The following is a 72,089-nucleotide window of genomic DNA, read 5'->3' as shown; positions in this document are numbered from 1 at the left end:
GGTCTTGACCTCTGCTCATATTCTCACTCCTCCCAGGTTTCAACTGGAAAAAATTAATAAAGAGTACCTGAGAAGATGCCAGACTATAGAAGACTGAGTCCACATAAGACATTGCTTAACCTCAACAATTATTGGAATACTACAAAGAATGATATTAAAACAGGCCTTTAATATATAACTTCTAGATAAAGACAAGGAGTAATGGCAAACAGGTGAGCGAGTGTGGTAGACCGAGAGCTACCTAAATTAAGTGAAGACAAAAGCAAAAAGAGAGGGATGGAGGGATGGAAACAAAAGGTAAATGAGGGCAACGGAAGAAGCAATAACATCTCAGTACTGACTGTGGTCTAGGTTTGAGATGTTGGTGGATAAGTACTGATACCCAAATGACCTAGAAGTAATAAAATATGAGTCAGTGTATCTCTGTGAGCCATGACCCTTTTGTGTTATCTTTCTTTCTGGGAATCATCCTTTCAATTTCATTCATAATAGATTTTCCCCGTAATCTATCCTGATTATAATTTTCCTTCCCTCTACTCCTCCCAGTTCTGCTCTACCTTCCCTTCTTTCAGGATCCATTCTGTTTCTATCTCTCAGTAGATAATAATATGCTTCTAAGAGATAACAGCAAAGTGCAACAAAATAAATTAGAATAAGACTTTAAATCACAATTATCAAATTGAAATTGGATGAGACAAATGAACAGGAGTAAAAGAGCCCACAAGAAGACCCAAGAATCAGAGACGCACTTCTTCACACACTCAACAGCCCCACAAAAATACAAATAAAAGTTCTCCTAAAATACTGAAAGAGATAATATACACATTGAAGACCTGGTGCAGACCCATGCCTGCCTCATGCTTGCTGCTTTGGTCTCTTTGAGTTTCTGTGAGTTGATTTAGATGGATTTGTACTCCATATGGTAATCAATCTACCTTAAATTCCAAATAAAGCACACTCGTTATATACTCCAAGGACACTTTACCCTACCACAAGGACACTTCTATGTGATAGTTGCATTTTATCTTATTCTAATTAATTTTGTTATTTTTTATCTCTTAGGAACTTATTGTTTTCTAATAAGAATCAGAAAGGAGGTGGATCTGGATGTTATGGGAGGAGGGGAGAAACTGGGGAGGTTAAAGGGAGAGGAAACTCTAATCAGAATATATTTAAAGAAAAATGTGTCTTTTAAACACAGGGCGAAAATAAGAAAAGTATCAGGATAACTATCATGATTTCATGCTTCTAACATAACCTTGCTGTACAACTGTCCCTGCACACAGGAAAGGCCTCCCTTCTCTCCTCGCTTTCACTCAAAGCAAAAGTCCTTCCTTAGAAGGCTACCAACTGAGAAGCAGAACTAAGATGACCTAGGTGGGGACTCAGACAATTGGCAGAACTCACTTTTGGAAATAAACTATCTCCTCTCAGGAATTTTTGCATTATAGCAGTGAGTGTAGGATCTACCGTGAAGACATAGCTAGGGATAAACAGTAGGACTGTGGAATATAAGGTAAGTCTTTTCAGAGGAATGTCTAAGATAGGCCATCCACCTATGACAGAAAACTGCAAGATTTTTCTCCAAAACATTGACTAAGCAGTCAAGCAACATTTGAAAACCGAACAACAACAAAAACAAACAAACAAAAAATGCCCAAAAGTTGTATAGCTGGGTCTTGAGGTAGACTGATTCCCAATCTGAGAAACCACCATACTGATTTCCAAAGTGGCTGTATAGGTTTTCACTCCCACCAGCAGTGGAGGAGTGTTCCCCTAACTCCATATCCTCTTCAACATAAGCTGTCCTCATAATTTTATCTTAGTCATTCTGACAGGTGTAAGATGGTATCCTAGAGTCATTTTAATTTATGTTTCCTTGTTGATTAAGGATGTTCAGCAATTCCTTAAATTTCTTTTGGCAATTTGAGATTGTCCTGTTGAGAATTATCTGTTTAGCTCTATACCCCATTTTTAAATTGGGGTATTTTGAGCCTCGTTTCTTCAGTTCTTTATATATTTTGGGGATCAGTCCTCTGTCAGATGTGGGATTGGTAAAGACCTTTTTCCATTCTGAAGGATGTCATTTAGTCTTATTGACTATGTCCTTTGCCTTACAGAAGCTTTTCAGTTTCAGGAGGTCTCTTTTATTGGTTGTTGTTCTCAGTGTCTGTGCTACTCCTGTTATATTTATGAAGCGGTCTCCTGTGCCAATGTGTTCAAGGATACTTCCCACCTTCTCCTCTATCAGGTTCAGAGCAACTGGATTTATGTTGAGGTCATTGATACATTGGGACTTGAGTTTTGTGTATGGCTGAAGATTTAGATCTATTTGTAATCTTTTACATGTTGACACCATTTATCCAGCACCATTTGTTAAAGATACTTCCATTTTCCATTGTATATTTTGACTTCCTTGTCAAAAATCAGGTGTTCACAGGTGTGTGAATTAATGTCAGCATCTTTATTTGATTCCATTGGTCCATGTGTCTGATTTTATGCCTACCAAATTGTCTTTTATTACTTTAGCTCTATGGTGAAGTTTTATGTCAGGGATGGTGATGCCTCTGGAAGTTCTTTTATTGTACAGGATTGTTTTAATTATTCTGAGGATTTTTTGTTTTTCCATATGAAGTTGAATATTTTTCTATAAGTCTGTGAGCAATTGTGTTTGGATTTTGATGGGTATTTCTTTGAATCTCTAGAATGTTTTTGGTAAGATTGCCATTTATATTATGTTGGTCCTACCTATGCAAGAGCATCCATGAGCGTGGGAGATCTTTCCATTTTCTGATATCTTCTTCAGTTTCTTTCTTTAATGTTGTAGGGCACCACTCTGTAATATGGAGTGAGCGGTGGGCTGCCTCCCCAGCACCCGGCTGCCCACATGGCTAGATTTACACCCCAAATAATTACACGGAAATTGTATTCTTTTAAATACTGCTTGGCCCATTAGCTCTAGGCTCTTATTGGCTAACTCTCACATCTAGATTAATCCATTTCTAATAATCTGTGTACCACCACAAGGTGGTACCTTACCGGTAAGATCTTAACCTGCATCCATGTTGGAGAGCACAGCTATGGCAACTGCCTGACTTGGCTTCTTTCTCCCAGCATTCTGTTCTGTTACTCCGCCTACCTAATTTCCTGTCCTATTAAAGGGCCAGGGCAGTTTCTTTCTTTAACCAATGAAATCAAGACAAAACAGAAGACTCTCCCACATCACTTTAGAGACTTAAAGTTCTTCTCATACAGGTGTTTCAATTGTTTAGTTATAGTTACCCCAAGAGAATTTATATTTGTGGCTTTTGCAAAAAGTGATGTCTCTGATTTCTTTTTTTTTAATTAATTAATTTATTTATTAAAGATTTCTGCCTCCTCCCCGCCACAGCTTCCCATTTCTCTCCCCCTCAACCAATCAAGTCACTTGTATATAGGATGGCTACTGATTGTTTTGAGTTGATCTTGCATCCTGCCACATTACTGAAGATGTGTATCACCTGTAGGAGTTCTCTGGTAGAGTTTTTGTGATCACTTATATTTCATCTCCAAATAATAAAAGTTTAACTTTTCTCCCTTTCCAATTTGTATCCCTTGAACTCCTTTTGTTGTCTTATTGCTCTAGCTAGGTCTTCAAATCCTATATTGAAAAGATATGGAGAGAGTGGACATCCTTGTCTTCTTCCTAATTTTAGTGGAATCACTTTGAGCTTCTCTCCGTGTAATTTGATGCTGGCTGTTGGCTTGCTGTAAATTGTTTTTATTGTGTTTAGATAGGTTCCTTGTATCCTGATCTCTTCAATACTTGTACTACAGATGGGACTCAAACTACCTCATATTCCACATATAGCACTTGGGGCATATACCCCAAGGACACTTCAACCTACCAGAAGGATAATAGCTATTCCATGTTCATTGCCACTCTATTCCCAATAGCCCAAAATTAGAAACAACCTAGATGTCTCACAATAGTATAAGGGATAAAGAAAATGCTGTACACTTATATAATAAAGTATTATTCTTATTTTAGAAAAACGACATCATGAAATTAGCAGGTTATTGGATGGTACTGGAAAAAAAATTCTGAGTGAGGTAACCTCGATTCAGAAAGACAAACATGGTATGTACTCACTTCTAAGTGGATATTAGATGTAAATCAAAGGGTAACCAGGCTGAGATCCAGAGCTCCAGAGAAGCTAGGTAACAAGGAAGCCCCAAGGAGGGATGCATGGATCGCCTTGGGAAGGGGAATTAGATGAAATCCCCTGGGTAAACTGGGGGTGAGGAGGTGGTGAAGGAGAGGCAATGGGGAAGGAGAACATGAGGGAACAGGATGGTCATAGAGAATGGAGTGGGAAAGCAATGAAAGAGGGAACTTGATAGAGAGAGTCACTATGGTTTTAGGGAGAAACCTGGTGCTAGGGAAATTCCCATGAATCCACAAGGATGAGCCCAGCTAAGATTCCTAGCAGTAGTGGAGAGGGTTCCTGAACCGGCCTTCCCCTATTATCAGATTGGTGACTACCCCAACTATCATTATAGAGGCTTCTCCAGTAATTGATGGACTCAGATGGGCCTTCTGTATGTGGAGAGATAGTTGTGAAGTTTGGACTATCTGAGGTAATACTGGCAGTGGGATCAGGATCTATCCTTGGTGCTCAGCCTTGTTTGTTGGTGCCCATTCTCTGTGTTGAGATGTGATGCTATCCTTAATGCAGGGAAGAGGGACTTGGTCCCGTCCCAAATTAATGTGCCCTTACCCTTAGGAGGAGTAGAAGAGATGTGCGCTGCTGTGGGGAGGCATGGGGAGTGTGAGCAGAGGTGGGAGTTGGAACTGTGGTTGGAATGTAAAATGAAATTTTAAAAAACAAATTGATCAATTTAAAAAGCAATAGAACCCACCCCCCAAATCCTCTTAGTCAAGGCTGGTGGGCCATGCCTACAATCTCAGCACTTAGCACGTGGAGAAAATAGAATGCAAGACAAAATAATAAACATTATTCTTTTTATATGATAAATGAAATTCAAATATACAAGAATATTCCTTACATAAATATGATAATAATTCACCACTGTTGCAACACTCCATTTTATTGTTTTTATTGAGCTATACATTTTCTCTGCTCCATCTCTTCCTCCTCTCTCCCCTTCTACCTTCTCCTATGAACCCCACATTCCCAATTTACTCAGGAGATCTTATCTCTTTCACCTTCCTGTGTAGATTCATGTATGTTTCTTTAGGGTCGTTTGATTTATGTCTAAAAGCCACATATAAGTGAATACATATTATATTTTACTCACTGAGTCTGGGTGACCTCAATATGTTTTTTCTAGATCCATCCATTTTCCTACAAATTTCAAGATTCCATCATTTTGTACCAGATTTTCTTTATCCATTCTTCAATCTAGGTTGCATCTAGGTTGTTTCCACGTTCTGACTATGACAAATAATGCTTCTATGAACATAGTTGAGCACATGTCCTTGAGGAATGATTGAGCATTCTTTTCGTATATTCCCCAAAGTGGTATTGCTGGGTCTTGTGGTAGGTTGTTTCCTAATTTTCTGAAAAATCACCATACGGATTTCCAAAGCAGCTATATCAGTTTGCACTCCCACCAGCAATGGAGGAGTGTTCATTTTACCCCACATCTTCTCCAGCATAAGTTGTCATCAGTGTTTTTTATCTTGGCCATTCTTACAGGCATAAGATGGAATCTCAGAGTTGTTTTGATTTGCATTTCTATGATGACTAAGGATATTGAACATTTCCTTAAATGTCTTTCAGTCATTTTAGATTCCCCTGTTGACAGTTCTCTGTTTAGGTCTGTACCTTATTTTTTAGTGGATTATTTGTTCTTTTGATGACCAATTTCTTGAGTTCTTTGTATATTTTGGATATCAGCCCTCTGTCTGATGAAATATCAGAAGAATCAGCCACATAATTGTTGGGGGGAGTGAGCTGCTTGTTGTTTAACGGCTGCTTAGCCCCGAAATAATCACTCAGAAACTGTATTATTTAAATCGCTGCTTGGCCCATTAGCTCTAGCTTCTTATTGGCTAACTCTTACATCTTAATTTAACCCATCTTCATTAATCTGTGCATTACCACGAGGTCGTGGCCTACCAGCAAAGTTTCAGCACATCTGTCTCTAGCACCGGCTCCATGGCTTCTCCCTGACTTTCTATTTTCAGCATTCAGTCTAGCTTTCCCTGCCTTCCTAGGTTCTGTCTTGGTATAGCTCCAAAGTACTTTCTTTTTTCATTAATGGTTATCACAGCACACAGAGGGGACTCCCACATCACATAGTCAGACAATGGATAATTTTCTATAGATGCAAAATAGTCTTGCAGCATGTGGCAGAGATTTCACAAATTTCACAAAATCATGACTTCACTAGGTCTTCAAGTACTATATTCAACAGATACAGAGATTGTGGAAACCTTTTCTTATTTCTGATGTCATTGGAATCGCTTTGTGGTTCTCTTAATTTGATGTTGGCTGTTTCCTTGCTGTATATTGTTTTTCTTATGTTTAGATATGGCCCTTGTATCCTTGATCCTGCCATTCCCAGGGTCTCTATCTTCCTTCTGTTTGTGGGCCAAGATGTTAACTGCTTTTAGCTGTTCCTAGTGCCAAGCCTTTTCCCAGATATCATGGACTGTAACCCTCTGAATGTGTGAGTCCAACACATTGTAAAAACTGTCTTTTTTAATTTGCTTTGTTTGTGGTGTTTTATCTCAGCAGAAAAAGAGTAACTAAGACACCCAGGTCCTTCCTGACAGAAAAATGATGCTCGTTCACCAATACTCTCTAGTCTTAAGTCACTCTGCCTTGTCAGGAACTTCCTGACTAGGAGAAGGAACTAGGAGATGCAAAAGGCCTGTCTGACAAAGCTTCCCTTGATTGAGATGAGAGAGGCCTATCCTCATTGAGGTCAGTTTTGTTTTTTATTAAATCACTGTTGGTGTTCATTGAGTTATGATTGTAAAAATACTTACTACTGTTTATTTCCTATAAGCAAAGATGATAAAGCATGTGCTAACTTAATTGGTAACTGTTGAACTCTCCTTGGTGCCCTGCCTGCCTTGAGGACTGTCAATCAAACAGCTAGGCAGACTACTCAAGTCATCACTAACAGTCTTGAACTCTCCACAGATACCTTGAGAAAACTCCCCCAAGTCCACAATTGATTTGTGCTAGTCAGAGGGTATGACCCTAGCCTGGATGATTTGAAACTGTTTGCATCAGATATACTGTTATCACAGGCCTCAGTACAACTGAGAAGGGTCTGGAATAGTTTACCATAAGCCAGAGGGGAGCCCATTTCGTGATGGCCTAAGGTAGTTGCTGTAGTGTCTGTTGCTAAGATACAAGGCTGTGACTGCTTTCAAAGCAAAGTCTCAGTGACTGCGATTGGTTTTAAGAGGCAAGGCTGCCCTGGGACACAGCACAAACCTGAGTGATACTGGTTGATGCTAAGAGGCAAGATTGTGATTGTTTCTGCCAGATGGTTGGAATTGGTCCCCACATCCATTTTATACTGTATAATCAGGTTGTTCAGGCTTGGCTGGAAGAAGCTCTCCTGTGCTGTGTGATCTGGTGTTGCAGCCTTAGACACCAGACAAGGCTTCTCTTGCTTTGTCTTTCCTTACCAGTTTCAGTAGTGTTGCTGATGGGATGGAGAAAACACCAGCAGAACCAAGTAAGGTGAGTCTCACTTGGAATCACAGCTCTCAGCAAGGGAAGCAGCATGGTCGTGTTTAAATGCTCACCTGGGCTATGTGAGGTTGTGTCTCAAAGAAGGAGCATGAGACAGATGTGGGCAAGGGACAGGGAGACAGGGACAGGCAGACAGAGGACACTGGATTGGCAGTGACAGTGGGGAAGGAAGGCCAAGTAGAAGAAGCATCAAATCAACCAGCTGTCTCACAGCTGAAGAGCAACAGCTGAAAAATCTGAAGGAGCCAGGAAAGAAATAAGGGCAGGGGAAGTAGAAAGGAGTCAAGAGAGCAAGGAGGGTCGATACTGAAAGAGAAGAGCTGTGAGGTGACAGGAAAGATAACATGAAAGTCCTAGTGGGTGGAGGGTTCCACTGGGCTATCTATATATTTCAGGGTCAAGGATATTTCTATTATTTATTCATTTATTCATTCATTTATTTTACATCCCAACCACAGTTTCCCCTCCCTCCTCTCCTCTTTTTTCTTCCCACCCTATCTACTCCCCTCACCCATTTTTCCTCCTTGTCTGTTAAGAAAGGGGCAGGCCTCCAAAGGGAGTCAACAAAGCCTGACACATCAACTTGAAGGGGGACCAAGCTCCTCCCCCTGCCTCAAGGCTGGTTAGGGCAACCAGCATGGGGATAGGTTCTGAGTATCAGAGTCTGCACCAGGTATAGGTCCTGATCCCATTGCTAGGGGTCCCGCAAATAGACCAGGCTACACTCTCACACACAAGAGGGGGCCTAGGTCAGTCACATGTGGGCTCCCTAGCTACAGGTCCAGAGTCCTTGAGCTCCCACCAGCTCAGCTGTGCTGTCTCTGTGAGTGACCTTGACCAAAGTGGCTTGAGCAATCCCTCCTCTCTCTCTCTTCAACAGGACTCCTGGGGCTCGGTCCAGTTCTTGGTTGTGGAGAGGGTCAAGAGTCTTAGAAGCTGGGGCTCAGACTTGCAATGCCATCTTGTATTAAGGGTTAAGTAGCACTGAGCCCTGGACCTACAGAAGAGCTGTACCAATGGTTACTATTAGGGATGGAGGAGCCATGGTACTTGGACTGCCCTGAAGCTGTGGTGCAAGTTGGAACAAAGAACTGGGCAATGTGAACGTTCTAGGACCAAAAGTTCCGTACTACTTAAAGGGCCGAGGGACCCTGTTTCCATACTAATGTGCATACAGTCATGGCTGGCAGCTGTCAAGTGCAGTGGGAAGGAAAATCTGACATCTATCAGAACTTGAAGGCCTTCCCATCTACCCACAGGGATTTCTATGCAGGTGAAGCAAATGGCATCCAGCCAGCTGATTGGTAGCATCACCACTGTTTGATCAGTGCGCAATCTCTGAACACAAACACTACAAGGGATTTACTTACATGTGAAAATGCATAAGAATAAAAGGTTTACAACTGTGTTCTTTAACGGGGATAGTAACCCAAAAGAAAAGAGTGACATGTGTGTGTATTTGTGGGGAATATAAATGAGAGAAATTAAACCCACACACATTCATAAAGAGACTTAAGAACTAAGAAGAGAAGAGAGATTGACCTCATTACTGATACTCAGATCCCATTACTAAATTACCAGACTTCCTTAACTTTTCTGTGTCAGACAATTATAGATTTTTTAAAAAATAACCAAACGTTTTTATACTATGAGGAGAAACACCCCAAAGAAACAAATAGTTCATCTCATCTTTATTATATATTTTAAGACATATTGACATCTGCCCTGGCGATCGCCTCTAATCCCAGCACTGAGGAGGCAGAGGTAGGAAGATCTGTATGAGTTTTAAGCCAGCCTGGTCTACGAAGTGAGTTCCAGGACAGACAAGGCTATTCCTCAGAGAAAGCCTGCCTCAAGAAACAAAACCATAAACAATTATTTTAATAATCTATATTGATTCCAGAAAAATGAGCACATCCTCTTGAGGTTCTGGGTCTCATTAATAATGTGATTTTAAAATACTAAATGAATATTTGATGACAATAACAGTTTAGATTTATTTATGCTCTTCTATGTGTATGGGTATTTTGCCTGCATGCACACATGTACAGCCCTTGGGTGGATGGTGCTGGAAGAGGAGAGAAGGGAGTGTTTGATTCCCAGAAACTGCATTTAACAGATGTTTATGATCCTATATTTGGATGCTGAGAACTGACCAAGGGTCTTCTGGAAGATCAAGGGCTCATCAGAAAAAGGCTAATAAAACCAACTCTGAGATTCCTTCTTATACATGTCTGAAGGGCCAAGATCAAAAACAGTGATGACATTTTATGCTGGAGAGGATGTGGGGTAAGGGGAATGGTCCTCCATTGCTGGTGGGAGTGCACACCTTCTACAGCAGCTTTGAAAATCAATATGGGAATTTCTCAGAAAATTAGTAAGCAATTTACCTCAAGACACAACAATATCACTTTTGGGTATATACCCAAAGGATGCTCAATCATACCACAAGGACATGTGCTCTATTATGTTCACAGCAGCATTATTTGTCATAGCCAGAACCTGGAAACAACCTAGATGCTCCTCTACCAAAGAATGGAAAACGAGAATGTGGTACATTTTAAAAATGGAGTACTATTTAGGTGTTAAAAAGAATGACATCTTGAAATTTGCAGACAAATGGATGGATCTAGAAAGAAACCATAGTGAGTGAGGTAACCCAGATCCAGAAAGAGAAATATAGTATGTACACATTCATAAATGGGTTTTAGACATAAAGGAAAGAAAAACCAGTCTACAACTCACAATCCCAGAGAACCTAGAGAAAAAAAGAGGACCCTAAGAGAGACATACATAAACCTTCATAGGAAGGTGAAAAAGATAAGATCTTTAAAAAAAAAAAACTGGGAGCATGCGGGTCAAAGCACAGGATAGAAGGGGAGAGAGGAGGAAGAATACACGGGAACAGAGAAAATGTAGAGGTCAATAAAAACAATAAAAAAGAGAAAAAAGATAAAGTGCTCTTAATCACTGAGCGTTCTCTCTAGTTGTTGGATGACGATGTCCTTAGAGTTTAAGAGAGAAACCCTGACGCCTTTACAGCCCTTGTTTTTGCAGAGAACTTGGGTGAGTTTCCCAGCATCCAGCAGGGTGCTCACAACCATTCCAATTCCAGGGTATCAGATGTCTTTTCTAGTCTGCTTGGATAGCAGGCACCTGCATGGTACACAGACATCAATGCAGGCAAAATATTTCAGTGCATAAAAAAAAAACACCTAGAAAAGAAGTAAAGTGGCCAGAGTCAAGAGGGTGAGAGACTGCAGCTCTGTGGGAGACTGCTGGAGGGGCAGGGGTATGGTAAGGGAAAGCAGATTACCTCCTGGAAGATGAATCAGTATGGCCCCTTTCTCTTTCTAGTGTGGCTTAAGTGGAAGGAGCCCCATTTTGGAGAAGGGATCCTTTGGTCTTCTGGTTGGCTGACCCAACTGAACCAACTCTTCACCAGGGAGAGAGTGGAATGTCTCCATTCAGAGGGACATTTCGTTCTTTTGGAAGAGAGGCAACAACATCCCATTATTGAGGCTTCAAGGCTACTGATAACAGAACCATCCAAGGCTTAGGTGAAGGGACAGAGGGGCTACCCATGGAAGAACAAATAGAGGCTGCTTGTTTGCAACTTGTTAAATCAACAGAGTCAGACATTTGTGTTCTCCAGAGATTAAAGTGAGAAAGCTTTGTGTTGGAGATATCTTTTAAAGCACCCAAGACTTTGGGAATTTCTTGAGAAGATGAAGTAGGATCCCAGGCAGCTGGAAGCCTGGCATGGAGTGCCATGGACTAGCGGGCATATTAGATGTATTCAAAGGCAAATTGGTTTGTCCTTCAATCTTGAAGATGATGCGAAGAAGTGTTTTGTTCACTCAATCTGTGCGGTGAAAGAATGACCGATCACAGCGCTATTTTCATCCAGGGTCTGGTCATTGCCTCTTGCATACGCAGTTTCCCATTTAAAATAAATTAATGTTCTGTCTCTTAGCCCCAAAACTCAAAAGATCTAATCTCCAAAATATATAAAGAACTCAAGAAACTAGACTGTAAAATGCTAATAAACCCAATTATAAAATGGAACACTGAGCTGAAGAGAGAATTCTCGAGAGCGGAATTTCAAATGGCCAAAAGACCCTTAAGGTCATGTTCAACTTCCTTAACGATCAGCTAAATGCAAATCAAGACAACTTTAAGATATCATCTTACACCTGTCAGAATGGCTAAAATCAAAAACACCAATGATAGCCTTTGCTGGAGAGGTTGTGGAGAAAGGGGTACACTCATCCATTGCTGGTGGGAATGCAAACTTGTGCAATCACTTTGGAAAGCAGTGTGGCGGTTTCTCAGAAAATTCAGGATCAAATTCCTGGACCCAGCAATACCACTCTTGGGAATATACCCAAGACATACCCTATCAAACAACAAAAGTATATGCTCAACTATGTTCATAGCAGCATTGTTTGTAATAGCCAGAACCTGGAAACAACCTAGATGTCCTTCAATGGAAGAATGGATGAAGAAAGTATAGAATATATACATATTAGAGTACTACTCAGCAGTAAAAAACAAGGGCTTCTTGAATTTTGCATGCAAATGGACAGAAATAAATATTAAACGTGTAGAAAAAGTAATAGAATAAGAAAAACAAGCCATGTAAAGATGTATGAGGCTGCTTGTTTGTCCCAGCCAACCAGAACCAAAATAAGCACATAGAAACTGTATTAATTAAATCACTGCTTGGCCCAGTAGCTCTGGCTTCTTATCGGTTAACTCCTATATCTTAATTTAAACCATTTCTAGTATTCTGTGTTGCCATGTGGCTCTGGCTTACTGAAAAAGTTTCAGCATGCCTTTCCCTGGTGGCGGCTCCATGGCTTCTCTCTTACTCAGCCTCCTTTTCCCCAGCATTCAGTTTAGTTTTCCCTGCCTACCTGTTCTCTAATCTATCACAGGCCCAAAACAACTTCTTTATTAACCAATGATATTCATAGCCTACAGAGGGGAATCCCACACCATATTTGACGACAACTTATGCTGGAGAGATTGTAGGATAAAGGGAACATTCCTGCATTGCTGGTGGAAGTGCAAGCTGGTACAGCCCCTTTGAATATCAGTATGGAAATTTCTCAGAAAATTAGGAAACAACTTTCCTCAAGACCCAGCAATACCATTTTTGGGTATATATCCAAAGGATGCTCAATCGTGCCACGAGGACATGTGCTCCAAGATGTTCATAGCAGTATTTTTTTTGTCATAGCCAGAACCTGGGAACAACCTAAATGCCCCTCAAACAAAGAATGGATAAGGAAAATGTGGTACATTTAAACAATGGAGTACTACACAGCAGAGAAAAATAATGACACCTTGAAATTTGTGGGCAAATGGACGGATCTAGAGACATCATATTGAGTGGGGCAACACAGATCCAGAAAGACAATTATCATATGTACTCACTCATAAGTGGTTTTTAAACATAAAGCAAAGAAAACCAACCTACAAATCACAATCCCAGAGAACCTAGACAACAATGAGGACCCAAAGAGAGACTTACATAGATCTAATCTACATAGGTAGTAGTAAAAGACAAGATTTCCTGAGTAAATTGGGAGCAGAATAGGGTTGAACATGAGGAAAGAGAAAGGGAGGGGAGTGGAAAAAATGTATAGCTCAATAAAATCGGTAAAAAAGGAAAAAAATTTGTTTGAGGCTACATTCTTAACCCAATTAAGATTGTTTACAAGATCACATATGGCAACAATACATTGTCCTTATTCTAAAATGGTTTGAGATATTGCCAAGTTTTTTAAAAGTAGTTATTGTTTTCACAGGATGTAAGCAATAATGTGAAAGATAAGAAGAGATTGTAAAATGACCATCTGTGACTCAGAAATTGGGGATTGTTAAGACTAAAATCTAAAAGCTTTTCTACTCACATGATGAGATTTATATGATACTCTAGACTGGGATATACCTTTGCATTTGGTGACATTAAAGCCTTCTTGGTCTGAAATATTCATGAGTCAATGAATAATGAACTTTTGAGTAATTTTTCTGTATAGAAGATCATCCCAAGGTTCATCATTGTGATAGCCCCTGATGGGTTCAGAATATAAAAACAACATATGCTTGTTGTTTGACTTTGGATACTTTCTTCTGTTTTGTGACAGGATCATTTGTCGCCATATAATAGGCTGGCCCAGAACTCATGATCCTCTTGCCTCAGTTCCCTCACAGCTTTTGCTAGCATTATATATTATAGACACTTTTCACCACACCCAGAGGAAAATATAGGTCCTTAGTCAAATAATGATCTGAATTTTATTCCAACCTTAGACCTTACTTACTTTTTACATTATAGTAGCCTATTTCTTTAAAATTTATTAATTCTGTAATTTAGTTTCTTCGTCTTTGTCCATATTCTGCTACCTTACTTCTACTTTTTACTTCTTAATATTGAGAATTGGACCCAGGACCTTGGACAGCATGAGCCCACAATCTTTCACTGAGACACAACCCTTTCCTGTCTTTCCAGTTTTTCATCTGATGCACTTGCTCCCAAGCACAGGTATATGACTTTCAGAAAAATCAACTAGAAAAGTCAGTAATTTTTAGTTTACTGTCATTTATGATCTTCTAAAACTGTGCCCACTAATAAATAAATTCTAAAACTTATATTAGAATCCTATTTTAGTATGGTAAAGACAGGTTACATTATGATCAAGAATTATGTTTTTGGTTCCAAGTTTTATTTTTTGTTAAGAATCACAAAAAATAAAAGGAAGAAAGAAAAACATAAGTCAAAAATAACAAAAAAAAGAAAGAAAATGTCTAAGTAAGAGAGTGGCCTGTGTTGTTAGATACCTTAGACATACAGGGCCCACCTCTGCCCCCATTTCCTGACTACCTTGAGGTCCCGATGGCTGATGTAGTTAGTGCACTTGACTTTTCCTCTTCATGATAGATTGCTTTGGGTACTTTGTTGAATCTCAGAAGTCCATAGTTGGTAAAGTAATGACTTCTGGCTACATTCGAGCCTTACCCACACACCTTATCTCTTCTTCCAGGTTAGACGACTTTATAACACCCCAGGCTGACTTGAGATCATGTCTGGATTTCTTTATGTTCAGAGCTTCCTGAGACTTTAAATGTCTAACTCCTGATGTGGCTGTTATTTCTGCTACTAGCCTCTTCCCTCTCTTTTTATCCATAGCAGAGCCACTGACAGTTCTTCAGCATTTCCCAGAAATGTTCAACAACTTGCATCTGTCTTGGCCTCAGGGCAAATGAGGTGACAATTTTCTGGGCAAAGAGGTGAGTGATGAGGTGTTAGAATAACCCTCAGAGCTCATAACCCTTGAGCCTTCAAGGGCAAGGGGAAACGGGGAGGTGGGCCACGTCCTTCCTTACCTGACAGCCACCAAGAAGAAAAGAGTATTCTCACAAGCATGAGCTCCAACCAGGTGCCATAACATGGGTTCCAATCCAGTTTCCACACCATCTAAGCCCACATACAGTTGGATCTACTCCCTGTGATACTTTCAGGTCCATCTTGCACAGCAGTGGGACTAGGCTAAGTACAAATCCCTGAGCACAGTGCTTTGCTGATGTCATGCTAAGTCTTTTATGCATTGCATCCATTTCTTTTTGTCAAACAAGTATAGTAATACCTTCCTGCCATGTGAAGGTGAGGACAGCACATAGCTTGTCTGTTTGTGAGTGGTTCCTTGCCCCTTTTAGGTTAACTGTGGCCCAAATTCATAACTCTCTTCGTGACTCAGATAGCTGATATACTGCCCCTATCACTTCTGTTCCATCCTGTGGTAGATTGCTTCAGATCAGATGTGATCTATAATCTCAATAGCCCCCTGCCAGGGACCCACTGTCTCCTCCTAAGGAGTATTAACTCAAATTGTAATCATCTTACTACATGTTCTGGGAAGTTAGGTCCCCTAGAAGCTTTCCTGACCAATACCAGGAGAGGTTAACTCCTTTCCTAGGTCAGGAATAGGATTCTTACAGCAGCTACCCCCAACATAGGAGCTATGCCCAGAAGCTTGTACCTCTCAAGGATCCTTTGTCCTATGGCAAGCACTGAGCAACTCCCACTGCAGGGTCACCTGTACAGGAATGGAGGTTGAACCGAAGCCTCCTCTTTTCCTGGAGGTAAGGTATCCCTTGTCCTCCCAGCAAGCTCATACTCTTGGGTTTACCCAGAGGTTCTAGACTCCACCAAGGAAATCCCATATTCCCCATCCTAAATCTTTCTTATAGGTTTAAATGGGAGCCTTTCTCACCTAGTTTTCTGGAATCTTTCATGTTCCAAGGTTTATTCTTGGAAAAGTTGGGAGAGTCGGGGAAGAGATCCCTGGTGGAGATCAACAGGAACTGGCACAAAGAGGGAGAAACCCAGGAGTCCTCCATCCTACTGCCTGTATATTGGGATGGGACCAAGCTCCAAGACAAGGGATTAGTCTCCTTGAAATTCAGAAAGTGGGGGTTGTGGCTTCAAGAGAAAGATACAAAGGAAGATTCTGTCAAGTCTCTCCATGGAATCGGACGTCCAGGTCTACAACAGGGCTACTTTCACAGTAACTCAGAAGAAGCTCAGGCTCCTTCCTCACATGAGAGCTCTTAACAAAGAGCTTGGACCACCTTCAGACTCAATGAAGCGAGGAACAGAAGTGGGTGTCACTTTCAGACATGGGTTCCTTGAGAACAGAATATCTCAAGGCTTTTCATAGGCAGATCCTGCATCTTCCTTGCTCTCAGAACACGGATTCATACACTCCCATCACTATCCTCTCCAAATCCATACCCTTTTCTAATTCAAGGGACTGATAAATTCACTGGAAAGAAATAGAGACTGACAGCTATGAACTGTTTTAAACTCTTCTTGGGCAGGACTGTAAGGATGTAGGCCTTACTCTTCTTAGAAATAAGTCTGGATGTTACACAGAGATACCCTGTCTCAAACAACAACAACTACAACAACAAACCCTCACACAAACAAATAAATAAAAACAAAAAGAGAAAGAAAGAAAAGAAAAGAAATAGAACTAGGTCTGGAGTCTCAAGAAAATAATCACAAAGCCATTTTAGCAAGGCAAGAAGTTTGACTTGCGCAGAATGGCACATAGCCGTGCCCAATCAAAGTCAAGAACACTGAGCAGAATCCCATTTGGTTTTTGGTTTGGTTTTTATCTCTACCACAAAAGGGAGCCTGTGCCTTAGCCTGAGGGGTCAGAGCTGGGCCTGACATGCTTATCCACTTGGGTAACTTAAATGGCTTAGCTGGTAAGTGAAGCACAAATTCTGAGAATACCATGCATCGTGGAACACACATTTTGATTTGAAGAAGTGCTGGCCCGGGGGAAATTTCAATTTTTTTCAAGTGCATTCTCTATTATTAAAAAAAAAAAGACTTTGTCTTATTTAACCCTTTAATAAAGACAATTTGCCTTATTCGCATTTCCCACAATCCCACCAAGCTGTGGTTCCAGTTGCAGAAATGATGGTACTACTCAGAGCTGGAAACCTCAGGCTAGGCAATTCTGAGACCTGAGTCCTGAGCTTCTCTTCAAGAAAAAGGAAGCATTTGTGTAACTAACAAGATTTAACATCCTTACGCATTTTTTATTTATTTATTTATTTATTTATTTATTTATTTATTTATTTATTTATTTTGGGTTTTTTGAGACAGGGTTTCTCTGTGGCTTTGGAGCCTGTTCCTGGAACTAGCTCTGTAGACCAGGCTGGTCTCGAACTCACAGAGATCCGCCTGCCTCTGCCTCCCGAGTGCTGGGATTAAAGGCATGCGCCACCATCGCCCGGCTCGCATTTTTTTATTTTGACGCAGGCTTTCACGCTGCAGCCCAGATATGCCTTGAACTCGTGCAATCTTTCTGCCTCATCCTCCCATAGTCTGATATTACAAACATGAGCCACCACACTTGGTTTAAGGTCAGGGACCATCTTAAATGCAGAATGCCTAGCATACCCAGTCTTTAATGGGGGGTTCAATAAATTCTAGCAAGAAAAATTAACAGAATAATAGTTATAAGAAATCCTTGATATGATATTCAATGTTAACAACTTGGGCCTTTGGTGTTATATATAGTCAGTCATCACAATGTTTCTTAAATTGTTAGCATAATTACTACCATTTTAGAAGTAAGAACACGGAGATTCAGAGAGGTTGAGTAACTTGCTCACAGTCACACTGCTGTGAAGTGGAAGGGCTGAGATTCAAATTCATGAAATCTGGCTTTAAAACCTGCCCTCTTAAGCTTGCTACCATAACCAGAGCAATGCAAAACTAAAATTATACCTCCACTGCTTTAGGTCTCAGTTACTATGTTCATCATATGTGAATAACAATGCTACATGCTTGCACAGCATTATGAGACATAGTAGCTAGCATGTAAGAAAGTATCTGTCACATAGTGGGCATTAATGTCATCTGCCTTTCCTTTCACACCAATCAGAACAGGGAGGAATGAGGGGACGTGGAATGAAGGCATAGTGGTAGAGGAGCTAAACACCAAAGTTTCAGGGGCAGATGCTTCTGTTCCAGAAACTAGCCACGAACAGCCTGCAGATAGGTGGTCAGCATTGGGAAGACTCGAGTCATGGCCTCAGCCACCATATTCCGTAGTCTAAGGTCGGGGAGGTCCATAGGTAATGACCAGGACTGTTGAGTCAAATCAGAGGATCCAACCCTTTATTCAATTTCTATATCGCTTGGAGCTGATCATCTGACTCTGGATACAATTCCTATAGCTGAGGGGGTGGGTGCCTTGCCTGGTGTCCATGAGCTTTCTTTAGCTGACTACGTATGACTCCCGGTCTCAGAGATGGACTTCAGCTCCTTTCAAGGAAGGATTTCCCAATAGAAGGGAAGGAGTCTGAATCTGATGGTGAGCTCTCCATTTTTTTTTTTTTTAAAAAGTGTGTTCAGGTACTGTTAAACACAGGCAGAGGCCCACTGCCTCGGCAACCTCCTAAATCCACCGCAGCTATTTATTCAGGATCCATTGGCTGAGGCAGAGTGGAGGGCAGTGGAAAGCACGGAGTATTGTCCTAGTCTCCAGAAAGGGCAGGAAAGGTTTGGAAGGGAAAGCCTCACTACAGGCCTAAGTCTGCATGGTACCAAGAGGAGGTATGTCTCCCATGTTCTGGAAATGATGCAGACTTGAATGTTGACGTCAGAGACCTAGTTACAGACAATTGAGAAGGGGATTAGCAGCACATTGCTCTGTTGAGGTTAGGTAGAGGAGAAAGAACACCAAGAGAAAGGTACCACTCCTGCCACAGAAAACTCGGTGGAGAAGGGGCATTTAATCCAAGCAGATCTATAACAAGTGCGGCCAAGAGGAGTTGGTAACATGGAAGACAGCACCTGGCATACAACAGGCACTTAGTAAGAATAAAGACTTAGCAGGGACTCCCCTCCCCAGTCTAAGGAGCGCAAATGGAGGGCCTCACAAAAGAACCATAGGGCAGAGTCCAGGAGCAGATACAACATGGCCCATATCTAGCGTGAGCAGACAGATCGGGGTAGAAGAATAACCTACTCATAAACAAAAGCATAGCCTGCTGAAAAGGGCACTGAGAGCCAAGATTAGAAGGCAGAGTCCCAGTATACAGATGGGCAAACTGAGTTCAGCTAATGGAAAAGGACTGGCCCTGGAAATCTCTGCACATGAAGCTAGAGGAAAATGTAGGCTTGGCTACAATGGAGCTAAAATCAAGAGTGAATACACTCAAAATATGCACCAACAACCCAGATAACCTCTTAGTCCCAAAGGGTTCCCAGGCTGTTTGGTGTGGTAAATTGACTCTAGCTGGAAGCCTGACTCTTCCCATTGTCTCCCTCTCCACACCCCTTCTCTCTCTTTCTCCCTCCCTTCTCCCTTCTCCTCTTTCCCCTCCTTTGCTATCTTCCCAGAACCCTGCCCTGCTAAAGGGAGGAAAGCATCAAAAGTAAATGCCTTATTACAAAGCAGCCTCTGTTCATTGCCTTGGCTGTTGTTAGAGGGGCAGGGAAAGGTTCTGCCTCTGTGCATGCTTGTATGGGCTCAGGAAGGTATGGATGAGGCAGTTTGGGACTCAGCTATACATATCGGTCTTCTCTTTGTCTCTTCACATTCAGCATGAAACCTAGAAATTAGAAGTGCACAGTGAGATGCACCATGTTCACCAGCACTGTCAGATAAATAGCAACCATATTTTCAGGTATGATATATTCCACATGTTGCATGAGATATAGATATATATTTATATGCACTTTATCATTTGGCACAGAAACTTAAATAAGTTTCCTCTAATTTGAAGTCCTACAATGATCTTCTCTTTTTAAAACTTTTCTCCACCCCCTTTAATGAAAAGAGATTCTTTTCAAGTTCACTATAATCTGAATACAATTTCTCCTGACTCCCTTTCTCTACTCCTCCCAGCTCCACCCAGTCTCTTTCATCCAGGTCCACTTCCTTTCTGTCTCTCATTTTAAAAAACAGGCTTCTAAGATATAACAACAAACCACAACAAAATAAAATATAATAAAACAAAAATAAAGAATAATGTTTATTATTGTATCTTGCATTCTATTTTTTCCACGTGCTAAGTGCTGAGATTGTAGGCATGAACCACCAGTCTTGGCTAAGAGGATTTGGGGGGTGGGTTCTATTGTTTTTTAAATTGATCAATTTGTTTTTTAAATTTCATTTTACATTCCAACCACAGTTCTCCCTCTGCTCACACTCCCCATGCCTCCCCACAGCAGCCCACACCTTCTCTACTCCTCCCGAGGGGTAAGGACACATTAATTTGGGGCAGTACCAAGTCCCTCTTTCCTGCATTAAGGATAGCATCACATCTCAACACAGAGAAAGGGCACCAACAAACAAGGCTGAGCACCAAGGATAGATCCTGATCCCACTGCTGGGGGCCCCCTCAGATAGTCCAAACTTCACAACTATCTCTCCACATACAGAAGGCCCATCTGAGTCCATCAATTACTGGAGAAGCCTCTATAATGATAGTTGGGGTAGTCACCAATCTGATAATAGGGGAAGGCCGGTTCAGGAACCCTTTCCACTACTGCTAGGAATCTTAGCTGGGATCATCCTTGTGGATTCTTGGGAATTTCCCTAGCACCAGGTTTCTCCCTAAAACCATAGTGACTCTCTCTATCAAGTTCCCTCTTACATTGCTTTCCCACTCCATTCTCTATGACCATCCTGTTCCCTCATGTTCTCCTTCCCCATTGCCTCTCCTTCACCACGGCCTCACCCCCAGTTTACCCAGGGGATTTCATCTAATTCCCCTTCCCAGGGCGATCCATGCATCCCTCCTTGGGGCTTCCTTGTTACCTAGCTTCTCTGGAGCTCTGGATCGCAGCCTGGTTACCCTTTGATTTACATCTAATATACACTTAGAAGTGAGTACATACCATGTTTGTCTTTCTGAGTCTGGGTTACCTCACTCAGAATTTTTTTTTCTAGTTCCATCATTTAACCTGCAAATATCATGATGTCTTTTTTTTCTGAAATAAGAATAATACTCTATTATATAAGTGTACAGCATTTTCTTTATCCCTTATTCTATTGTGAGACATCTAGGTTGTTTCTAATTTTGGGCTATTGGGAATAGAGTGGAAATAAACATGGAATAGCTAGTGACCTTCTGGTAGGTTGAAGTGTCCTTGGGGTATATGCCCCAAGTGCTATATGTGGAATATGAGGTAGTTTGAGTCCCATCTGGAGTACAAGTATTGAAGAGATCAGGATACAAGGAACCTATCTAAACACAATAAAAACAATTTACAGCAAGCCAACAGCCAGCATCAAATTACACGGAGAGAAACTCAAAGTGATTCCACTAAAATTACGAAGAATACAAGGATGTCCACTCTCTCCGTATCTTTTCAATATAGTATTAGTTGACCTAGCTAGAGCAATAAGACAACAAAAGGAGATCAAGGGATACAAATTGGAAAGGAAGAAAAGTCAAACTTTCATTATTTGCAGATGATATGATAGTACATATAAGTGACCACAATAACTCTACCAGAGAACTCCTACAGCAGATAAACACCTTCAGTAATGTGGCAGGATACAAGATCAACACAAAACAATCAGTAGCCCTCCTATATAGAAATGATAAAATAAAGAGAAAGAACTCAGAGAAACATCCCTTTTTGCAAGAGCCACAAATATAAATTATCTTGGGGTAGCTATAACTAAGCAACTGAAACACCTATATGACAAGAACTTTAAGTCTCTAAAGAAAGAATCTGAAGAAGATATCAGAAAATGGAAAGATCTCCCACGCTCATGGATGCTCTTGCATAGGTAGGACCAACATAATATAAATGGCAATCTTACCAAAAACATTCTAGAGATTCAAAGAAATGCCCATCAAAATCCAAACACAATTGCTCACAGACTAATAGAACAATATTCAACTTCATGTGAAAAAAAATTACAATAGTTAAAACAATCCTGTACAATAAAGGAACTTCCAGAGGCATCACCATCCCTGAATTAAAACTTCACCATAGCGCTGTAGTGATAAAAACAGTTTGGTATTGGCATAAAAGCAGAAACATGGACCAATGAATTAAATTAAAGCCCCAGGTATAAATTCCTCTGGGCAATGTGCCTTGCCTTCTCTGAGGAGTAGATGAAGGTTGGGGGGACGGGTAAGAAGAGGGAATGGGCTGAGGAGAGGGAATAGAAACTTGGATGGTATGTAAATGAAAAAAAAATGATTGTTTTCTTTTTAAAAAATACTCACTTTTCTAACTCATCTGAACATACATGAAATATTTATTTAATGATTTTGTATATTGAGACATATACTAGGTGATGTATGAAAAGAGGACATATTTCAGAAAACCTCTCATTTTTGAAACTTACAAAGCATGCGGTGAGATACATAAACATGCAGAAAGTGACAGCACCTTAGGGTTTTGTGAACCAATAGCTACCGCACATTTAGTTATTGCCATAAATGGAGTGATGGACAGTATTGGCAACGTTAAGAAACAAAATGAGCAGCCTGACCAAGATTATAAAAACTGCCTTTCAAGCCCGGAAACTAAGGCGTCTTTTAAAAGAGAAAGGAGGTATGCTAGAGAGGGTTTCAGGAAGCTACTCATACTCTCAAACATGACCGCATATCAGCAACATATTATTATTAATTCCCCATGATACTGGCATGTTGAACCACCTGCAGGTAAAGTTGAAGTAAAATTGATGGGACTGAGTACTTCAAAGTATCATTCATTGTTAGCTTACCATGCTTCAAAGAATATAAGGTTTGTTCTTATAATTGTTGTTGTTATTATTTTTATTGTTATTATTTTTCCTTTGATTGAAAATAGATTGTTTTCTCATGCAACAAATGTCCCAAGAATCCTATCAAAGCACTAAACTCAACCTGGAATCCAGTATGCTCAAAGGACCTGATGCAGACCCTTGCAGAGACTCTGAACGTTGGCTCGGTTCCTCTGACTTCACAAGGGCTTTGATGAAACTGTTACCAGGTGTGGGGATGTAGCTCAGAGGTAGAGCACATGTTTCGCATATATGAGGCCCCGGGTTCGAGCCCCGGCATCTCCAAAACAATACTTTTAACCTTTGATTTTCTTTTTTCAGGATGTTTCTGTGCAAGGTGTCCCAGAATTTAAAGTCCCGTGATGAGGTTATATATGCATAGCTAATTATTGGATAAAATTGCTCATTTGTCACCGTGACAGCAATGTTCATCTTTGTGACGACATTTCCATAGATACCACCATGGTCTGGTGAGTACAATGTGGTCGGGCTTTTAGGGATATGCTTTGTTCACAGAGCGGAAAAAAAAGAAAAGCTCTGCATTCGTAGTGGGGACAGTTTCTCTAATGGGTATGCTTTCTTGGGTGAAAACAAGGGTGAAGAGTTCTTCCTTTGAGAGGAAGTAAGGGAGGGCTGGGCGGAGCCATTCCTGGTTACTAAGGGGGAGGCAGCATTGCGGTTGTCATAGAAACCGGGGTCATTATGGCGACTCTTTTCAAATGGCAACCGGACGATGTCCTGGAAAGGAGCATTCAGTTCCTGGTGTTTGGACTGAGTTGAGCTTATGGATTCCCGGAGGGGAGCACCAGAATCTTTCTGAGGGTTGGGAGGCAGATGCGGGGATTCCAGACCCAAGTAGGACCACTCCTACCTCGGGGCTTGCAGCCTGTGTTTCTCCGGAAGGAGAGAGACTTGGGACCATTCTGCCTCCTCCTGTGCTGTTCTGTACAGGGCTGTGCTGGAGCCATTGTCCAGGAGGGGAGTTGTCGGAGAGTGAGCAGGAGGGAAATGAGGCCAAATGAGCACTCTGTGATCCCGACTTCCCACTCTGTGCGTGAGATTGCTCGCTGACATTTGAGGTTTTCCGTATGTTTCATAGAAATGTTAGAAATGTTTTATCAGATATATGTATTTCTAACTTTTCTCCTAGCCTCAGACTTATCATCTCAATTCTCATCCATGTCTTTGGAAGAGCAGGAGATTTTAAATTGTAAGATCCCACCTTCTCTAGTTCTTCAATTACGGTTTTTATTCGGTGTCTTGTCTGCGAAATCTTTGCCTGGCACTCAGTGACAGGGATTTTCTTCTTGTGTTCTGTTTGACATTTATAGGCTGATTTTTATATTTTTACATCTGTAATTTATTTTGAATGGTCTTCACATATGATACGATGTAGGTCCTAGTTTATATTTGTGGGTTTGGATATACACTTGCCTCAGTATTGCTTCCTGAAAGGCCATCTTTATGCATCAAATTGCCTTGTTTATTTGTGAAACATCAGTTCTCCAATTATCCAATCATGGTACATATGCCAGTAATCCCAGTGCCTGGGAGGCTGCAGCAGGAGTATGGTCAGTTCTTCTCAGCACACACTACACGCACTACACACAAGCTTGATGCCAGCATCAGACACAGGAAAAATGTTGACTCGATATAGGCAGTGGTCTGTAAATGTGTGGATGTGAGCGTGGAATGTTGGTTTTGGACTTTTTCTTGCCAACTTTGATTCAAAAGCATGCTGGTCCAATTACTGTAGGTTCAAACAGAGGTCTCCTATCAGGCAATGCTGTTCTCTAACATTTGTCTGTTTCTAAGGTTTACACAAGCTATATATTTAGTCTACAATGTTTAGAATTATCCACTCAATTTTTATATTTATTCATTTATTTATTTATATTTTTTTGGTTTTTCGAGACAGGGTTTCTCTGTGGTTTTGGAGCCTGTCCTGGAACTAGCTCTTGTAGACCAGGCTGGTCTCGAACTCACAGAGATCCGCCTGCCTCTGCCTCCCGAGTGCTGGGATTAAAGGCTTGCGCCACCACCGCCCGGCTTCCACTCAATTTTTTTTTTTTTTGGTTTTTCGAGAATTTTTAAAAAGAGTAAGTGCTATTTTATTGTTAGTGCATCGAATCTGTAGCTCAGTTTTGAATCAACAGACATCTTACTAATAATGTATTGTTTGAGCCGTGAACATAGTTGTCCTTCATTAAGACAGGTTGTCTCCAATTCAGCAATGTTTGGAAATCTCTCGGCCTATCAGCACTATGGATCTATCTGTCGCGATAATGCACAAATATTTGTACTTTTTGATTCATCTATAACTGCTATTATTTTTTAAACAAATAGATACGTATTGTTTTTTCTGTGAACAAATTATTAAATCTTCTGTAAACTGTCAGGAAACAAGTGTCAATGAAACTTACAAAGGATATATTTTGTTGAAAGCATGGATTATCCCATGATGAAAACGTTATTTGATGTGTAATGCAGTTTGTCGCTATTTTCTTATCGGCATTTACAGGTTATTATTGACAGTCTGAAACAAATGAGAGAAATGTCCCAGAGACAAGTCCATGGCCATCGTCACAGGAATCTCATTCAGACCACATAATTTAGGAGCTCTCACCATCCTGTGTGTGGTCAGAGACGAATCTGTTGTAACGTGATTGTACCCCTTGAGCTCTCAGTAAACACCAGGGAGCTAGGAGAGTGAGAATGAGAGGTGTCGTGTGTGTGTGTCGTGTGTGTGTGTCGTGTGTGTGTGTGTGTGTGTGTGTGTGTGTGTGTGTGTGTGTGTGTGTTTGTACAGGAATTCCTTGGCAGAGGCTGGTCTGCAAAGCCTGATTGATTGACTCTTAGACCTGCAGTGATATGGAGATGGTGGAAGTCGCAGTCCCAGGGCCTAATTACAATTTCCTTTGTGTTCTCTTGAGCCCATGAGTAGCCAATCCTTGGGCCCCCTGTGTTGGACTTACCTAATACCTTGTCACTAACAGATGACGTTGGACCTGACATTTAAAATATCAGAATATGTCTCCTTAACAAAGCTCTAAGTTTCTGCGAGTCAAAGTACTGTGTGTCATCACATAGCAGCTAGTAGCTGAGGTTTCTCTGCTTTACCATAATAGTCTACTTAATATTATCTCCAATGCACTGAAGGAGAGTCTACAGTTTCTTCATTCTGTTATTATAAAAACTTCATGAAACTGTTTCCACATTGTGACATGCAATTTGTACTAACATAAACCTGTCTCACTCATGTTTACTCACATATATTTGACTCCAGAATGAACTCTCTTCTTGCTTCGAGGTGAGAGCTGTGTGTTTACATTGACAATTGTTAGTGTGTGTTGTGTATATACTCATGCTTGTGCAGATATGTCCCTGGTTATATGTTGTGAAAGTTAGTTAATCACTTACTGCTGTGATAGGTTATGTGTTATAATTCTCCTGGTCCTCTTCAATGATGACCTGGTGTGTAGTACACTGCTTACTTATCTCCATAGTTCTTTACTCATGTGCTGACTTTTATCAGTATGGCTCAACACCCATTTTCCTAAACTGTTTTCCTCTCTATTGCCGTTCTCTATTTCCATGCTCCATTTGTCCCAGTATTGGCTAGAGGAATCCTTTTAAGATGGCATCAATGAATATCACAAATTCACCTTAAGCTTAGGAGCTCACAGCCCTGCTTCAGGGAAAGTTTGCCCCAAATTAACAGCTCTGCTCTGGTAGGGGAGGGTTACCCCAGCCAGGTTGTTACAGCTCTCCTTAGATCCTCAGAAGAGTAACAACTCTGCTCTGCTAGGAGAAGCTTTTCCAGTTCTGCTCCCCTCACCTCTGCCTTGCTCCAGTTGAAGTCATTGCTTCTCTGTTCTTCTTAGGCAAAGAAGGTCTCACCCAAGCCTCATTTAAGAGATTCACTGGGAGGGAAGAGTCCAGGAGGTGGCTGACCCTGCAAGAGTGGGAAAGGCAGCTCCCAACTGAACAGGTACAGGGTGGTTTCATGCTCAGTGATTAGCTTGTTTTCCTGCTCTGGGATTGGTTCCTTTTATGCTGAGAGATTGGTTAGTTTGTTTCGCTGATTTGGTAAGTGGAAGAGTGTGTTTCTGTGGCTTTGGTTTCAGGGGCAAAGTGTGTTTATTTCACTGGCCTTTTTAAAACGTTGGGCTCTGGTTTCAGGGCCAGTGAATTGATTCTAGTCTCAGGGTCAGTGTATGTTTCTTTTGCTCTGGTTTCAGGATCAGGGTGTGCTGCTTTGGACAGAAAGGGGTGTTGTTTCCCCTAGAAACAGATATGCAGTCCATTGTGGGCCAGCAAGTGAGTGCTGAGAACCCAGCCCAGGTCTTCTGTAAGAGCAGCAAGTCCTGTTAACCATGGGGCAATCTCTGAAGTCCAAGTCACCAAATATAAAACGTAATTTGTATTTTTCCACTTTTCCCCATAATGACAATAGACATCTTCTTATACTCAGGTAGGTATAAGTTTCATTATTATTTACCAATCCATAAAGTTTCTTTATGTTACTTAGGTTCTCATACCCAACCACTGCCCAACTCTGTCTGCAGAAAAATACAACAATCTGATATTATAGACAAATTTATATATGCTGGAATGTATTAGGATAAAACCAGAGTTTAGAGACATCTGGCCTTCATTCATCTTGAATATATGTTTAAATTTATCTCTTTTGTTGCCCATGATAATTGTTCATTCTTAATATGAAATAGTGTAGCAATGTATAGCTACACGGCAAGTTTTATAATTTAGTTTATTTCATGTGTATATATGCTTGCCTACATATAGGTATGAAGAGCTCATGCATGCCTGTTGCTCATGGAAGCCAAGAGTGGACATTGAATCCCTTGGCACTGGAGTTAACAGTTGAAAACTGCCGTGCTGGTTTTGGGAAATGAGTCTTTGCCTGTTGCCTGTTGCTGAGGTTGTTTTCAATTTCAGTGTCTTGTATATAAAGCTGTTGTGAACTGAAATAAATAAGTCTTTAAAAGAAAATATGTCCTCTTTCTCCAGGTTATATATTTGGGTTGTGATGGCCAGATGACAATTAACATATGAAGAAACAGAAAAAGATTTTTCCAAGTTATCATCCTGTTTTCCATGGCCACCAGCAGTGGGTATTTGAGAGTCATCCTCCACAAACTTGCCAGGTCTTTGTATGACAAGTCTTTATTTCTGAGTATTTTATATGGGTGTCGAGAGTCCCATCAGAATCACCTGTCTCTCTTCCCTAAGTGTTAAGCATGTTGCTGCTGTATGTTTCTCTTAGTGGAGCATCTACTCACCCTTCTGGTCAAGTTTTATTTCCTGAATTGTTTATTTTCTTAGTGTCTCCTTTAGAAGCTTTCTGTATTCTGGATACAGGAAGACTGTCATCTGATATACAATTTCCCACATTCATTTTCCCAGGTAAGAAAAATATGTTTCTATCATATATTTGGAAGAATAGACATTTTCTCACTTTATGGAATTCTTAACACTCCTGTTCTTCATTTAATGAATGGGGGTTTGCCGTATCTAAGAAGTTTGTTTGTAATTCATGAACCTGAACATCCAATTGTATTCTGCTACAAGATTCATGTTTAGGTTGTAATTTGGACTTCTTTTAGGTTTATTTTCCCTATTTACTGAGGGTCTGCCTGTATGTCTGTGTGTGCCAAATACACGTTTGAGTGCAGATGCCCACTGAGACCAGAAGAGACTGTCAGTTCCCCTGGATCTGGAGTTACAGACATCTGTCACCCATCATATGGGTGCTGGAAACTGAAGTCAGGTCCTCTGCAATAGCAAAAGGCACTCTTAACTTCTGAGATGTCTCTCTAGTCCTGTGTAGATCATTTGTTCATTCTCGATTGACTTTTGTATCCTGCGATATACGTTTGTCTATATTTATATTTGTGCATAGGGAGGTCTGCTTGTCCCAAAATAAGACAGAAAGACAGGGCATTGAAGGGGATATGAGAGGGAACACACAGCCCCTCACCCTGTAATCATTTTTACATTTTTCTGACATTCAAGAAACCTCAAGCCAACTGATAGAGCCAAAATTACCTGCAGATATGATGCAACTATTCCTAAAGACATCCCAAATAATGTTTAAAAATAACAACAAATAAACTAGAGTCTGAAGATAGGGTGTCAGGAGCTGTTTCCTCCTGAAGTCATTACAGGAACCATCACCCTGGGGAGTCTGCAGAGAACCCCACACCCCTAATTGTGTTAGGAATCGTTCTATTGACAGAGCCTACCCCATACCCAAATTGGCTGTTAATGGAGAGCTATCTGTTAGTGGAACCCGCCCCACATTCCAAACTATCTAGAGAACTAGGTGTGTCAACTCCTAGTTGTGAGTTCCCCGCCTATGTGATCTGACCGAATGTAACCTCCTGGCCTAGTGACCAACGTGAACTACGTGAACCATGCGACAAGAGTCCAGGCCCCTGTGCCCCCCCCCCTCCAATTCCTTACCCTATATAAACTGTAAACCTGTCTCTAATAAGCGCAGGCTTCGACAAATCTACCTAGCCTTCTTCCTCTTTCCCCCCATATCTTCCAGATAGTGCCTCTCCGGGACCCTGGAATAGCTGAACTGCCAGGTGGGTTACAGACCCTAGACTGAGTAACCCACCCAAAGCGGTTTACAGTGGCGCCCGAACCAGTGACTCGGAGCACGGCCAACTATTGGATGAAGATGGGCGGTCCCGGGACAACAACAAGAAGAAAAAAGAAGATTCTGTGGCTGTAGAACTCAGACACATCTGCAGAATGAGGTAGGCGCAGGATCACTGTCGTCCAAAAAGATATGGGACTTTCAAAGGAAGAGAAATTCATACAGGAATTTGCGCACGCCTTTAATCCCAGCACTCGGGAGGCAGAGGCAGGCGGATCTCTGTGAGTTCGAGACCAGCCTGGTCTACAGAGCGAGTTCCAGGACAGGCTCCAAAGCCACAGAGAAACCCTGTCTCAAAAAAAAAAAAAATCAATCAATCAGGGAGAGAGGAGTAAGAGTCAAAAAGAGAGATTTATGTGTTTGCTTTATGTGTTTGCTTGCAGACTCAAAAGGGAGTCCCTCGAGGTGCGAGAAGTTAGGGTACAATCCACACAGCTATGCCTGCCAAGCAGGCTGGCTGCTAGGGCTAGAGAGCCTATGTCTTTAACCCCCTGCCATATGGAGCAAAAGCTGACAGGCAGGTTTGCTATAAAGGAATCTAGACTCAAAAAGCTGCAGCTTCATTTAGGACAGTAAATATGCTTCTTTTCCATTTTTAAAAATCTTGTTTCTTGGTCAAAAATCTTTAGTTTGTAGGTGTCTAAGTTTATATCTAAGGTAGATTAATTTCAGTACTGTGTTTCTGTAAAAAAGTTTTAAAATCAAAGATTGTAATACATTAAGAAAATTTTTAAAATTGTTTAGGCTATCCTGAGTTTTCATTTCTTTCTCATAAAGTTGAGGTTTGTTCTTTCGAGTTCCGTGAAAAGTTTTGCTATAATTTTAATGAACATTTACATTAAAATCTGTATGTGAGTTCTGTGAAAAATGTTGCTATAATTTTTTTTAATTTATTTATTTATTGTGTATACAACATTCTGCCTCCATGTATGCCCACACACTAGAAGAGGGCACCAGATCTCATTACAGATGGTTGTGAGCCACCATGTGGTTGCTGGGAATTGAACTCATGACCTCTGGGAGAGCAGCCGGTGCTCTTAACCACTGAGCCATCTCTCCAGCCCGTTGCTATAATTTTTAATGGACATTTACACTGAATCTGTAGATTGCTTTCAGTAAAATTGTCATTTTTGCTGTGTTTCTTCTGCTTTCCCAAGAAAGTAGGGGATCTCTCAAGATTTAAAATTCTCATACAAGTTTTTCCATTTGTACGGCCCGCTCTTGGGTGGGAGTCGTATTGTTTCAGCTTGAGGTTCTTTCCTGCTGACAGGTGTTGCTCCAGGCTAAACTGCTGAGACTCCAGCCTCTCACTAAATTTATCAAGGGCAGGAGTTATACTCTACCAAGTGATAATGGTTAAAAATAAAAAACATTTCTGCCTTCACACGCAGAGATTACGGGACTCAAACTTCTGTCTTGCTTGCTTAAAGTTATTCCAAGATATTTTGTGGTATTCATGGATACTTAAAAGGATGATGTCTCATTTATCCTAGGTGTAAAAGAGGTACATTTGGGTTATTTTCAGATTCTGGCTATGATAAGTAACTCTGCTGTAAGCAAGTCTGAGCCCATGGTCTTATGGTTAAACAACTTTGTATTTAGGCCCAAAAGGGTTATTGCTAAGTTTTGAGGTAAATATTTGCCTAATTTTAAAAAAATAGACATAATGGGGGTCCCCCAGTGCTGGGGAGACTCTCACTCAGGTCTCCCCATGGCTCGCTGGAGGCCATCCTTGCTGAGGTAGTGCACGTGGCTTTAGTTGGGGGGGGTGGGGGGAGGAGTTCAGCCTCTAGTGACCTAAAGAGAAAATTTTTGAAAAGGGGCCACAGCCCAGTGGTCCAGGAGGGTCATAAATTCCAAAAATACAGTGGTGGTCGCAGGAGGACAGCTGCCTGCCTTGGGACCACTCCCAGGGTCATAATCCGCTAGTTCCTAAAACAGTACTGTGATAATTGCAGCTGGAAAACCCGTTTTTCGAGGTAAAGGTCTGGCTTTGTCTTCAGACAGTTCCTGGTACAGGGTCGCTGAACAGGCTAGTCCTGGATTTTTGATCCTTCTCTTCCTGATGAGGGAGTCTGGTTTATCCAGGTTTTTCAATACTATGTGTGATCCAAAGGTGACTGTCAGTTTGCACTTCCAGCAATGGAGTTTTTTCCCTACCCACATTTTCTTAAGCATAAATTGTTAGCAGTAATTTTTAATCTTGGTCATTTTTGCAAGGATAAAATAAAATCTCAGAGTTTTGGTTTGCATTTCTCTGAGGGCTAAAGGATGTTCTGCTTAAACATTTTTTAGGTGTCTCTCATTTTTAAGTTCGTCTGAGAGTTTTCAGATTAGGTCTGTAACAAATATTCTTATTGGATTAATTTTTAATAACTAATTTCCTGAGTTCTTCATATATTTTTGAAAGGGATTTATGGTAAGTAAAGATCTTTTCCCACTCTATAGCCTTGTTATACAAAAGTTTCTCAATTCAAGAGATCTAGTTTATGGTTTCTCACAATGTTTGTGCCACTGAGGCTGTGTTTGAGATGTGGCAAAGTGTACTTCAAAAAATTTTTTCTCTGTGAGGTTCAACATAATTTTTATATGCTGAGGCCTTTGGCTCATTTAAACTTAAGTTTTGTACATGGAGATGAATATGGATCTATTTTCATTCTTCTACATGTTGGTGTCTAATGAGGCCAGCATTATTAGTTAAAATGCTTCCTTTTTCCATTTTCCTATCTGTAAGGCAGACTTAAAACTTAAGAGGAGGATAGCTTGCAAACTTTTGGTTGGATGTCCAATGGTTAAAGCTCTAGTTATAATAGTCTTATGAGGGACCTTGAGCCAATAGATAAAATTCTTACAAAAAAAACAGTTTTCAATAGAAAGCTTAAGCAAGCTGCCTAACAGATACTCAAGCAGGTAAAATATAAATCAAAAGGTAAAGTATGCAATAATCAACAAATACAGTATATTAATTATAATTCAGCTATGGCAAGTGTGTATATTAAGTACAAACTTATTCTACAACAGTTTTATAAAAAAATGCTGTTTGTGGCTAAACCTTCCCAGTTTTGCCAGTTAAGATATTAAACTCTTAATTTAAAACAGTAGCCTGTCTGATACAAAAGGACAGGATAAAAGCTGAAAAATTGTTTGACAGAATATTGACTATGATCAGTGTTTCTTATACTAAACAATAGATTCATTGATAATTTTAAGACTGATTCCTGGACAATTGTCTTTGCTCAATTCAAAGGCAAAAACAATAATCTTTTCCCAGATCATTGCTACAATTCACACAACTGTATTTTGCTAATGTTATAGCAAAAAATCCCTTAAAGGATTTTATGCTAATTTTTAGCACATTTCCCCAAATTTATTTTTGTTTTTATGCTTATATCAAATACAAAAACATTCATAATATTATAGAATATTATACACTCACTAGGAATGTTGATAAAGATATTTGTTTATTCATTCACTTGGAGTTCTTAAGTAAAACAGTATAATAGAAAATAAGTTAGAAAAGACTGTATATTCCAAAATCCTAAAAGTGATCACTTAGGGGCAGTATAAAAATACACAGAGCATTGCTATCATGAAAGTTAACTAAACCGAGGCGCTTGTGTGAGCCCCCATGCTCACATTCTCACTCAGGCTTCCCCCAACGCCTCAGCCACACCCCCTCCCACTACTCCTGCCCCACTCCAGGCCATGTGGGCTAGAAGTTACTTTCTCATACAATCCATTGGGTGTCCACAGTATTGGGGTGGTAGTCCGAGGCCAGCCTGAGACCCTTCCTGTGTACACACAGGACTCACAGACTCCCACTGTCCCACACAGGTCATCTGACTGTGACCTTGTCCAGCTCTTCCCTCTCAATAAGAGAACCAACTACAGAAGCCTGAAAGGTCTGTCAGCTATGAGGAATAGGTTCACAGCAGAGGTCTAAGTGTCACGGTTAGGCCACAGGAGATATCCATTTCAGGACCCTAAGAATATTTTATTAACAATTAACAAGTTTTCCTCTTTTTATGTGTGGTATTAGGGCAAGAACAGGTCTACGGGACTTCCTTCTAAGGGGCAAAAAACCCCAGTCAAGAACAGCGAAGCTCACGGTCTCTGCCACCAGGTGGCGTCATAGAGCAGTCCACAAGAACCTGGATGGGTGGTGGCAGCCACTCTACCTATCTCCTCCCTCCTCCTGGCTCCACAGCTGTCAACAGCTGACCCAGAAGAGATGAGGTAGGGCAGGAGGGAGTTTTCTTAGCCCTGGCAAGACAGAATGAAGACCCAAACGCCTTTCTTCTCCTTCTCTTTTAATCTCTTTTAATACCTAGATATAAAGATCCCAGAACCGACCACAGTAACAACAGCTGCATGTTGGCAGGTCCCTTCCAGGGCTGTCCTGAGCACCTGCCACGTGCCCAGCTCGCAGGCCCCGTTCTAGGAGGAGCTGGGGCTAGGGACTGCCTTCAGCCCACAGCCTCTCAGACCTCTGTTGGAAATGTGTGGTCCCAGTGGAGGAGGTCTTCCCTTGAACCAAGATGAGGGTTATTACTTGTGGAGAAACTTCATTTTATTGCCCAGACCCTTTAGGAACTTATTGACTCCGCTGTGTTCTCCGCTGGGCAAGGTTTCGAGGTATTCCTGGGCTCGGACCTCAAACAGACCTTTGGCATCCTGCCTGCGTAGTTCCCGCTCCTAGATGAAGCCACGGAAAGTCTGGGTCTCCATGAAGACCTGCAGGAAGCGGCGCAGGCTCTTGGAGGAGACAGCTTTTCTGAAGGCCTCTCGCTGCAGGCTCCTCTCCTCGTCCGAGGTCAGGAACGAGGAATAGTGGCCCACAATCTCCACGAAGAATCGGACAAAGGCTTCAGACGCCACCGCATTCAAGGGGCTGAACTCAGGGCCATGCACGCAGTCCAGTGGGCCTCCATCCTAGTCACAGGCCAGGTCATTCCTCTGCTCCAGAATGTGTTCCAGGGCTACCTGAAGCTTCCGGGGCAGAATGGAATCCTCGTCCTCCATCTGTCTGAGGAACCGATCATTGATGAGATCGACCACAAGGACCTCTTCCAGTGGCAGCTCCCTGAGCAGCGGCAGTGAGCTGGAGAGCAGCCCGATGAGGAAGGGCGTGGGTGAGCACACTATGTCAATCGTGGCGGGTGGCAGCACTGGGATGTAGGTGTGCTGCCAGCTGAAGGGGTAGATGAGCGCCACCACGGCATGGCAGCACTTGGACAGCGTGCTGAGTTTGTCCGCAATGAAGATGACCCTCCTTTCCAGGAGCAGGGAGGCAAAATCACTGATGAGGTGCCAGACGCTGAGGGAGGAGAACAGAGACTCAAAATCCACGTGCTCCAGCCGGGAGTCCAGGGGCCAACACAGCTCAATCACAACAGTCCCCGAGCTTGGCAGGAAGTTCTTGACAACGATGATTTTGCCCAGGACTGGGAAAGGGGCTTCCATGATGCTCCTCATGAGGGGCTGCACCAGAGCAGGGGAAATGCCTCTTCTCTTTTCCACCTCATCCAAGAACTTTGAAAAGAGGCTGAAACATCCCAGATGGCTCACAATGCAATAAACTTCAGGAAGCCTCTTCCCTTTGCCTCCAGGCAGCAATCTTTGGCAATAACCGAACCTTCTGCTCCCGTCTTCTCCAGTTAAGACAAATGAGAATGTTTCACTGGTAAACTCCTGGATGGAAGCCCAGTCCTTGGCGTCAGGAAAGCAGAACTGGGGCATTGCCTTCAGCTGGTCCTCAGCCTCCCTTATGAACTTGAATGACTTTTCTAACTTCAGAGGAAACTGCTGGGTGAGTTCTGGCACATAGGCAGCCCCTGCCTGCTTCTTGTGCAAAGACACGACCACAAAGTACTCGAAGAGTTGCCTCTACTGGTACTCGCTGAGATCCCGGTCAAGCGTGGAGTAGCGAGGGGCCTGCTTCAGGCGGGACTTCACATTGACCAGGCGCTGGCTGTGGGCTTTCAGCTTCTCCTCGGTGTCGCTGTCAGACTCGCTGTTCTTGTCTGTCACTTTTCCTGAGTTGCTCTCCGTGGACTGGGATAGCCTCTTCACCCGTTTCTTTCCTCTCCGGGCCTCATAAAAGGCATTGATCCGCAATACCAGCCTGGGGATCTTTTTCTTCTTCCTGCCATTCTGTAGGTCTCCGAGGTTAAAGAAAGTGTCATCCGGGTTGCTAGCTGTTTAGGGGGGGGCTGGCTCTCACTGGGGACCCAGCTCCCTCCCGACTCAGCTTCTGGGTGTCCAGCAGTTTGAAGTTTCTTCTCTCTGAATTTTGCCTGAAAAATGCAGACTTGGACAAGGATTGCTTGGTGAAAGTGTCCGGGATGGAAGAGGTGGGAGATCCAGGGAAAGTCAAGACACACTTCTTGCCCAGGCAGCGGCCATGTAGCTCGATGTCCTCATACGGATTTTCCTTCATAGGTGGATCTAGAATGTCTTCGTAGACGTTCTCCGATAAAGTGCATGTGAGTCCCAGCTTGGTCTGTGCGTACCAGTCCACCCTGCTGCTCTCAGAGGAGGACTGCAGTAGGTCTTCAAACTCATAGGACTTCCTGTGGTCAGCACTGGGTCTCTGCTTCCCAGTCCACAGTCTTCTATTCACGGAAGTAGGAGGCGGGGAGGAGGGTAGCGGTGGGGGAGGGGGAGGTAAAGTGGGCAGGGGAGGCAGGTTTCTCTTCTCTTTCCTGAAGCCAATGCCTGAGCTCCCAGGACTGCTGTCCTTGTCCCCTTCTCCTGCATGTTTGAACGTTCTGCGGGGCTTGGGAAGGGGGTTGATGAAAGGCTTCGGGGACACTGCCTGGAGCCCGGGTATACACTCTCCTGGCCTTTACACTTCTCTGAAGCCTCAGCCCCTGGCTCCTTGTCCTCCAAGGGGTGGGCCCTGCGGCCAGCTGCAAAAGCACCCCCACTTCCAGGACTCTCGGGAATGTGCTGGTCCTCTTCTGCTTTGTCAGGCAGACAGTGTGGGGAATAACAAGTCCCCAGCAACTGGGGGTTCAAACCAGCAGAGCCATCTTTCAAGGCCTTCTCCAGTCTCCTGACCTGTTTGAGCGCGGAGAGGTGGTCACTCTGAAAACGCAAGTCACTGGGCTTCAGCTCGACACCTCGGCGCTGGCTGGGCTCCGGCTGCCCATCACTCTGCCTCAGGCCTGGCCACCGGTCTGTGTCCTGACACGTGGTCTTTGCTGTCCTTCTGCTGTCATTTTCCAAGCTCTCTGTTTCAAGCCTCAACCCATTCTTTGTTCTGGTGACCTCGCTGCCTCTCCGCTCTACCCCGCAGGGTGGCAAGTAGTTCTCTTGGCCCTCCGTTGGCCTGGCAGGCTCAGGAGTAGGTGGCTCCTTCTTGCCTTCCCACTTGGATATCTTGTCCTTTATGCTGAGGGGCTCGGTCTCGGGTGGATGGCCCAGGCTTCTGGACGCTGCCAGGCTGCTTCTTCGAGGGCCTGCTGGCCTCTTTAGCACCGAGGTCTGCAGCCGGGCCATTGATGATCATACTGGAGCCGAGCATGTCCACTCTTGCCTCCAGCATGAGGTTGTGGGGGTTCCTTGGGGAGCTCCTTCCCAAGGGCAGTGCTGGATTAGACTCTCGAGAAGGAACAGATCTCCCAAGTGGCCGCCTTCCAAGAACTTCCCCAGCCTTTGAACCCTCTGCCTTGATCCTCCCCGCAGGCGGGTTCCTGGGCGCATATTGCTGATGCCCATGGCGGCGGCAGGGGGGGGGGGCCTGGGGGGCCAAGGCCTGCTGCCCTCAGCGCCTTGGTCCACATGGCCTCCCCCGCTGCCACTAGCTCCTTGGGTCCCTTGCGGGCGTGCCTTTTATGCTAAATTTTACAAATGGCTCTTCCAATGGAAGAACTGCATATAGGGCTAATAAAAAAAATTGTGGAGCATAACAAGGGTCCTTCAAAGCAAATCATAAAAGTTGTAAGCAGATCCTGATGCAAACGGATCTGACATGATAACACCAAGCTGACCTTTGCTAGGGCAAGGTGGAAAAAGCCCTTACAATGCATTATGAAAAAACCCGACCTATATATATTTGGGGTCGATGATATGTTTATGCTTTTTTCACAGAAAGAAAATAAAATCTGGACCTGGATGATGTTGAGGCTGCAGACGCCCCACAGAGGTCTTCCAGAGGCAACTGAGGAGAGGTCCTTGGTCCGGCCTTTCCTGCCCCCAAGGAGAGGAGTGCCTGATAACAGAACCTGCTGCTCCACTCTGCAGGGTGTCATACTGCCTCTAGAGAGTCAGGGAGACCCGGCTGAGATAAGTGCCAGGATATGCTCCAGATAGCTGAATCCAGCTCACCTCACTCAGAAATCCCACCTGCCCTGGAGCACAAATGCTAAACTGCTTCTGCAGCTTGAATTCTGGTTTGCTTTGGAGCTAAGGTGCAGACTAAACAATTGTTTTAATCTTTGGGACACAAAACTCATTTTAATTTAAAATATTAACCCTTCTTCACTAAAGAAGGGTGAAGATTGGGGTTCCTGTCACTGTTGCTCAGAGACTGGAACTGGGTGCTGGAAACTGAAGTCAGGTCCTCTGCAATAGCAAAAGGCACTCTTAACTTCTGAGATGTCTCCCTAGTCCTGTGTAGATCATTTGTTCACTCTAGATTGACTTTTGTATCCTGCGATATACGTTTGTCTATATTCATATTTGTGCATGGGGAGGTCTGTTTGTCCCAAAATAAGACAGAAAGACAGGGCATTGAAGGGGATATGAGAGGGAACACACAGCCCCTCACCCTGTAATCATTTTTACATTTTTTTTTGACATTCAAGAAACCTCAACTCAACTGATAGAGCCAAAATTACCTGCAGATATGATGCAGTTATTCATAAAGACATCCCAAATAATGTTTAAAAATAACAACAAATAAACTAGAGTCTGAAGATAGGGTTCATTCTTTTATATCACTGGATGTCTTCCAGAGGATTCAGGGTTGATACCCAACACCTACCCGATGGTTCGCAACTGTCTGTAACTCCAGTTCCGAGAGATCTCATAAAGTCTGGTACCCTCTGTGGGCTTTAGGTACTCACGTGGTGCACAGACTTCCCTGTGGAAAAGCATTCAAAAGCAGAAAATAAAAAACACAGTTATGCTTACTTAGGGGCAGAGTACTTATAGCCTTGAGATGGATGATGATAGCACTACATTCTCTCGCCTAAGTCACATAATCACCTTACAATTTAATTTACTGAAAGAAATTTTAAAAGGAATAAGCACATTTAAAAGCATTGCTTTTTATTTTCATTTTTTACTTTTTAATAAGCTATTGAATATTTTTTCCTAATGGAAAAATAGAACCCATTTAAAGAGTAAAAATATTCTTATAGTTAATTTAAAAACCTGTATATAGGCTTTAATGTAATTTAATCTTGAAATTTTTTGAATTACATTCTTTCAGCAATGTAACTTTAGAGCCATAAAAATCCTCCCATTTCTCCCTCTCCCACTGTACCTCCCTCCCTGCCCACCTCACATACCCTTTGCAATGACACCTAATCTCAAGTCTCTCTCCAGTCCACTCTCAGGCCATCATGCAGGAGCCATCCTTATTCTGTGTGAGCTTCTATCCACAGGATTAATAAGCTCACAACCTTTGCTTCATCCTGGCTGTTTCTGAAATTCTTTACTGCATCCTAGATTCATCTTTACCAGGGTCAAGGTCATCAAAGGGACAGGGTTATCCTCAGGCTGCTGGTCACTGTGCTGGGCTGTACCTCCCTACCACCACCAAGAGTCCCAGAAAACCTCGTGAAGAGCATATGTTTTGTTCACTGAAGTGTCTTTGTGTCTTTGCTAAAGGTGTCCCCTACACATGTGTGACTCTTCTGTCCCCTTCATATTCTTTTCTGTCTTATTGTCATTTCCAATCAGGCACACTGTCTACATTTCTCTATGTTTATAAGGAGTCTGGAAATCATGTGTTCATCCTCCAAGTTTGTTCCTTTATAAGGTTGTTTCAAGCTGGGGTTTTTCATATTCACTGTGAGTTTCAGATTAAGCCCATTAGTTTATGAAAAGTCTGTTAGAGTTCTGTTGGTATTGCACTGGATCTATAGGACTGTATGAGGAGAACAGACACCTGTATCTTCCATTGCATGAAGGTGATTGTAGCGTGAGTTCTAATTGGTCTTAATAATAAAATCTGGAGTCAGATATTAAGTGGTTGGAGCTATAAGATCAGAACAGCAGAGCAGCCAGACACTAGTTCTTTCCTCGACAAAATCCTCAGACCAAATGGAGCATCCTGTCTCTACAAGACCTCAGACTGACTGCCTGGATCTCCTATCTCCTCCCACCTTATATTCCTCTCTTTTCCCAGCCACATTCCTTTCATTCTCCATCTCCCTCGTGCTGGGATTAAAGGTGTGTGACACCAAAGCACTTTGATGAAAGATGTGAGTCACCACTGCCTGACTCTGTTTCTCTTTTAGACTGGATCAATCTAATGTAGCCCAGGATGGCCTTGAACTCACAGAGTTCTGTTTCTTAAGTGTTGGGAAAGGTGAGTGACAACACTGCCTGTCTTCTGTGGCTAACTAGTGGCTATCTGCACACACTGATTCTCAGGCAAGCTTTATTGTCATGGAAGAAACAAAATATCGCCACAGTCGATGAATCTATACATCTTTACTCTCAGCAATGAGTTGTCCCATTCAGTGTCTAGGCACTACAGAGAAGTGGGCAGAGTTTTCCTAATTATTTCATATTTCCTGATGCTATCTCCAGTGACAGGGATTTTAAATTACAGCTTCCACACATTCATTTCACTGTGGTCAGCTGTCTGTGTTAAATTTAGACAGAGTTATTGATGAATCTTTTAGGTTAAAATATTTAATTACATTCTCTATGATGAAAATGTCTTTGATGCTAACATATATTTGCTGTGTTTAAAATTCAGTACTTTGAAGTTGCAAGTGAATTATGAGAACAGAAACAAATGTCCAACACCCAGTTTGGGGGAAAATTTCTAAGGCAGCCACAGGTCAAAGGTTTGCCCCAATGGCATCTTTGGAATCATAGAGATAGTCCTTTACCTCCCAGCTAGCTCCATCAGGGAGGTGCTGAGATCACGGTGGAGAGAAAGAAGGGGATACATGTGAAGAGTTAGGTATGTATGTGTAACTCCAGAAAGGTTTGTATTATGAAGAATACTTAGGTAATTATTTTCAAAATATCTAATATTATTTTCCCCAACACAAAAAGGAAAAGGTTAGTACTCGTGTGTTTTCCCTCTTGTTTTCCCATCCAGTCATGCAGATTTTAGCAGTGTTGCTGTGGACTTGTACAGAGGGGGTGTTTTATGTATGGTTCTTTCCATGTTTATTATAACCATGACGCCTGCTAAGTGTTGCTCTGATACCTACTTCCCTGTGCAGTTACTAGTATACAAGCATTGCTTGTCTTTGAGTGAAGTTTCCCTTTTATCTTTTGTTTATTAATGGATTTACTCATGCGTTTGTGTCTACTCAGAAACACCCATTTCTTAAAGGAGTACTCCTTTGTCATCATTATATACTGTGATGCTTAAATTATCCCATAACATGCCCGTGGGAGTACATTCAAGTGGACCTGCTCTTCATTTGTTATCTGTCTAGAATTCTGGATTATCTGACCACCCCTGGGAAGAAAGCCAAAAGCAAATGCTTCTTGTCAGTGATACTTTGTGTCCTCTGTCTATCAATGTCAGGTCTCTTCTATGAGAAGAACAGCAGACCTGCAGAGAGAACACGCAGAATGTTGACAAGAAGCTGACATGAGCCCTTGTTTCCAGTATGTGAGTCATCATTGCCACCAATGTGAGTGTGTGTGTGTGTGTGTGTGTGTGTGTGTGTGATGTGTACATGGCTGTGTATAAAGGGTCTGTGAAATGAACAAAGAAAAGGAAGATGTCACTGCACATCTTTGACTTGACTGGATGCAGACAGACTACTCCATCCTTATATTCAGTACAGTAGAGTGACAAGATCATGTGGGACTCACCAGGTGAGTCATTTCCTTTTCTCTTCCCATCTGTGTGACCAGCAGCTGGTCTGTGATGCCTTGTAGGAACACATCCTGTTGAGCAGGTCGCAGCAAAGAGCAGCACACTGTGAAACACTGGCATTCATAGACTCCCCAGATGACTGAACCCTGTAGGGGTCCCTTTAAATGACCAGGACTGAAATGGAAGCAATCCCCATCAGACCATTTCCCCGAATGGGCCATGCATGACTGCATCACATTTGGAGGGATTGCTTATTAAGATGGTAGAAATCTGGATCCACAACAGACACTGAATCATGCTTATTAAAATGGTAGATATCTGGGTCCACAGCAGACACTGATTCAAACCCTAGGAAGTGAGTGTGGCATAGCCACTTCTTTCTGATGGCTGTCCATGTTAAAACGTATTGCTAGTGTGTTTGATATTCTGTCTTCCAGGATATGAAGTCACAGACTGCTTAAGTCCATGCCATGTTCTCTTGTTACTGCCTTAAATACCACTGTGTTGCATGGCATATCAAATAGACAAATCAATTCCTTCGTGTACGTTTATCCAGATATTCACATAGTGGCCTCTTTAGTGAACACCTTGTTCCTGCACTGTGTAGACTAGCACGGGTCCTTGTATATCGTGTTAGATAGGCAAACTGTCAGTAAGCAGAAGAAATCAGTAATCACAGCAATTCCGTGTATTATTGGCGCTTTAAAGATCATAAAGGGGACAGGAAATAGTTGTGATGGGGATTGTCGTATGTGATGTTACCCCCAAAGGTTTCAGAAGTTAGCATGTGATCTGAGTCCTGAATGGCAAATAGAAGCAAGACCGTGCACAAACCAAGTTGTGGGCGTGCTTGCTTCCATGGAGAACAGTGGATCTAAGAGCAGAGAACAAGGCTAGTTGCCAGAACCTTGAAGACAACGTGGACACTGCTTGGGGATAGGACAGAAAGGAAAATGTTGTCATTGTCAGCTGTGTATGACATTTGGATTATATGATCTGTGTGGAAGGTGAGTTATGGAATTGTCATGATATGTTTCCTTTTGGTAGAAGGTGACTTGGCACTGCACAGAGAAAGGCCTGGGGAGGGCGGGATGAGGTAGTGTGTGGAGACAGTGGAGATGGTTCCGAAGACAGGGGAGGGATGGAGGTATGAAAGAGGGATGAAGCCATGCTGCAGTGATCAGCAGGAGAGCTGCCCTGTGCAGCCTTGTCTGGGAGAGGGCAGATAGCACCTGGATGCGCTGTGCATTTTCCTTGTGGAGACGTTGCTCTAACATCTCTGGATTTGTCTGACCACATGGAGACACGGTGCTTCCATTTACTGACATCAGTTATTCCACGTGTATTGACACAGGATAGTTTGAATACCCAATCTAGTCATTAAAACTTAACAATTTGATAACGAGTTGCTGATGAATAATTTTCAGATGTAAAGTTTTCTAAGTACAGCTAACTGTAGCATAATTTCCAAAAGAATAAGAATCTAACATTTGTCTCATAAAAAGTGAACACAAAATTCAGTGTATTTTTGAAAATGGCTGTTCTACAGCATGTACTGCTCTTGGTAGGTTTACAGATGAAGGAAGTGAGTAGGTTTTAGGCAGAGTTGAAGTGAAATCAGTCTCTAAATTCTGTAGCAACTGCTTGTCCCTATTCTTTCTCCAGAAGAAGACTGCCTTTAGAAATGCGTATTTTTGACAGCTGGGCACGGAGCAAACATTCACAAGACAGAGGCAGTTGGATGTCTGAGTTCAAGGCCAGCCTGTAATTCCAATTGCATATATCAACATTAGTCTGTCACATATGCAGGAACTTGTGACTGGTATTTAAAGCAGGTATTATCACTAAAGACCCCCAAATTAGCACATGAGCAGTGTGATGCTCTCAATTCACAGAGTGGGAAGCACAGCTCAGAGCAGAGGGTCTCACTCTGTTTTCTCCTCACAGAAATTCCCAGCCTGTGTTTGGAGAATGGGTCCAGGACATCCTGGCTCAGGGAACCAAAGTTGCTGGGGCTAGGAAGGTCCCACATCTCTCTGACTCTAGAAAAGTGGTTCAACCTGTGACTTGACCCCTTCAGCAAACGTCTATCTCCAAAACTATTTCCATTGTGATTCTTACCTGTAACAACTTTACAGCGATGATGAAGCAACAGAAATAATTTTCTGGTTGGGATCACCACGCATGAGGGACTGTATTAAGAGTCATGTCACAGGGGGCTGGAGAGATGGCTCAGTGGTTAAGAGCATTGCCTGCTCTTTCAAAGGTCCTGAGTTCAATTCCCAGCAACCACATGGTGGCTCACAACCATCTGTAAAGAGGTCTGGCGCCCTCTTCTGGCCTTCAGGCATACACACAGACAGAATATTGTATACATAATAAATAAATATTTAAAAAAAAAAAGAGTCACGTCACAGCATAGGAAGGCTGAGAACCATTGCTGTACAGACATCCAAACACAGAATCCGGCTTCTCAGATATCTCTGGGATCCCTTCATCATTGTCCCCATACTCCTAGGGAGGCACAGCCCCACATCAGGACACATACACTCACATCTCCGTGCAAGGGAAATCCTGTTCTTCTTTCTCCGTCATTTCTATTTCCACACACTATGCTATATTTCCAAATTTTCTTTTTTATGTCTTCAGCACTGAGCTTAAGGATGTGTCTGATTCTTTGACCAACCTTTTTCCTGTTTTGTGATTCTTCTGCAGGGTCTGGGTCGTTGGCTGTGCACACACATCCACAGACAGTACAACAACAGCCTCTAGTCCCTTGTTGCTGACCTTTGGGAAGCTGGGCATGTAAGGTAGGTTTGCTGGCAGGAGACTTGCTCTCGGGAACAGGATGTCCTTGCCAGAGGCTGGACTCGAGGATGCTACAGCACTTAGATCTGCCCAGCATCTGACGGCCCTGTCCCAAGCTCTTCACAAATGTGGTGGGAGCACATTTGGGGATTTTTAAAAGTGGTCCCTAGACACTGCTATTGCTCCCCTGGCTGTGCACACATTCCCAGCTATATTCTTGATTTCTCTGGTAGCTGTTCAATGAGAATGCTATACCATGAAAAGAAATCACTGGTGAATTTAAAAAGCCACAGTATGGGGACTGGCGACATAGCTCTCGTGGCAGAATGATTGCCTAGAATGGAAATTGCTCTGTGTTCTTTGACCCTCTGGGCATGTTCACCCTCACCTGTAATACCAGCACTCAAGGCGTAGAGGGAGGAGGAAAGAGACAAGAGAGTCATTACTGTTTATGAGAGTATGGCTCCCAGCCCCCATGGCAGATAGCTCACAACTGCCTTTAACTCTAGCCCCATCAGGAGTCAATGCCTCTGCCAATCATGTGCATACCACAGACAGACAGACAGACATAATGAAAAGTATAACTAAAATCTAAACAAGAAAAAAAAAGAAGCATCAACTCCAGGTCATTGACCAAGGGGAAAACACAGTGGAATTTAAAATATGAACATTATAAAGGCTAACGGAATCTAACAGTCTACAGTCTGGCAGGGGAGATGACTCAGTGGTTCAGAGTGCATTCTATTGTTGCTGAGGATCCAAGGTAGTTTCCAGCATCCATTTCCAACATCCTTGAAGGACCATACCTCAGCTCCAGGAAGGTATGACCTCTCCTGACCTTTGGAGGCACAGGAATTCATGTGTACATACACATAGGAATATACACAACGTAATTATTATTAAGTTATGTACATTTTAAAATTATGTACAAATTAAAATAATTGTTGTGAAACAATGAAGAAAAATGGTCAAATGCCAGGCAGTAATGAGAACAGTTTTCATCAGCGTTAGGTGGCAAATGCGTGCACTTCCAGCTATTTGAACACTGGGGTTACACGATTGATCATTAGTGCTAAAAAGTTTCGGAACAGCCTGAATAGCATAGAGAGGCCCTAATTAACAATGAAAACCAAGCAAAAACCTAAAATATCTCGTCAATGCTAAATTTCCTAAAATAGCAATCTTAGAATTCATGGTTTTTCAAGAGATGTGGATCATTATAAAATAAATTTTTGCAGGGAAATCAATGATAAAATTACTTATTTCTTGGGAATTCAACCATATACATGTAGAAATGGAATGAAAATGTTACTGGGCCGAGAAGAAAACAGTAGCATTAAGAATGTGTTTACATTAAAATGAATACTTGAGCTGTGGCAGTGTGCTAAGCTTGGAAGACCAGCAGCACTCTGAAGGCTGAGGGAGGAAGGGCAAGAGTCCCAGGCTGGGCTGGGCTGCTCTGAGACTCTGCACTAAACACACAAAGTAGTTAGCAGGACTATTATCATTCCATTCACTGTTGTAAAGTTTCAGCTTAGTTCTGGCATGGGAAGCCATCCTCTTTCCCCGGATATGAGGCACAGCAATGTACGCCCCTGGCCCAGACATTTTAAAGATTACCATCCCCTAAATGGGAAGGCAACTTCCTCACCACCACATACAGCAAGGCGTATAGAAAATGGTGGCTTGGACTGTACTCAGATTGCTCACTCTCAGGAGATTTCCCTGCAGACAGCCCTGTGCCTTAGGGGTAGGAATCAGCCCAGCGACAGACAGATTTCCTTATGCTACTATATGTGCTTTCCTGTGGTGTTTCAAATTTCGTATCCAGGAAGGAAAGTACTTTAAAGTGTAAACTGAGAAAAATGCTTGTGCTCGGGTGGTAAAAGTGGGGCTGGGGAGACAGCTAAATCAATAAATTGCTGGCCTTGTGGGCATGAGGCCCTGAGTGTCATTCACAGAGAGCATCATCAAGAAAATGAAGATAAACTACAGCAGGAAAAGTAGTAGATGTGGTGGGACATGCTTGTGTGTGAAGGTGGAGGCAAGCCTATTTCTGGAGTGTGCTGCCCAGCCAACCCAGCCTGCCTTGCTTGTTCCAGGCCAGTTGGAAACCTTGTCTAAGAAAAACTTCATAGGACAATGAGGAATACTGAGAATTCAAGAACAATTGCAGTGGGTTTTTGATCCTACTGCACGTACTGGCTTTGTGGGAGCCTAGGCAGTTTGAACGCTCACCTTACGAGACCTGGATAGAGGTGGGCAGTCCTTGGGCTTCCCACAGGTCAGGGAACCCTGATTGCTCTTCGAGCAGATGAGGGGGGGGACTTGATCGGGGGAGGGGGAGGGAAATGGGAAGCGGTTGTGGGGATGAGGCAGAAATCCTTAATAAATAAATAAATTTAAAAAAAAAAAGAAAAGAAAAACTTCAGGGGAATGGCACCTGAGGTACAACACCGGAGGCTGTCTTCTGTCCCCTGACCTCACGCGCGCGCACACACACAAACACACACACACACAATTGCTCACGCACTCACAGGCATGCACGAACCCACAATCGCACTTTGGATAAAGGATTATACACCTTCCATACTTCAGGAGAAGTAGTCATTTTGTTCAGTTTCTGGAGCAGTAAGGACGAATGTAATCTATTTTGATGCTGTGTGCATGCCTCTGTGTGTGTGTGTGTGTGTGTGGTGTGTGTGTGTGTGTGTGTGTGTGTGTGTGTGTGTGTGTGTGTGTGTGTGTGTGTGTGTTTACACACAGAGCTCCACCATCTCTATCTAATGAGGCTGCTTTATCTTAGCCTTAGACTGGGATTGGTCTCCAATCTCGGGTTTACATTTGATATACCTAAGATGTCAAGTATTATGTGACAGGAAATCATAATGAGGTGAAAAAACACTGCCTTATCTTCAGAGGTATGGTCCCTTCAAGTCCAGGTCACAGTCAATGTTCCCTCCCATCCAAACATAGACTCCACTGGGCCCAAGACTCTCACTGATGTAGTTCCCACTAAGGCCAGGAGGTGGCATTCAAACTACATGCCTACATTTATTTTCTTTAAAAGGGCTGATGTTTTATGGAATAGCAATGCGTTTTTAGTGTGTTTGGAAAGCTGGCACACGTATAGAGCAGTTCCATTTATGGATTGCAGCAACTGTAGTGCTCCACAACTCACTTCATCCTCCCTAAGTGTAAAGTGGGCAGTGCACAAGGGATACAGAGTGGTGCTCTGTAGAGAATATGAATGTGGTGGGCACCTTGAATCCCCTGACTCTGGGATGGATGGATTTCCTAGACTTTCCATCCCCTCTCCAGGAGGCTGTGCTACAGTCCCCAGATCGCTGCCTCCCAGGCAAGTTGTATCCTGGTCAGTCACTGCAATTGTGTTGCACCATGCCTGCTGGGGACTTCCAAGAGCAACCTGGTGTTTGTGGTGTGGTAGCCAAGTATGTTTCCATGGTGTTTGTGGTGTGGTCGCCATGTATTTTTCTATGAATATGCTCTGCATATGACTCAGATGTAATATGTATTCACCCTTACGATGTAGAACAAACTTGGGGTCCCTTCTCTATTGCAGGGAGATCTCCAAAGTATTTCCTTTACCTCACCATCATTTTGGAGCCACTAATTTGATATTGAAATAGAAATTATCCTCTGTGCCCTACAAGAAGAGATAACACAGAAGAAAAGAGGCAGGAACTGCAAGTCCCTTGACAGCCACAGGACATTGACTGAGCTACTGTTCTATTGCTGGGAAAAGGCGCTGTGCTGAAGGGAATTTACAGAACAAAGCATTAAATTGGGAGCTTGCTTTCAGTGTCAGAGGGTTAGTCCAGTACCATCACTGTGGGCAGCATGGCAGCAGCCAGCCTGGCAGGACACCGTAGCAGTAACTGAGAGTTTACATCCTGATCACAGGCAGGAGGCAGAGGTCTTTTATTTTTTTTTATTTTTTTTTTATTGAGAAAAGAAAAAAAAACAAATTTCCTCCTCCTCCCAGTCTCCCATTTCCCTACCCCTCCTCCCACCCTTCTCCCCCTCCTCCCACCCTTCTCCCCCTCCTCCCACTCCTCTCCCCGTCCCTCTCAAGCCCAAAGAGCAGTCAGATTTCCCTGCCCTGTGGTAAGTCCTAGGTCCTCCCCCCTCCGTCCATTTCTAGGAAGGTGAACATCCAAACTGGCTAGGCTCCCACAAAGCCAGCACATTACGTAGGTTCAAAACCCCGTGCCATTGTCCTTGGGTTCTCATCAGCCCTCATTGTTCGCCATGCTCAGAGAGTCCAGTTTTATCCCATGCTTTTTCAGTCACAGTCCAGCTGGTCTTGGTGAGCTCCCAGTAGATCAGCTCCACTGTCTCAGTGGGTGGGTGCTCCCCTCGTGGTCCCGACTTCTTTGCTCATGTTCTCCCTCCTTCTGCTCCTCATCGGGACCTTGGGAGCTCAGTCCAGTGCTCCAGTGTGGGTCTCTGTCTCTGTCTCCATCCATCACCAGATGAAGGTTCTATGATGATATGCAAGATATTCGTCAGTATTGCTATAGGATAGGGTCATTTCAGGTTCCTCATCCTCAGCTGCCCAAGGAACTAACTGGGGACCTCGGCTTGGGCATCTGGGAGCCACTCTAGGTTCAAGTCTCTTGCCAACCCTAAGGTGGCTCCCTTAACTAAGAACCGTGCTTCCGTGCTCCCCCATCCAACCTTCCTTCATCCCAATCCTCCCCCTTCCCCAAGCTCCCCCATTCTCCCCCTATCCCCCTCTCTCCCCATCTCCCTTTACCCCCATCCCACCCCACCCCCAAGATCTCAATTTTCTCCCCGGCAATTTTTTCTACTTCCCATAGCCAAGAGGACATCTATATGCTTTTCCTTTGGTTCACCTTCTTAGTTAGCTTCTTTGGTATCACCAATTGTAGACTCCGTGACCCTTATTTATGGCTAGAAACCAATTATGAGTGAGTACATCCCATGTTCATCTTTTTGGGTCTGGATTACCTCACTCAGGATAGTGTTTTCTATTTCCATCCATTTGCATGCAAAATTAGAGAAGTCATTGTTTTTTACCGCAGCATAGTACTCTAATGTGTAGATATTCCACACTTCATCCATTCTTCCATTGAAGGGCATCTAGGTTGTTTCCAGGTTCTGGCTATTACAAATAATACTGCTGTAAACATAGTTGAACAAATGCTCTTGTCATATGATAGGGCATCTCTTGGGTATATTCCCAGGAGTGGTATTGCTGGGTCCAGGGGTAAGTTGATCCCGAATTTCCTGAGAAACCGAAACACCGATTTCCAAAGTGGTTGCACAAGATTGCATTCCCACCAGCAATGGATGAGGGTTCCCCTTGGAGGCAGAGGGCTTTTGAGACATCAGAACTCACCCAGTGACACGCCTCGTCCAATAGGGCCACACATCCTAATCTTTCTTAAATTATTCACCATTGAAACATTAACCATAGGAGCTTACGGGGACCATCCTCATTCAAACTACCACTGTCATGTAAGGGATTTCCTCTGCCCCATCAGCAGCTGCAGAGGGAGAATTGGGGCTGGTTGAATACTCATAAGTGCATTGACTAGAATCTGTTCCAAGATGTCAGTCATTAATACAAGAGACTACTGTGGGACATTTGGGCAGAGCAGGAGGCCATTCCAGTTACTTGTCTAAAATAATGTGCTCTTCAGAAGACAGTAGTCCCCTTTTGGCCCTCTTCATGGACAAACCTGTGTATACTAAAACTGTAAAGACCTTGAGCACACAGGAATTTATGAAACACCATCTGTCTTGGTCACTGTTCTATTGCTGTGAAGAGACACCATGAGCAAGGCCACTCTTATCAAAGAAAGCATTCACGTGCCTTGCTTATAGTTTCTGAGGTTGGTCTGTTACCATCACGGCAGGGAGCATGGTGGCACACAGGCAGACATGGTGTTGGAGAAGTAGCTGAGAGTTCTATTACCTGATCCACAGGGAGAGAGAGGCTGACACTGGGCCTGACATGGGATTTTGAAATTCAAAGCCCACCCCCAGTGGCACACTTCCTTCAATGATGGCACATCTACTCCAACAAGGACACCACATCATCTAAGCCTTCTCAAAGAGTGCCCCTCCTTGGAGACTAAGCATTCAGATACATGAGCCTATGGGGACCATTCTTATTCAAACCTCCACACCACCTCCAGACTCCAAGAGATTTGAGCTCTGTGTTTGCCAGGCGCATATCCCTGGGATGGTCTATGCTGTAAAGCTTCCCTTTTATCCCACATTGATGCTTCCCCAATTTTCTGCAAAGAGGATGTGGGAAATTTCTCTCTTTTTTAGCATAAGGTGACCTTCTCCCAACTTTGTGCTCTTATAGGGGTAGCATAAACACAACTTGGCCAGTAAGGTTTCCCTTCCAATTCTGCAGTTGCTTCTAAGATACAGTCTGAGTCATTATACCAGGATATCAGATGTGCACATAGCCAGAGTTTTGTGGAACTCATCAATTTCTCAGACATGCACAGACAGGTGTTCTCTTCGGGTGCTTAGCTGACTTGGGGCAAATGAAAACATCGTGCAACTAACTAAAACGGGAAACTCGGAGATTTGAATTGTCAAGATGCTTGAAGAAGCAGGCCCAGTGGTAAAAGGAAGTGTCCTTTAGTCATTTCTTGTGAGTGGGCACAAATATCCACAGGGGAATTTCCTTTTGTAAGAAGCAGCTATAGAATGAGATGGTGGCGCATGCAGACAGGCTACCACCATAATGAATTCCTAATGCACTGAAGTAAGTTAACTATGTACGCCACCGTTGGGGAGCTGGAGAGATAGATGGTCCATGGCGAGAAAAATAATCTGTTAAAATTGGAGGCAAGTGGCTGGGCAGTGGTGGCGCACACCTTTAATCCCAACACTCGGGAGGTAGAGGCAGGTGGATCTCTGTGAGCTCAAGGCCAGCCTGGTCTACAAGAGCTAGTTCCAGGAGGGCTCCAAAACTACAGAGACACCCCGTCTCAACCCCACCCTCCAGTGGAGGCAGGTAACATCTGATGATTCATGTCAGAATGGCAGGATCACAAGCCGTCTAGACAGTTGGTCTATAGCCATGAGAACTGGGGCGGCTGTCGGGGATTCAAGGATCCATGCATTCCGGGTAACAGAAAAATCAGTACGCTCTGGTTGGTGGCATCTTCTGGACATAATAGGAAAGCTTTTGAGAAATTACATTTCCAGTGATTATCTCTCAAATGAGCAGAGGGATTTTTACAGAATTGCAATCCTTCACATACTATATGGTACATAGAAGGACCTTACCCTAACCCTAACCTTAACCCTTGGGGAGCTGAGGCAGTAGATGGTTCATTGGTTAGGAGCGATACTTGCTTCCCCAGAGGACCTGAATTCAAATCCCAGCACCGATGACAGGAAGCTCAAACCATGTGCAACTCCAGCCTCCGGGATCCAACACTGCTGGACACTGACATTCACATACATAGCCCTCCTCCCCAGGATTAAAGTAAATCTAAAGGCAAAGACAACCAAGGAAATTGGGAAAAGTTTTTCCCTGTCCTGTTATATTTTGAGGAAAAGTTTTGTTTCTGTTCATTAACAACAACAACAAAAAAAGCATTTAAAAAATTTTGAAAGATGCCATTTCATGGTGATAAAATAATCTGTTAAAAATGGAGTCAGGAGACATCTCCTGATCCATGTGGGAACAGCAGGACTGTTTCCTATCACATACCCCAATCCAGAGCCCCTGCACATACAAACTCACTGTCTCTATTACGCTCCCACACTACTGGTGGGGATTTTCCACGGTAAACATAGTGAGGCCTGCTACCACATAGCTCAGGGAAGTCCATGAATTCCAGAGCTTTCTGACATTTTTTAGAGGGCAGGACTCCAAGCCCGCCTGTCACCTGGTGTGGAAGGAATACTGAAGGTTCCTGCCATGTTTTCCCCCTGTTTTTTCTTAATCTCATCTGCTGCTTCCTCTTGTGGAGGTTGTGTGGCAAGAGAGGCTGCTCATCTCAGCAACTGGGAGGACCAGACTCTTCCCATTTCTGCGGCCACCTGGACACTTACCTCACCCTGCAAGAGCAGGGATGGAAGGAACATTGTGAAACACCGCCTCAGGGTCAGGGTTCCCGAAGGAAAGGCTCTAGGGAAACTGGGAACATGGTCACTTCTGCCCTGAGCAGTGTGGACAGCGGGAGAAGAGGGACTGCTTCCTTAAGCAGTAGAAAAATTCATAGCTTTAACAAGAATTTATTGTATATATTTATTGTGCTGGGATGTAGTGTGTTCAAGATCAGAGGACAATTTACAGGAGTTGGCTCTTTTCTTCCACCAAGTAGCTTCCAGGCCTCAAACTCGTTGGGCTGGGCTGTAAGAACCTTTGCCTGGTGAGCCAACAGATGGGCCAAGAATTCCACAGTCTTGGTTCTTCCGTGTGCATGTACCAACCCTGCCATAAAAGAATGCATGTATGTTTCCAATTGGCCAAAATATGCAAGTCACACAATTTTAGTAGATGTTGTCTATATTCTTCTAGTGTTAGAAAGTAGAATTGCTTTTTATTTTCTCTAATTTCCATGTGTGTGCAATAGTTTACATTGATGCCCCAACATATGTCTTGGGGTAATTCTAGACTTCATACTCTAGAAGGGAAAGCTTAATGACTGAGATGTCTCTATGCTACACCCATTTAAATGGAAAATGTGACAGAAGAAAAGCCCATACATTGCTGGAGGAGAAATTCCATGTACTCCCTATGTAGAAAAACTAGGCAGTGTTGACCAACAGTCAGATGTGAAGCTTCCACAGCTACCGCAGTCCCAGGTACTAAGGGGAGAGACTCAGACATGATGTACACACGAGAGAACATGCACAAGAATGGTCCCACAGCAAAGCTACACATGTCCAAGTGGTCCCAGATGACCTGACCCCAGAAACCTCAGAAATCCTCTCTGGAATGGAAAGTTGCAGTCTGTATATTAATCTACGGGTTCTTTGGCAGCTACGTGCACGCTAACACTCAGATGTATTGCATAATTGTCTATCCATCCCCAGATGTCGGGATCCTAAGGGCACTGAACTCCCTGAGTTCTCTGAGTGAGTGGTCCCCCACACTGCCCTCTGATGCCCCAACCTTGCCTATAGGGAAACTCCATAGTTGCATTGAAGTCCTGCAACTCACATTTTGATCACCAGATGGCGCGCCTGGCTCTATTTTCTAAAGGCTAGTTTTCCCTGAATAAATTAATATTTTTAATGAAAGAAAAAATACTTCTCAAAATAGGTAACAAAATAATAAGTACCAATATGCCATGATTCTCTTTGTGTATTGTGAATTCTACAATATTGAGTGAAGGTACACACACAAACACACACACACACATATACACACACACACACATACATTTCTTCAGCCATGTCATCAATTTATTTCTGTGAATTAGTAGTTTATTGTGTGCCAGGCATCATCATTCTAACCCCACACCTACATGTCTCACACAATTCCTTTTTCCCTCTTTTGATCTGCTCAAGTGGATTCCCATGGAAACCATTCAAAGAGACTGCCTTAAATTGTCTGGTCCACAAAGAAAAACAAATGCTGCCTTGGAAACCAAGGAAAATTTGGCCCATCCTTCCCACAGTGTTCGCTATCAGGCCCCACTCTTCTCCTGGCTATATCTCCCTTACAGAGGGGAGGGAGGATAAACCTTGTGTGGTGTCTGTCTTGGAAGTTATCCTGGGTGCGGAGTAGATTTTTTTCTGATTCTGCTTCCATTTGATAGTGCAGTTAACATGTATGGATGATCTATAAGAAAGCAATTTGTTTAAGGAGGACATTGAGGTTACACCAAGCACGTGACTTCCCTTTCCCACACTGTGGGCCTAGAACCAGAGCCACAGGACTCAGAGAGGAAGAGGAACCACGTCTTCAAAGACAAAGACAGGCAGAGGGTCCAGTCTGAGCATGTCACTCTCCTGATTTCAGGAAATTCTCACCACAGGTTTCTCACATAGCAGTCACCTCCTCTCAGCTCTCCACGTGGGTAGTCTGATAGCAAAAAGACACTCTTCTCCATTGCTGGAGAGAATGCAACTGTTCTCCAAGCCTATGGATGGATCTTATGCTAGTGAAAACCACAAGCGTGCATTCTGGGACCAGGGGTCTTTCTTCTAAGGATCCATCCCAAAGAACACGGAAGGGGACACAAAGAATCTGACAGAGCAACAATGTAGAACTCCAAGAGCAGAACTATGAAAAACATCTGTGGGAAGGAAAGAGGGACAGCATGATCTCAGGTGTATCTACCACTCAAATGACTAGGTACGCATGTGCTTAGCCAGGTATGATGGTATGCATCTGTGATGCCAACAGGCTGATGGTAAAGACAAGAGAATAGTCGTTTTGAGGCTATCCTGAGCTACATAGTGAGCTCAAGTTTTACCTGACTTATATACTGAGATTCTATCTCAAAACAAACAAAATAATTTTTAAGAAGGCAACATGAAGTCCATGATTATAATTATAGAGTGATCTCCAGGATATATTGTGAATACACAACACAAGGTGAAGAAATGAGGCCAGGGTTATCTGCCTAATGTTTTCCTCAGTTACATGCGGCACATGGAGGTTAATAAATTATATAACCCTATTTAAAATAAATAAGGTCAGCTTTAACAAACAAAATTTAACCATAATTATAAGTGTCACCTTCAGCACTGCTCAGATTTCCAGTGGCCAACAGCCACAGACAGCTAGTGCTTCCTGGGCTGGGCAGTGCAGATGCAGAGCATTTTCATCAATTCAGAAAGGTGCATTGGGAACAGAGAGTGCACACCTTTATTGTGAGTGGGAGAATTGATAAAATATGTATGCTTGTGCTTTGAAACACTGGATAGTTGAGCGCCCCCCAAGAAAAGAAAATGATCTCCTATAGAGTGCCCTGGAAGAAACCAGGACAGAGGCTGACATTTATGCTCTCGAAGATGCAGAAGTACTCATTCCATGCACTGATTCCAATCAACTACTTATCACCAACAACTCCATTGTTCAGATTGAGTACACTAAAAAAACTGCCCCCTCAAAGATGCCTGGGGAAAATGGCTGATTCCAGATTTGGGGCCAGGAATGCAACAGAAAAGTGCACAGTGACCTATCGCATCAGGAAGAATTTGGAAAAGACTAAAAAGTCCGTGTTAAAATGGAGATCTTCACTTGAGTGCAGCAAGTCAGACTTATCAGGGAGATGTGGAATATTTTCTCTTACAGACTGAATTAAAGACCAGATGTGATAGTAGTAGCCAAACCTACTATTTTATAATATATATGAATTTAATTGGAGTTACCTGACGAAAGGGATGATGCTTTTCCCAGAAGTCATGGATTATTAAAAAGCCCAGTGCCAAGTGTGGAACACCCCCTCCAGCTGTTGGTCAGGGCTGTTCCAGTGATCCCCCAAAACAATGCAGGTATTGTTTTGATCTTGATTCCTATTGTCATTGCTCTTGATTCCTATTGCTTAAGACACCACACACGTTGGCCACAGGGTATGGAGAAATCAAGTTGACACTGACCAGAAACCTTCCTTCCTATTACCTAGTTTTCCTATTACCAGAAGATACTACCAGGCTATTGAGTGGAGGAAAGTTGTCAATGTTCTTATTCCTCTGTGAACTACAATAATGGCCAACATGGCAAGATATACCCATGGGTCAACAGTGGCATGAATATCACAGAGGTAACCAAGTAACTTTATGTTTCAATTTAAGGCCCACTCCACAGGAGGAAACACTTGCCTAGTACTATAAATCTCATCATGATCCCATGGTTGGCGAGTTCAGAGGTCCCAGAGGTGAAACTACAACCACCACCACCACCACCACCACCACTACCACCACCACCACCACAACTAACACCATCACCACCACTAACACCACCACCACCACCACCATCACCACCACCACCATTACCACTAACACCACCACCATTACCAACACCACCATTACCACCACCACCATCACCACCACCACCATTACCACCACCATCACTACCACCACAACCACCACCACCATCATCACCACCACCAACACTAACACCACCACCAAAATCACCACCACCACCACCACTAACACCACCACCAAAATTACCACCACCACCACCACTAACACTACCACCATTACCACCACCACCACCATTACCACCACCATCACCACCACCACCACCATCACCACCACCACCACCATCATCACCACCATCACCACCATCACCACCACCACCACCATCATCACCACCATCACCACCACCACCACCACCACCACCACCACCACCACCACCACCATCACCACCAGCACCACCACCACCATCACCACCACCATCACCACCATCACCACCACCACCATCATCACCACCATCACCACCACCACCACCACCACCACCACCACCATCACCACCACCACCACCACCATCACCACCATCACCACCACCATCACCACCACCACCAATACCACCACCACTATCACTACTACTACCTTTACCACTAGTGCCATTACTACTACTCCTCTGGGAGGTGAACATTGTATGACACTTCCAGGTGTCACTAAGGTGAGCAAGTATTGCTGCAGAGATGAGAGAAGCTTCTTCATCAACTGATGTGTGTCATTAAATCACCAAGTTTCACGATAAGGGTCATTGGGTTTCCAAACCATCCAGGGAATGTCTCAAAAACACAAGAAACAACTGATATCAGAAAACAGCACCACTATGTGGACATGGAGCCAGAAAAGCCCAGGAATTTTTGCCCCGCCTCTTCCCCATAAGCCCCATGCACAGTCACTGCCCTGCCAACAGCAGCCATGGCCAAAGGTTCCACTCTCTACACACTGCAGCTGCATGGCTCCCGTTGACCATAATGGCTGTTCCAACCCACTCTTGCAACAGTTTCTACTCAGTTCATTCTACACACAATAACATAACAACAACAAGAGTGAAATTGTGACTCTCTCCAAATCTTCCTTTCATAGTCATAATACAACTGAAAGACTATGAGAGTCATCTACCCTTTCCACCTCACACCGACATGACTACACTGTCCGCCAGCCTCTAGGCTTGTCCTCTGCTCGTAGACCAAATGAGGTCCATGTGGACAAGCCCACCAACAAGGCTTGTATATCCCTTCTTCTTCTTGTCAATCAGGACTCGAGTCAAATGCTACCTGATGAAACCGACCTTTGGGGGAAACCCCACCTACAACAATCCCCATCACAGCCATTTTATGTCCACCTTGAGTTCTTTAAAGCACAAATAACATATGGAGTTGCTGCAATTACTGCTATCCTCTACTTACTGACAATTTAGCCATCTAACTCTGCTAGTCTTCTCAGTGCAGGAACCCGGTGCTCACAAAAGAGGCCACTATGTGAATATCTGAATAAACATACATGAAGGAATTGATTTATCTATTTGATATGCCATGTAACACACTGGTATTTATGGGATTAACAAGAGGACATTGTAGGGAATTAAGCAGTCTGTGATCCATATCCTGAAAGACAGAATGTAAAACCCACTAGCAATACTTTTTTTTTTAATTTTTTAATTTATTTATTTATTAAAGATTTCTGTCTCTTCCCCGCCACCGCCTCCCATTTCCCTCCCCCTCCCCCAATTAAGTCCCCCCCTCAGCCCGAAAAGCAATCAGGGTTCCCTGTCCTGTGGGAAGTCCAAGGAACCCCACCTCCATCCAGGTCTAGTAAGTTGAGCATCCAAACTGCCTAGGCTCCCACAAAGTCAGCGTGTACAGTAGGATCAGAAACCCATTGCTATTGTTCTTGAGTTCTCAGTAGTCCTCATTGTCTGCTATGTTCAGAGAGTCCGGTTTTATCCCAGGCTTTTCCAGACCCAGGCCAGCTGGCCTTGGTGAGTTCTCAGTAGAACATCCCCTTTGTCTCAGTGTATGGGTGCACCCCTTGCGGTCCTGAGTTCCTTGCTCGTGCTCTCTCTCCTTCTGCTCCTGATTTGGACCTTGAGATTTATGCCCGGTGCTCCAATGTGGGTCTCTGTCTCTGTCTCCTTTCATCGCCTGCTGAAGGTTAATATTCAGGAGGATGCTTATATGTTTTTCTTTGGGTTCTCCTTATTTAGCTTCTCTAGTATCACTCATTATAGGCTCAATGTCCTTGGTTTAAGGCTAGAAACCAAATATGAGTGAGTACATCCCATGTTCCTCTTTTTGGGTCTGGCTTACCCCACTCAGGATAGTGTTTTCTATTTCCATCCATTTGTATGCAAAATTCAAGAAGTCCTTGGTTCTTACTGCTGAGTAGTACTCTAATATGTATATATTCCATACTTTCTTCATCCATTCTTCCATTGAAGGGCATCTAGGTTGTTTCCAGGTTCTGGCTATCACAAACAATGCTGCTATGAACATCGTAGAGCATATACTTTTGTTGTATGATAAGGCCTCTCTTGGGTATATTCCCAAGAGTGGTATTGCTGGGTCCAGGGGTAAGTTGATCCCGAATTTCCTGAGAAACCGAAACACTGACTTCCATAGTGGTTGCACAAGTTTGCATTCCCACCAGCAATGGATGAGTGTACCCCTTTCTCCACAACCTCTCCAACAAAGGCTATCATTGGTGTTTTTTATTTTAGCCATTCTGACAGGTATAAGATGGTATCTTAAAGTTGTCTTGATTTGCATTTCCCTGATCACTAAGGAAGTTGAGCATGACCTTAAGTGTCTTTTGGCCATTTGAAGTTCTTCTGTTGAGAATTCTCTGTTCAGCTCAATGCCCCATTTTATAATTGGGTTGGTTAGCCTTTTACGGTCTAGTTTCTTGAGATCTTTATATATTTTGGAGATCAGACCTTTGTCAGTTGCGGGGTTGGTGAAGATCTTCTCCCAGTTAGTGGGTTGCCTTTGTGTCTTAGCGACAGTGTCCTTTGCTTTACAGAAGCTTCTCAGTCTGGACAGCCATCAGAAAGAAGTGGCTATGCCACACCCCACTTCTCAGGTATTGATTCAGTGTCTGTTGTGGACCCAGATATCTAACATTTTAATAAGCATGATTTAGTGTCTGTCGTGGACACAGATATCTACCATTTTAATAAGCACTCCCTGCAAATGTGATGCAGTAATGCATGGCCCTTTCGGGGAAATGGTCTGATGGGGATGGCGTCCATTTCAGTCCTGGTCATTTAAAGGAACCCATGCAGACTTCTGTCATCTGGGGAGTCTATGAATGTCATTGTTCTACAGTGTGCTGCTCTTGCTGCTACCTGCTCAACAGGATGTGTTCCTACAAGGCATCACAGACCAGCTGCTGGTCACACGGATGGGAAGAGAAAAGGAAATGACTCACCTGGTGAGTCCCACATGATCTTGTCACTCTTGCTTAGGTAACAGGCTGACCAGACCACACCACACTTGGTTCTTCTCCAGGAGTTGGTTCTGCATGGAAAGTTCACTGTTTTCTCCCCTGTTCTACTAGAAGGCAGAGAAGGAGGAGAGAAATCTCATGGAGAGGGGAGGAAGGCAGATGAGAACGCTCATGCACTCTACTGTACTGAATATAGGGATGGAGTAGTCTGTCTGCATCCAGTCAAGTCAAAGATGTGCAGTGACATCTTCCTCTTCTTTGTTCATCTCACAGACCCTTCCTATACAGACACACACACACACACACACACACACACACACACACACACACACTCACACACTGGTGACACTGATGACTCACATACTGGAAACAAGGGCTCATGTCAGCTTCTTGTCAACCTTCTGTGTGTACTCTCTACAGTCTTGTTGTACTTCTCATAGAAGAGACCTGACATTGACAACCTTGAAAAGGAACAAACTTGGAGGATGAACACCTGACTCCCAAACTCCTTATAAACATAGAGAAATGAAGACAGTGTGCCTCATTGGTAATTACAATAAGACAGAAAAGAATATGAAAGGGACAGAAGAGTCACACACGTGTGAGGGGACACCTTTAGCAAAGACACAAAGACACTTCAGTGAAGCAGGCATATGCTGGTCACCGAGTTTTTCTGGGACTGTTGGTGGTTATAGGAGGTACAGCCCAGCATCGTGATCAGCTGCCTAAGGATAACCCTGTTCCTTTGATGACCATGACCTTGGTAAAGCTGGATCTATGATTAGGCTGCAGAAAAGAATTTCAGGAAAAGCCAGAATGAAGCAAAGCTTGTGAGCTTATTCATGCTATGGAAGAAGCTCACATAGTATAGGGATGGCTCAGGAATGAAGGCCTGAGTGAGGACTAGAGAGACTTGAGATTAGGGTGTGTGAGGAGGGCAGGAGAGTGAGAAATGTGAAGATTTTTATGGTTCTCAGAGTTACATTGTTACATTATTACATTGTTTGAAAATTACATGCTTTGAGTCTTTGAAATGGTTCTGTTTTTCCACTTGAAGAAAATATACAATAGGTTATTAAAAGTAAAAAATAAAAATGCTTTTAAATGTTCTTATCCCTTTTAAAAAAATTTTAGTAAATTAAATTGTAAGGTGAATATGTGATTCTGCAAACATTCTGGTCCTAAGTAAGCATAATTAATTAATTTTTTTAATGTTTTTCACAAGGAAGTCTGTGCACCATCTGAGTGAATACCTATTGCTCACAGAGGACACCAGAGTTTGAGATCTCTCAGAACTGGAGTACAGACAGTTGTGAATCATCAGGTAGGTGCTGGGTATCAACCCTGGATCCTCTGGAAGACATCCAGTGATATTAAAGAATGAACCCTATCCTCGGACCCTAGTTTATTTGCTGTAATTTTTAAACACTATTTGGGATGTCTTTAGTACTACTTGCATTATATCTGTGGGTAATTTCGACTCTATCAGTTGGGTGGAGGCTTCTTGAATGTCAGTTAGAAAAATGTAAAAATGATCACAGGGCCGGGTGGTGTTGGCTCACGCCTTTAATCCCAACACTTGGGAGGCAGAGGCTGGCAGATCTCTGTGAGTTCGAAGCCAGCCTGGTCTACAAGAGCTAGTTCCAGAACAGGAACTAAAAAGCTATGAAGAAACCCTGTCTCGAAAATCCAAAAAAAAAAAAAAATGATCACAGGGTGAGGGGCTGTGTATTCCCCTCTCATATCCCCTTCAATGCCCTGTTTTTCTGTCTTATTATGGGACAAGTGGGCATCCTCATGGACAAATATAAATATAGACAAGTTGTTTATCACCGGATACAAAAGTCAACCAAAATTAACAAATGATCTACATAGGACTAGAGAGACATCTCCGAGGTTAAGAGTGCCTTTGGCTATTGCAGAGGACCTGACTTCAGCTTACAGTCCACATATGGTGGCCCAGAGATACCTATAACTCCTGATCCAGGGGAGCTGACAGTCTTTTCTGGTCTCAGCAAGCATCTGCATTCAAATGTGCATACGGCACACACAAACATATAGGCAGATACCCAGTAAATAGTGAAAGCAAATCTAAAAGGTAATTAATCCAAAATACAACCTAAGCATGAATCTTGTAACAGAAAGCAATTGAAAGAATTATAGACAAAATTCATAGATATAACAAACCCCTTTTATGAAAAGAAGAACTGGACTGTTAGGACTTCCATAAAGTGAAAAATGTACACTGTGATATAAAAGATATTTTCCCTGCCTGGGAAAAAATGAATGTAGGAAATTGTGTATTAGATGACAGCCTTATTGTTTCCAGAATACAGAAAGCCTAAAAAAGAGTCACTAAGAAAATACACAATTCATGAAATAAAAGTTGTTCAGAAGGGTGAGTAGATGCTCCACTAAGAGAAACATACAGCATCAACATCCTTAACACTTAGGGAAGAGAGACAGGTGACTCTAGGGGACTCTTGACACCCCCACAAAATATTCAGAAATAATAATATGAAGACCTGGAAAGGTTGTGGGGGATGAAACTATCATACTGACTGCTGGTAGCCATGGGAAATAGGACAATAACTTGGAAAAATATTTCTCAGTTTCTTGATATGTTAATTGTCATTTGACCAAAGCTGTAACAACTTTCCTGATGGAGCAGAGCTGTTACTTTGAGGAAAGCTTTCCCTGAAGCAGATCTGTAAGCTGCTAAGCTTATACTGACTTTGTGGTATTCCTTGCATCTGGACGGCCAGGATCCCTTTACATTTGAGCTGAAATGTTTACACTACACATATATGTTTTTAATTGTACTCATTGTCTGGCAGAAAGACATCTCCACTCTGCCTTATGGCATCCAGGTCCAGAAGGTGCTAGCCAATCACAGACCAGCCAGAGTCCTCAAAGCCTGGTCTGGCTGGTAGACAACCAGAGGCCTGCCCAGAGCTACAAGGCTTCCATTACAATGAGCAAAATGTGTGGTGGAGAAACAGGAGAGAAAGAGTAGCGGGATGGTTCATGTGCTGTGAAAAGAGGGGGAATAGAAGGTGGTAAGGAACAGGCTGAGGGGGTGGTCTTCTTGTCATTCATGGTCATGGGGTCATCAGGACCGAGGTTGCTACCAAAGGTCATTTCTGGGTCTCTGTTCTTATTGCAGCTTGGGTCTATGTTAACATCCATGGTCCACGCTGCCACCAAAGGGCACACAGGAGCCTGGAGTCTGGGCTGTGTCCTCTGGCCTTGTTGGGATCTGAGCGCTGTGTTGCCATTGGAGTGACAATGATCTGAGAGACCCGAGCTGCCAACCTGGGCCATGGTGTTGTCCATGCCTGAGCTGCTGACCAGGGCCATATCTGTGACCCAGCAGTAGCCAGGGTCTTTGTCTTCCTGACTCCTGTTACCAATGAAGGCCATGCGGATGCCTGAGGTGTGGGCCACCACCTGAGGCCACGTTGGTGTCCAAAGGCTTTGCTGCAGCTGGTGCCATCCTGATCTGTGTGGTCTGTGAAACCACCCGGGAAATGGTGACATCAAGGACGAGTTGTTGCCAGGATCATGTTGGGTCTATGGTCCTACCAGAGCTAGGGTATGTGCTGATGTTTGTGGCCCATGTTACTACAGGGGGCCTTAAGAGCCATGAATGATGATATCCAAGGGCCAGAGTGAGCTGGTTCTGCCCTTTGGTGGACATTGTGTCAAGAGCTGGCCCTGACTTTCACAGGAGAGCTAGTCCCACACCTCACCATGGGCATTGGAAAACTGGGCCTGGTGCCATGGGCATAGGTGAGCTGGCTTCGGCCCTATCCTTAGGCAGGCAGCTGATCAGCTCAGCTACCACCCAGGTCCATATTGGGGTTCTTGGCTTGGCCCATCCTAACATCTACACCATCTAAGGCCTACTGGAATGCTGGAATTGACTGGTCCTGGGGAACAATACCTGCAGAATCTCTGTTACTTGGGGTGACTGCAGGATATCCTAGAGGAGTTTTGTTGAGGGTCCCATGATGATAGTGTACCAGAAACTAGAGGCCATGAACAAGTTCAATGACTCATTGCAATGAAAGTTTACAAGTAAATATGTTGGACAAAAAGGTATACTGTGTGACTCACCTTATATGTAGATCGTATTAAAGTGTAATAGAAGCCCGAGTACTGCTTCTGATGACTTCAGTTGGATCCCCAGGACTCACATTGTGGAAGCAGAGAAATGACTCCTGCAAGTTGTCCTCTGACCTCTACAAGTACACTGTAGATCATGTATGGCCTTGCCAGACACACAAAATAGGCAGACAAATAAATGTAAAAAATGTAAATGGACATAACTTACCAAACACAAAACAAAAGCCAAAAATAACCGATGTTCTTATTGCTGACTGAAATAGACTCTAAAATGATTGCTTTTTTCAAGACATATATCTGAAACAAAGGCATTAAAATGTTAACTTGAACACTTAAAAAGAAGTAAACACATACCATCCAGGAACGAATTATTAGAAATCTAGAGTTATAATCTTAACGTTTAAGAAAGAACTAAAACTAAAGTGGAATAAAACAATTTTAAAACATGCAGTAATGTTATGTGTAAAATTCATTAGGAGAATGCAAATCTTTCATACTTATATTTCAGTCACACAGCAAAATATGGATTGAAGGAGAATTACAAGAAAGTATAAAAGCCGATTAATAATTGCAGATGAATGCAAAGTAGTTTTCTCAATGTGACCACAATCATAGGAAAATAATTTATTAAATGAGAGGCCCTGCATAACCTAACCTCAAAGGCATATGCCCTGGGAAGACATATGGAACTCTTAAGTCTGATATAATCTTTTTTGTTGAAAGCATGGATTATTCCGTGATGGGAACTTCATTTGATGTGTAATGCAGTTTCTCCCCCTTTCCTTATCAGCATTTACAGGTTATTATTGACAGTCAGAAACAAATGAGAGAAATGTCCCAGAGACAAGTCCATGGCCATCGTCACAGATATCACACGCAAAAGACATACATAATTTTGTAGCTCTCACTATCCTGTGTGTGGTCAGAGATGAATGTGTTTTAACGTGGTTGTACCCCTTGAGCTCTCAGTAAACACCAGGGAGCTAGGAGAGTGAGAATGAGAGGTGTCGTGTGTGTGTGTGTGTGTGTGTGTGTGTGTGTGTGTGTGTGTGTGTGTGTACAGGTATTCCTTGGCAGAGGCTGGTCTGCAAAGACTGGTTGATTGACTCTTAGACCTGCAGTGATATGGAGATGGTGGAAGTCGCAGTCCCAGGGCCTAATTACAATTTCCTTTGTGTTCTCTTGAGCCCATGAGTAGCCACTCCTTGGGCCCCCTGTGCTGGACTTACTTAACACCTTGTCATTAACAGATGACGTTGGACCTGACATTTAAAATATCAGAATATGTCTCCTTATCAAAGCTTTAAGTTTCTACCAGTCAAAGGACTGCTTTTCATCACATAGCAGCTAGTGCCTGTAGCTGAGCTTTCTCTGCTTTACCACAACAGTCTACTTAATATTATCACCCATGTACTTAAGGAGAGTCTATAGTTTCTTCATTCTGTGATTATAAAAACTTCATGAAACTGTTTCCACATTGTAACTTGCAATTTGTACTAACATAAACCTGTCTCACTCATGTTTACTCACATATATTTGACTCCAGAATGAACTCTCTTCTTCCTTCGAGGTGAGAGCTGTGTGTTTACATTGACAATTGTTAGTGTGTGTTGTGTATATACTCATGCTTGTGCAAATATGTCCCTGGATATATATGTGTGAAAGTTAGTTAATCACTTACTGCTGTGATAGGTTATGTGTTATAATTCTCCTGGTCCTCTTCAATGATGACCTGGTGTGTAGTACACTGCTTACTTATCTCCATAGTTCTTTACTCATGTGCTGACCGATATCAGTATGGCTCAACACCCATTTTCCCAAACTGTTTTCCTCTATTGCTATTCTCTATTTCCATGCTCCATTTGTCCCAGTATGGCTAAAGGAATCCTTTTAAGATGGCATCTGTGTTCATCTGGTGCCTCTGGAGAGGAGATGGAAAGTCTAGGAAATCCATCCATTCCAGTGTCAGGGGATTCAAGGTGACCATCACATTCATATTCTCTACAGAGCACCACTCTGTATCCCGTGTGCACTGCCCACTTTACACTCAGGGAGGATGAAGTGAGTTGTGGAGCACTACAGTTGCTGCAATCCATAAATGGAACTGCTCTAGTATTGTATCAAGTTTCCAAACACACTGAAAACGCATTGCTATTCCATAAAACATCAGCCCCTTTAAAGAAAATAAATGTAGGCATGTAGTTTGAATGCCACCTCCTGGCCATAATGGGGACTACATCAGTGAGAGTCTTGGGCCCAGTGGCGTCTATGTTTGGGTGGGAGGGAACATTGGCTGTGACCTGGACTTGAAGGGACCTTACCTCTGGAGATAAAGCAGTGTTTTTTCACTTCAGTATATTTTCCTGGTACATAAACCTTGACATCTTAGGTATATCAAATGTAAACCCGAGATTGGAGACCAATCCCAGTCTAAGGCTAACATAAAGCAGCCTCATTAGATAGAGATGGTGGAGCTCTGTGTGCAAACACACACACACATATGCACACAGGCATGCACAGAGCATGAGAGTAGATTCCATTTGTCCTTCTACTTCATTGCCCAGAAACGGAACACAATGACTACTTCTAAAGTACAGAAGGTATAAACATCGTTTATCCAGTGTGTGGTTGTGTGCCCGTGTGCATATGTGTGTGCTTCTGCAATTGTATGCATACATGCATGTGGTCAGGGGACAGAAGGCAGCCTCCGGTGTTGTACCTCAGGCGCCATCCCCCTGAAGTTTTTCTTAGACAAGGTTTCTCACTGGCCTGGAACACGCAAGGCAGGCTGGGTTGGCTGGGCAGCACACTCCAGGGATAGGCTTGCCTCCACCTTCACACACAAGCATGTCCCACCACACCTACTACTTTTCCTGCTGTAGTTTAACTTCATTTTCTTGATGATGCTCTCTGTGAATGACACTCAGGGCCTCATGCCCACAAGGCCAGCAATTTATTGATTTAGCTGTCTCCCCAGCCCCACTTTTACCACCCGAGCACAAGCATTTTTCTCAGTTTACACTTTAAAGTACTTTCCTTCCTGGATACGAAATTTCAAACACCACAGGAAAGCACATGTAGTACCATAAGGAAATCTGTGTCTGTCGCCGGGCTTATTCCTACCCCTAAGGCACAGGGCTGTCTGCAGGGAAATCTCCAGAGAGTGAGCTATCTGAGTAGAGTGCCAGCCGCCATTTTCTGTGCGCCTTGCTGTATGTGGTGGTGAGGAAGTCACTTCCCCATTTAGGGGATGGTAATCTTTAATGTGTCTGCCAGGGACACACAGGGCTCTGCCTAACATCCAGTGAAAAGAGGATGGTTTCCCATGACAGAACTAAGCTGAAACTTTCCCACAGTGAATGGAATGATAATAGTCCTGCTAACTATTTTGTGTGTTTAGTGCAGAGTTTCAGAGCAGCCCAGCCCAGCCTGGGACTCTTCCCCTTCCTCCCTCAGCCTTCAGAGTGCTGCTGGTCCTCCCAGCTTACCACACTGCCCCAGCTCAAGTATTCATTTTAATGTAAACACATTCTTAATGCTACTGTTTTCTTCTCGGCCCAGTAACATTTTCATTCCATTTCTACATGTATATTGTTGAATTCCCACGAAATAAGTAATTTTATCATTGATTTCCCTGCAAAAATTTATTTTATAATGATCCACATCTCTTGAAAAACCATGTACTCTAAGATTGTTTTTCTAAGAAATTTCACATTTTCTGAGATATTTCTGGTTTTTGTTTGGTTTTCATTTTGAGGCAGGGCCTCTCTGTGCTATTAAGGCTGTTCTGAAACTTCTTAGCAGTAATGATCGTGTAACCCCAGTGTTCAAATAGCTGAAAGTGCACGCATTTGCCACCTAACGCTGATGAAAACTGTTCGCATTACTGCCTGGCATTTGACCATTTTTCTTCATTGTTTCACAACAATTATTTTAATTTGTACATAATTTTAAAATATACATAACTTAATAATAATTACGTTGTGTATATTCCTATGTGTATGTACACATGAATTCCGGCGCCTCCAAATGTCAGGAGAGGTCATACCTTCCTGGAGCTGAGGTATGGTCCTTCAAGGATGTTGGAAATGGATGCTGGAAACTACCTTGGATCCTCAGCAACAATAGAATGCACTCTGAACCACTGAGTCATCTCCCCTGCCAGACTGTAGACTGTTAGATTCCGTTAGCCTTTATAATGTTCATATTTTAAATTCCACTGTGTTTTCCCCTTGGTCAATGACCTGGAGTTGATGCTTCTTTTTTTTTCTTGTTTAGATTTTAGTTATACTTTTAATTATGTCTGTCTGTCTGTCTGTCTGTGGTATGCACATGATTGGCAGAGGCATTGACTCCTGATGGGGCTAGAGTTAAAGGCAGTTGTGAGCTATCTGCCATGGGGGCTGGGAGCCATACTCTCATAAACAGTAATGACTCTCTTGTCTCTTTCCTCCTCCCTCTACGCCTTGAGTGCTGGTATTACAGGTGAGGGTGAACATGCCCAGAGGGTCAAAGAACACAGAGCAATTTCCATTCTAGGCAATCATTCTGCCACGAGAGCTATGTCGCCAGTCCCCAGACTGTGGCTTTTTAAATTCACCAGTGATTTCTTTTCATGGTATAGCATTCTCATTGAACAGCTACCAGAGAAATCAAGAATATAGCTGGGAATGTGTGCACAGCCAGGGGAGCAATAGCAGTGTCTAGGGACCACTTTTAAAAATCCCCAAATGTGCTCCCACCACATTTGTGAAGAGCTTGGGACAGGGCCGTCAGATGCTGGGCAGATCTAAGTGCTGTAGCATCCTCGAGTCCAGCCTCTGGCAAGGACATCCTGTTCCTGAGAGCATGTCTCCTGCCAGCAAACCTACCTTACATGCCCAGCTTCCCAAAGGTCAGCAACAAGGGACTAGAGGCTGTTGTTGTACTGTCTGTGGATGTGTGTGCACAGCCAATGACCCAGACCCTGCAGAAGAATCACAAAACAGGAAAAAGGTTGGTCAAAGAATCAGACACATAGTTAAGCTCAGTGCTGAAGACATAAAAAAAGAAAATTTGGAAATATAGCATAGTGTGTGGAAATAGAAATGACGGAGAAAGAAGAACAGGATTTCCCTTGCACGGAGATGTGAGTGTATGTGTCCTGATGTGGGGCTGTGCCTCCCTAGGAGTATGGGGACAATGATGAAGGGATCCCAGACATATCTGAGAAGCCGGATTCTGCGTTTGGATGTCTGTACAGCAATGGTTCTCAGCCTTCCTATGCTGTGACGTGACTCTTAATACAGTCCCTCATGCGTGGTGATCCCAACCAGAAAATTATTTCTGTTGCTTCATCATCGCTGTAAAGTTGTTACAGGTAAGAATCACAATGGAAATAGTTTTGGAGATAGACGTTTGCTGAAGGGGTCAAGTCACAGGTTGAACCACTTTTCTAGAGTCAGAGAGATGTGGGACCTTCCTAGCCCCAGCAACTTTGGTTCCCTGAGCCAGGATGTCCTGGACCCATTCTCCAAACACAGGTTGGGAATTTCTGTGAGGAGAAAACAGAGTGAGACCCTCTGCTCTGAGCTGTGCTTCCCACTCTGTGAATTGAGAGCATCACACTGCTCATGTGCTAATTTGGGGGTCTTTAGTGATAATACCTGCTTTAAATACCAGTCACAAGTTCCTGCATATGTGACAGACTAATGTTGATATATGCAATTGGAATTACAGGCTGGCCTTGAACTCAGACATCCAACTGCCTCTGTCTTGTGAATGTTTGCTCCATTCCCTGCTGTCAAAAATAAGCATTTCTAAAGGCAGTCTTCTTCTGGAGAAATAGGGACAAACAGTTGCTGCAGAATTTAGAGACTGATTTCACTTCAACTCTGCCTAAAACCTACTCACTTCCTTCATCTGTAAACCTGCCAAGAGCAGTACATGCTGTAGAACAGCCATTTTCAAAAATACACTGAATTTTGGGTTCACTTTTTAAGAGACAAATGTTAGATTCTTATTCTGTTGGAAATTATGCTACAGTTAGCTGTACTTAGAAAACTTTACATCTGAAAATTATTCATCAGCAACTCGTTATCAAATTGTTAAGTTTTACAATGACTAGTTTGGGTATTCAAACTATCCTGTGTCAATACACGTGGAATAACTGATGTCAGTAAATGGAAGCACCGTGTCTCCATGTGGTCAGACAAATCCAGAGATGTTAGAGCAACGTCTCCACAAGGAAAATGCACAGCGCATCCAGGTGCTATCTGCCCTCTCCCAGACAAGGCTGCACAGGGCAGCTCTCCTGCTGATCACTGCAGCATGGCTTCATCCCTCTTTCATACCTCCATCCCTCCCCTGTCTTCGGAACCATCTCCACTGTCTCCACACACTACCTCATCCCGCCCTCCCCAGGCCTTTCTCTGTGCAGTGCCAAGTCACCTTCTACCAAAAGGAAACATATCATGACAATTCCATAACTCACCTTCCACACAGATCATATAATCCAAATGTCATACACAGCTGACAATGACAACATTTTCCTTTCTGTCCTATCCCCAAGCAGTGTCCACGTTGTCTTCAAGGTTCTGGCAACTAGCCTTGTTCTCTGCTCTTAGATCCACTGTTCTCCATGGAAGCAAGCACGCCCACAACTTGGTTTGTGCACGGTCTTGCTTCTATTTGCCATTCAGGACTCAGATCACATGCTAACTTCTGAAACCTTTGGGGGTAACATCACATACGACAATCCCCATCACAACTATTTCCTGTCCCCTTTATGATCTTTAAAGCGCCAATAATACACGGAATTGCTGTGATTACTGATTTCTTCTGCTTACTGACAGTTTGCCTATCTAACACGATATACAAGGACCCGTGCTAGTCTACACAGTGCAGGAACAAGGTGTTCACTAAAGAGGCCACTATGTGAATATCTGGATAAACGTACACGAAGGAATTGATTTGTCTATTTGATATGCCATGCAACACAGTGGTATTTAAGGCAGTAACAAGAGAACATGGCATGGACTTAAGCAGTCTGTGACTTCATATCCTGGAAGACAGAATATCAAACACACTAGCAATACGTTTTAACATGGACAGCCATCAGAAAGAAGTGGCTATGCCACACTCACTTCCTAGGGTTTGAATCAGTGTCTGCTGTGGACCCAGATATCTACCATTTTAATAAGCATGATTCAGTGTCTGTTGTGGATCCAGATTTCTACCATCTTAATAAGCAATCCCTCCAAATGTGATGCAGTCATGCATGGCCCATTCGGGGAAATGGTCTGATGGGGATTGCTTCCATTTCAGTCCTGGTCATTTAAAGGGACCCCTACAGGGTTCAGTCATCTGGGGAGTCTATGAATGCCAGTGTTTCACAGTGTGCTGCTCTTTGCTGCGACCTGCTCAACAGGATGTGTTCCTACAAGGCATCACAGACCAGCTGCTGGTCACACAGATGGGAAGAGAAAAGGAAATGACTGACCTGGTGAGTCCCACATGATCTTGTCACTCTACTGTACTGAATATAAGGATGGAGTAGTCTGTCTGCATCCAGTCAAGTCAAAGATGTGCAGTGACATCTTCCTCTTCTTTGTTCATTTCACAGACCCTTTATACACAGCCATGTACACATCACACACACACACACACACACACACACACACACACACACTCACATTGGTGGCAATGATGACTCACATACTGGAAACAAGGGCTCATGTCAGCTTCTTGTCAACATTCTGCGTGTTCTCTCTGCAGGTCTGCTGTTCTTCTCATAGAAGAGACCTGACATTGATAGACAGAGGACACAAAGTATCACTGACAAGAAGCATTTGCTTTTGGCTTTCTTCCCAGGGGTGGTCAGATAATCCAGAATTCTAGACAGATAACAAATGAAGAGCAGGTCCACTTGAATGTACTCCCACGGGCATGTTATGGGATAATTTAAGCATCACAGTATATAATGATGACAAAGGAGTACTCCTTTAAGAAATGGGTGTTTCTGAGTA

General features: G+C 43.1%; 3 long non-coding RNA genes, 1 other non-coding gene and 1 pseudogene across 5 annotated transcripts; 3 read left to right on the top strand and 2 right to left on the bottom strand.

Annotated features, from left to right (window-relative positions):
• Positions 1–23,260: 23,260 nt before the first annotated feature.
• On the top strand, positions 23,261–23,332 carry Trnaa-cgc. The gene has a single exon. It is a non-coding gene; the product is annotated as a tRNA-Ala (tRNA).
• Positions 23,333–23,950: 618 nt separating this feature from the next.
• Positions 23,951–27,352, top strand: LOC121436799. The gene is made up of 3 exons (XR_005972807.1): positions 23,951–24,097; positions 26,932–27,038; positions 27,289–27,352. It is a non-coding gene; the product is annotated as an uncharacterized LOC121436799 (long non-coding RNA).
• A 5,820-nt stretch (positions 27,353–33,172) lies between these two features.
• On the bottom strand, positions 33,173–37,680 carry LOC121436774 (annotated as a pseudogene).
• A 3,847-nt stretch (positions 37,681–41,527) lies between these two features.
• LOC121436814 lies at positions 41,528–59,589 on the top strand. The gene is made up of 3 exons (XR_005972829.1): positions 41,528–41,572; positions 44,476–44,570; positions 59,530–59,589. It is a non-coding gene; the product is annotated as an uncharacterized LOC121436814 (long non-coding RNA).
• Positions 59,590–59,806: 217 nt separating this feature from the next.
• On the bottom strand, positions 59,807–71,812 carry LOC121436792. 2 transcript variants are annotated; one of them, XR_005972799.1, is made up of 4 exons: positions 71,757–71,812; positions 68,955–69,049; positions 64,075–64,228; positions 59,807–60,062 (listed from the first exon to the last, which is right to left on the bottom strand). It is a non-coding gene; the product is annotated as an uncharacterized LOC121436792 (long non-coding RNA). The 2 variants fall into 2 exon arrangements; XR_005972798.1 differs by having other exon boundaries at positions 59,807–60,059.
• Positions 71,813–72,089: the final 277 nt, after the last annotated feature.

The sequence above is a fragment of the Microtus oregoni genome, unplaced genomic scaffold, assembly GCF_018167655.1.
Source record: "Microtus oregoni isolate MIOR12 unplaced genomic scaffold, Mior012 000050F_003, whole genome shotgun sequence".
NCBI lineage: Eukaryota > Metazoa > Chordata > Mammalia > Rodentia > Cricetidae > Microtus > Microtus oregoni.
Note: the sequence above shows the minus strand (reverse complement) of the source record. Positions and strands in the feature narration are given on the sequence as shown.